The sequence below is a fragment of the Hemiscyllium ocellatum genome, chromosome 10, assembly GCF_020745735.1.
Source record: "Hemiscyllium ocellatum isolate sHemOce1 chromosome 10, sHemOce1.pat.X.cur, whole genome shotgun sequence".
Classification (NCBI taxonomy): domain Eukaryota; kingdom Metazoa; phylum Chordata; class Chondrichthyes; order Orectolobiformes; family Hemiscylliidae; genus Hemiscyllium; species Hemiscyllium ocellatum.
Window position 1 is genome coordinate 101971079 of NC_083410.1, and position 72089 is coordinate 102043167.

General features: G+C 43.1%; 1 protein-coding gene across 1 annotated transcript; it reads right to left on the reverse strand.

Moving 5' to 3' along the window:
- Positions 1–9821: 9821 nt before the first annotated feature.
- Positions 9822–54472, reverse strand: LOC132819517 (beta-soluble NSF attachment protein). Its single transcript, XM_060831070.1, has 11 exons — positions 54375–54472; positions 49392–49471; positions 35556–35672; positions 31145–31191; positions 30918–30995; positions 23628–23683; positions 23460–23544; positions 17591–17695; positions 16595–16663; positions 16054–16104; positions 9822–10085 (listed from the first exon to the last, which is right to left on the reverse strand). Exons 1-11 carry the CDS (start codon positions 54470–54472, stop codon positions 9987–9989), a joined length of 885 nt encoding a protein of 294 aa, XP_060687053.1. The 3' UTR covers positions 9822–9986.
- Positions 54473–72089: the final 17617 nt, after the last annotated feature.

Here is a 72089-nt window from a genome sequence, read left to right on the forward strand (position 1 = left end):
GTTATGAGTTGTGGTTCAGTGGTAGTGATTATTTTTAGCTCTACATAAATAAATTTTATCGTATTATTCAGACTTCACCCCACGCCATCCCCACCCAGGCCTGCCTGCCTTGGTAGATCAGTCATGTTCCCGGAATCGCAAGTAAGTCCCTCATTCTCAATTTTCTTATGTACAATCAAATGATGTTAAATCAGTAAAACCATAAACAACCTGTGATACTGTTGATCTCCAGCCTCTCCTGTAGGATGGCAGCTGGTGTTAACTTGAAAATAAAATGTAAAATATATATTGATTGCATGATCAACGTTGATTACAAAATCATGGGGTGATTATTTTTTTCACATTGCCCACTGGTCAGGCCTTAAGGTAGCATGGGTTTGTTTTAAAATATAAATTATTTTTTGATAATGCTTCTGTTAGTATGTGCAGTTTCCTAGGGTTCTTGTTGAGGTTACACTGTTTACATGTGGTAATTGGTGCAGAAGATGTCATAAAACTTTGTTCCAGATGTCATTTTAAACTTAAATTGCTGAAAAAACAAAATGTTTGTTTTTGTCTTGCACTAATCAGGATGCAAGAATGCCCATTTAAGGGAAACTCCATGTTTAAATAGGATGAGTGGAGAATGCTGATTGGTTGTAGCATTGCCATGGAGAAAGCGCCAGTAAATAATGATTGACAATTACCTGCCAAGTTTTATTTAAACTTTTAAATAAGGCATGTTGACTCTGGTCAGGGCATTGACCTGAGCAATGAACCAGCTGTTGTCTATCACCTATTGTTGAGTTGAAACAGGCACAATTTGTGTATGAATTTTTTTCCTGCAGTAAACAACAGGGCACTGTATTTTAATATATATACATAGCTTCCAATACATGCAAGTGTGCCACTGCAAGCCTAACTGGCAATCCTAAATGGTTGTCAGTCAAATTCTTTGCACACAGGATTATCCAGAAAATGCTGTATAATTGCAGAACCACAGCTAATGTTAGACACTGTTGCAAGTTTTTCGAGCAGTCTCAGTAGTCAGTACCTTGTTTGTTGGAAGCAGTAGCTAGGTATGCTGTACAAGTTGCTGGTGAAACCACATCTAGAGTACCATGACCAATTTTAATCCTCTTGTTTAAGAGTATATTACTTCATTGGAGGTAGTTTAGAGAACGTTCAGTAGGATGATCCCCATTATGGAGGGATAATCTTGTAAAGGTTAAATAGGTTGGGACTCACTTCATTGGAATTTAGAAAAACTAGAGGTGGTCTCATTGAAGCATACAGAATTCTTAAGAGAATTGACAGGGTAAATGCAGAAAGAATTCCAATGAAGGGGAAACAATCTAGGAACAGAGGGTTTTGTCTCAAAAATAAGGGGTGCCAATTTAAAACTGAGATGAGGTAGAATTTCTACTTAAGGTGAAAGTTTTTGGAACTTCTTGCCTTGAGAGCTGTGGGGGTAGAGTCTGTGTGTTTATTTAATGTTGAGATGAACTCTTGATTAATAGGGTATCAAAGGTTTGAGTGAAAGGGAGGAAATTTTCAATGTGAGAAGTGTTGAATCGGTTATGATCCAATTCAATGGCAGAGGGGCTGTTCCTGTTCCTGTTTCTTATGGTCTTATTTTGCTGTTGGATACAATCCAGCAGAGGCAAGCTTTGGAGTGTTGCAATAAAGCTTACTTGATCAGCTTCAAGTCCTTAATGAGTCCAAAGACATGCAGGTTAGGTGAATTGGCTATGCCAAATTGCCCATAGAGTTCAGGGATGTGCTGGTTTGCGAAGGTACATTAGTCAGGGATAAATGTAGGGGTGTGGGTCTGGATGGGTGACTTTGGAGGGTCAGTGTGGACTTGTTGAGAAATCTAGACAATTCTTCCAACATTCAGAACTTATTTAGCCTACCTACCTACCCAACCCCTTTTAAAGGTTTTCACTCCAAATTACTGCAAGTCCAGTTGTGGTTTCCAAATCAATCCTGCAGTCATAGTTCTTTTCAGGCAGTAATTGTGACTCTTCTATTCTAAGTTTATTATTCTTGAAATACTTGACCAATAAAAACCTGAAGAATACAAAGGTGTTCCCAGGAAACAAAGATTCCGTCTTCAACCCTAGCTTCAACAATTTTGAGTTTACTATAAACTGCAGCAGTATGCGGAGGCTAGTGCTGCTATTAAAATATTGTTAGCATACCAAACACACAACAGGATTTTTAAAACAATGTTGTATGTTTTTCTGTGCGTAGTCGTGCCTTCAACTAATGTTTGCTAAGGTTGTGCAGACGCATCTGGCCTGTAGTGCTGGTGCAATGTTCTGTTTACAGAATCACAGGACAACGCATTATGTTCTGTCTCTGTGATGGACAGCAATTTAGATAATGTTCCCAAAAAGGCTCATGCATGTCACAATCTGAGAGAAAGTTGTGCAGGAATGTTAAGGTGCAGGTTAGCCCAGGATCTTGGAATATTAGTTGTGTTGAAACTCAATCTTCAAGGATGTGATTCGAAAGTTTAAAACTATGTTGCTATTGCTAAGATAAATAGATGTTGATGATGCCCAAGTGACTTGCTTGTGGAAGGAGTTACTTCAAGTGTGTTACCAACAGAAAAAAATCCAAGTTAAAGGGCTAAATTCCTTTATACATTCATATTCTGCTAACTCCCATTCATCTGATTCCAGCAACCTGCTTGATTATCATCCAAGTCTGAGGGTTTACTTGCTGCCAGGAAGTGAATAGATGTGCAGACTTTAAAGTGATACCAATTTTTTAGTTTACCCACATATTTAGGACAATGCAGCAACAGACTGGGATCAGAAGGTGACTAAGGAAGTGGACGAGGGTAAAGCAGTAGATGTTGTGTATATGGATTTTAGTAAGGCGTTCGATAAGGTTCCCCATGGTAGGCTAATGCTAAAACTACGGAGGTATGGCATTGAGGATACATTAGAGATTTGGATTAGGAATTGGCTGGCTGGAAGGAGACAGAGGGTAGTAGTTGATGGACTATGTTCATCTTGGAGTGCAGTTACTAGCGGTGTACCACAAGGATCTGTTTTGGGACCATTGCTTTTTGTTATCTTTATAAATGATCTAGAGGAAGGGCTTGAAAGCTGGGTAAGCAAGTTTGCGGATGACACAAAAGTCGGTGGAGTTGTGGATAGTGAGGAAGGAAGTGGTAGGTTACAGCGGGATATAGATAAGTTGCAGAGCTGGGCTGAAATGTGGCAAATGGAATTCAATGTAGCTAAGTGTGAAGTCATTCACTTTGGTAGGAGTAACAAGAAGGTGGATTACTGGGCTAATGGTAGGCTACTTGGTAGTGTGGATGAGCAGAGGGACCTTGGTGTCCATGTACACAGATCTCTGAAAGTTGCCACCCAGGTAAATAGTGCTGTGAGGAAGGCATATGGTGTACTGGGCTTTATTGGTAGAGGAATTGAGTTCCGGAGTCCTGAGGTCATGTTGCAACTGTATAAGACTCTGGTGCGGCCTCATCTGGAGTATTGTGTGCAGTTTTGGTCGCCATACTATAGGAAGGATGTGGAGGCATTGGAACGAGTGCAGAGGAGGTTTACCAGGATGTTGCCTGGAATGGTAGGAAAATCTTATGAGGAAAGGCTGAGGCACTTGGGGCTGTTCTCATTGGAGAAGAGAAGGTTTAGGGGAGATTTGATAGAGGTGTATAAGATGATTAGGGGTTTAGATAGGGTCGACACTGAGAACCTTTTACCGCTAATGGAGACAGGTGTTACTAGGGGACACAGCTTTAAATTAAGGAGTGGTAGGTATAGGACAGATGTTAGGGGTAGATTCTTTACACAGCGGGTTGTGAGTTCATGGAATGCCCTGCCAGTAGCAGTGGTGAACTCTCCTTCTTTATGGTCATTTAAGCAGGCATTGGATAGGCATTTGGAAGTTATTGGGCTAGTGTAGGTTAGGTAGGATTCGGTCGGCGCAACATCGAGGGCCGAAGGGCCTGTACTGCGCTGTATCTTTCTATGTTCTATTAAAGAGGTAATATTTGGTGCTCTTCATGGTGCTAGGATAGGAAAGGATGAGTTGTCAAGAAGGGTGATAAGGAAGCAGTGAAGGGCAAGAAAAGGAGAGAGTCCAGGAAAGAAAGTTAATCATGTACAAGGTAGTTTTGATGGGCCAAGGAATGGTGGAGTTCAGATAAATGTGAGATGTTGCAGGACTTCTACAGTTAATGGTAGAGTCCTGCTGAGCAAAGGGACATAGGGGTGCAGGCGCACGGTTCCTAGAAAGTGGAGCTGCAGGTGAACAGGGTGGTGAAGGTATTTGGCATACTTGACTTCATTGGCCATGATATTGGGTATAGGAGTTGGGATGTCAAGCTGCTGCTGTACAAGACATTAGTGAGGCTACTATTAGAATACTCCATGCAATTATAGTCCATTTCCTATAGGAAGGATGTTGCTGAAAAGATTTACAAGGTGGTTGTTGGGATTGGAGAATTTGGTCATAGGGAGAGGCTGAATGGATTGGGTTTTTTTCTTGGAGTTTCCAAAGCTGAGGAGTGACCTGATAGAGGTTTATAAACTCATGAGGAGCATGGATACTGTGAATAACTCTGGTCCTTTTCCTTGGATGGGGGGGGGAATGTCCAAAACTAGAAGGCATAGGTTTAAGAGGAAGAAGGAAAGATTTAGAAAGGACCTAAGGGGTAACTGAGTTAGATACAATTACAACATTTAAAAGCATCTGGCTGGATAAGTGAATGGGATGGGGTGAGAGGGATATGGACCAACTGCTGGCAAATAGGATTAAGATTAGATTAGATTGCTTAGTGTGGAAACAGGCCCTTCGGCCGAACAAGTTCTCACTGACCCTCTGAAGAGCGACCTACTCAGACCCATTTCCCTACCTCTACCCCTTCACCTAACACTACAGGCAATTAAGCATGGCCAATTCACCTAACCTGCACATCTTTGGATTGTGGGAGGAAACCGGAGCACCCGGAGAAAATCCATGCGGACACGGGGAGAATGTGCAAACTCCACACAGACAATTGCCGGAGGCCGGAATTGAACCTGGGTCTCTGGTGCTTTGAGGCAGCAGTACTAACCACTGTGCTGGTTGGCCTAGAATTGAACTAAAGTGTCTGTTTCTGTGCCTAGGACTCTAATAAAACAGATTCACCCCAACACCAGTATTTCCTCCAAAGCTGTGAGCATCATGATGTTTGCGTGCATTGCAGGGAAGGCTTTGTGACAAATGATACACTATCATCTCCTGGATGATCCAGACTACCATGTGCCTGTTGCTGGCCATGGAGCTAGTCAAGCATTCTGTGTTGGAGGAGACAAAGGTGGTGACCAAGTACACTAGCTTCAAGTGAAACACTGTTGTACTGGGGGAAGAAAAAAACAACCTGGAACAATGTTGAATAATAGCATGTTCATAAGATTCAAAGTTTGTGAGAAGATTTGTAGCTCGGGTGCTCGTTGTTGTGGTTCCGTTCGCCGAGCTGGGAATCTGTGTTGCAGACGTTTCGGCCCCTGTCTAGATGACATCCTCAGTGCTTGGGAACCTCCTGTGAAGCGCTTCTGTGATCTTTCCTCCGGCATTTGTAGTGGTTTGAATCTGTCGCTTCCGGTTGTCAGTTCCAGCTGTCCGCTGCAGTGGCCGGTATATTGGGTCCAGGTTGATGTGCTTATTGATTGAATCTGTGGATGAGTGCCATGCCTCTAGGAATTCCCTGGCTGTTCTCAGCTAGCTGCAATTTTGATTCCCAATGCTGTCTACCCACAATTAATCCCTACCTTAAGAATCTATCTAGTGCTACTGTCAAAGAGTCAAGGGGTCTGTTTTCACATTAGAGAAAGAAAGTTTCAAAGACTCTTATTCCTCAGAGGGACAAAATATCTCCTTATGTGAATTAAATGAGTAACTCATTTTTAAAAGCGATCCCGAGTTGTAGATTCTACAGCGGAAATGTCCTTTCCACATCTCTTCTCTCAAGAACCCCTACTACCCCCACCCCAAGATCTTAATATTTCAATCATGTTGCCTTTTACTCCAAACTTCAATGCAGACAAGCCTATCATGTCCAACCTCTCCTCTGAGAGACTTGTGTAATCTAGAGTTCAAGAATGAAAACCTCTTGTACACATTACATGAGAGAAAAGAACAAGTAAAGAAAAACAAAGCTTTGATGATAGGATATTTTATTTTAAATGGAGGAATTTGTTCTGTGTTTCATGAACAGACCAACTTTCAGAAGCATGGCCTTCATAATTCTGCAAATCTGACAAAACACCACAAAGACTATATTGTCCTGATGCATTCAATATTAAACAGTTTCTAATGCATACAGAGTGTCACAGATTTATTAACAATGCCAGTGAAGACAAAAACATGCTAAATAATTACACTGGGACAATACTTCATGACATCTAACCGCAATACACAGAAACAAGCATACAGCCTGCACAATATAGTGGCTACAGCTCTGATTGGTAACAATAGGCTAGGTAAAATACTAAGGAAAGTCAGTGGAATTCCTGCCAAAATGCCAGCTGGTCATCTCACTTTAAAAAAAAGCATTGCAGATTCAATTAGGAATGAAATCTTTTTGTAAGTGGAGAGAGGGAAGGTGGTGGGAATACATTAATTGACTTCATATAGCTTCTTTTCACCAATATACCACAGTTAGCCTTAAAATGTAAAAGGGGTTCATTGAACATAATTCCAGTGAAAAAGTAATTAACAGAAGAAATTCCATCCTTATCATTCTAAAGTGTCTGGCTTTATGAGTTATAGATAAATTCATCATGCCCCACAGTTGTCAACATTTTTGAACTTATCACAGCAAGAGCTATGGAGTTAATAGCTTTCATTTTTAACTAGTATGAATACATTTACAGTTTCAGACATGAATAGAGAATATCAACATTACATACCTAAACTGATGAGTTCTATTTTAATGCTTTTTAACAATTACTGAGCTCACGTTTGGAAGAGGCATCAGGTATATACAAGTTGCTTGGCCTCTATTGAACTATCTTTTTTTGTATCATTCTATATCTACAATTTTTTAGGGATGGGGAAGGATTCTGAATTTCTGCTGTCAAGTGGAGAAAAAAGTACTCTTGACAACTGTGGGTCATTTTTATTTTTAGTTAACAAAAACACAGTCTGACAACCTTTAAATAACTACTTTTTTAAAAAAAATTGCTGGAGTTTTCATACTTTGCTAACAGCTCCAACAAAGCAATTCACAGCCATTTCTCAATAGTATTGAAATACATTCTCCAGGAATACAAAATTACTTAAAATTACTTCATTTCAATCACTATGTTTTTGTGACAATTCACTGGATTACACACTGATATCTGCAGCATTAAATAGGGTTTCTCCATAGATTTCCAAAGTATTTTTCTTAAACGTTTATGTATATAAATTTTAGCACAAATAATTGTGCATTGAAATTAACGTTGCAATAGAAGTTATTTTTAAAAAAACAAATCCATTACTAAGAGAATGTGAAATGCCTGCCATAAAAGGAATTTTTAATCTACATTTGTTCTAAATGAGGAATTGCTTTCAATGAAATTTATCACACTTGCTAAATTGAGTCTTTTCCACGAATTGAAGTGGTGATCCCAGAATTGTGTCTGATATAAATTATTTTTTCGCAGCATCATTTTAACTCCTGTTTTTGCTGTTGCACAATCCAAAATGACCTGCCCATACAAATTATATGAATCAAAGAAAGAGCTTTTAGTTTCTGTTCTTTTAGTCAAAAAATAAATAACTTTAATTCAATATACATTCTTTACGTTAAGTAGTTGAGGATTTAGTTAATTTTTTTTTTAAAAAATCAATTTACAAAATATAGAGACAAAATAACAACAATCACTAAACATGATAACTAAATAGATGTTGTTATGCACTAATGAACAAAGAGGACAAATAAGTCCTCATTGGCATTAGAAGCTCTTGCTGCTGGACTGACCTGCAATTTCCATTCTGCAGATACTGAATATACAGAAATTGTTATAGCTGAAAAACATACCAATATCTGGACTGAGTCTGTTTGTCAGTACACACTATTTGCATTTTACACAACCAAACATTTTGAAACACAAAACACCGATTCATGCAAGATGTATCATTGTGTTTTCACTGAAGAACCAAGTCTGAAGCCCTAAAACAGATGAATGGATTAAAGGTTTTTGTTCAAGGTCAAGTTTAATGACACTGTCACAATCATGGCAAACAAACACATTAAATGCAGTCACGTCTTTGAAGATGTGGATATCACAATCTTAGGATACAGCTCATTCACCAGCTTCTTCAGGATATTTTACAAAACATCCACATGCTCACATATAAAGTGCTCAGCTTTTGAAGATTGCATACAGGAACAGAATATTTATTTGTGAAATCTAGCTTAAGGAGTTAGACACTGAATGGATTTGTATGTATCGCCTTCTTCCTCCATGCCCTGAGGTCCTATCGTTGCCCTTCCATGAGATTATTATCGCTAGTTATCACTGGTAGACAGCCATTTACAGTCTTTAAAGCATTAAAGAATAATACTGCTCAATAAAATTCATATGTCAGTGATAATATTTGATCTGTGGAATCAACTTACGTGAATTTTTGCGGTGGAATAATAAGATCCTAGAATCATAATTAGTGTTTTTTTCCATAATATAGCTAGATGTTTCACACAAAGACCACATCAAGCCATTGTTCTAGGATGTTTTGCAAAGTTGCTGCCAACAAAAGAGTTCACAACTGAATATGTGCCCAGGCTAACACTGGCTCAATTGGACTTGCACTATGTACAACAAAAAGCAGCACACAATAAGACAAAGGTACACTTTAGGTTGTTACAAATACATGAACACACATGCACGTACACACTCAAACGTGGAAAAAAGTTGTGGAAACCTTTCACAAAATATTCAATTCTAGATTTACAAAACCAAGCTTTCTTTTATATAAAACATTATGTAGAATAATTTGTGTAGTTACAACCCATTTAGATATTTTGCGAATTGGAAAAAGGTTCCACATTTTCAGCTGCACATTGTAAACAGAAATAATTGGTGGCTGCCACCATATTATGTAACTAATGTGATGCAAGTCTTTTCCATTTTGTCCATGAACATTTTAAGATTAAAATAAAATACACAAGAGTAGAATAAATGGTTAAAAGAATGCCAGTTTTAAAAATCTACTTCAATCATAAGGTGAGTATTTACAATTTAGCATAACTGTTTTAATACGTTCCTAAACCATTCTAAAAGGCCACTAGTTTACAACCATTAAATTCATTACTCTAATTGGTGTGACTGATGAAAAGCATTTTCTAAAATACAAAATGAAAAGGATATATTGATCTTTTCTTTTGTATTGTTTTAATCATCTATCAATCCTGGTAATGTGTAAAATTAAAAATCAAAGCAACAAGTGACTTATCAGCTGCTAAATACAGAAGAACAAGTGCAGATTAAGTTCTCCAAATGGAACATTTTGTATCCTATGGAATCAACGCTTCTTTTAAAAAAAGATTAGGTATGTGCCATTTGGTGAAATAATGCCATGAACTTTAGGATTGTGCAGAGTATAAAAATATCAGAAATTGTACTCCAGCCTAAGTTTCTTCATAATCCTTTCCTACAACATTTAGTCACCACCCAATAGATTTTTCACAAGCACTAAAGAGGAAATTTTACTAGCACTTAGAGTGGTTCTCAAGCAAAAATGTTGATGTGTCTTAACCATGCCCTTTATAGTGCTGCAATGCTTTTAGCTGGGATCAGTTCCCAAATTGGGCATTAATCAGCAGAATGGAGAAAACAATATATTTAAAATGAAACATTAATCAGGTATATTAAAACAAAGGAAACAAAACTGAATTATTAACATTGAAACAGATATATCCATATTTGTCACAACCTAGCACACACACAATAGCATGTCACAATTGGCAAAATGCCTCAAGTGTATGCAAAGCTAATTCACTTGAGGTCCCCTTCTCCGTGAATGGACTTTTTGATGCGCAGTAACATTGTTGTCAACCACTGGTCCAGTCGTGATATAGAATCAAATTCCTTCACCTACAGACAGACAGACAAATAAAGCCAATTCAAATAGATAGGAATATTTAATACACACATTAAATAAAAACATCTGGAAGTGTTCTAGGTAACTACCAACTGAGCTATTAATGTCCTTTAGATCAGCATTTCTACCCAGCTAAGGGAAGGTAGTTGGTGGTCATCAGTTGTCCTGATGCAGTAAATGTTTTGCAGTCCAGAGCCAATATTAAGTGCTCCCAATATTTTTGTTTACTCATTCATGGGGTGTGGGGGTATTGCAGCATTTATTGCCCATTCCTAATTGCCCAGAGGGTAGTTAAGAGTCATTGCTGTGGGTCTAGAGTCACATATAGGCCAGACCAGGTAAGGATAGACAAGCAGGAAGCTGGAAGAAAACAGCAAGCCAGGCAGCATCAGGTAGTGGAGAAATCAACATTTTGGGTGTAACCCTTCTTTAGGGCCAGGTAAGGATGGCAATTTCCTCCCTTAAAAAAAGGACATTGGTGAACCAGTTGGGTTTTTCTGACAATCGACAACAGTTTCATGGTCATCATTAGATTCTTAACTGGAGATTTCCAAACTCAAATTCTACCATCTGTCATGGCATGATCTAAACCTGGGTTCCCATGGTGAATAGTCTAAGCACCAGGCTATCACACCTAGTGGCGATCACCATGCCTTCAAATCCACTGGGACAAGGCACACTGAAGGCTGGTGATGAAGGGATGGGGTATGGGCATGGCTGCACAACACGATTCATTGAGTGTGGATATACCTTGGTTGTCTCTTGACTGGTTTATGGGGTGGCTCTCCCAATTTTGGTACAAGGCCCAAGACAACTTTGCAGCATTAACTTGGTCAGGGTGTTTCTAATGCCCAGATCTGTATCGGCTGGGTACCATCAGATTTAACTCCTATATTTGACTTTTCTACAAAGACATGCTAGCAGAGGCTCTTGTGGCACAGTGGGTAACATCTTTACCTCTGATCAGAAGCTTCAGGTTCAAGTCTCATGTCAGGACTTGATGGCCATGGAAGTTATGTCATATAAGGCCAAACAGGTTTGTTCTCAATCTGTAAACCTTATGGCAAGCAGGGAGAACAGGCAGGTTTCCTGATCAGGCAGAACAATATGTACGAGTTAGGAGCAAGGGCAGATCATTCAGCCCAGTAAGTCTACTCCACCATTCAAGGTGATAAAGACTGATCTGTGTTTTGAATTCCACATTCCCATCTACTCTTGGTAACCGATGACATGGCCGAACAAAATCCAATAAAAACCCAAAGAACTGTGGATGCTGTAAATCAGAAACAAAACATAAGTTGCTGGAAAAGCTCATCAGGTCTGGCGTCTATGATGAGAAATCAAAGTCAACATTTTAGGTCCGGTGACCTTTCCTCAGAATCGAATGTCTGCTGTAAAATATTCAACCACACCTCCACTGCCCTTTCAAGCAGGGATTTCCAAAGTTTCACAACTTTCCGAGGGAAAAAAAATTCTGCTCGTCTCTGTTCTAAAAGCGTGATCCCTAATCTTTAAACAGTGCCTCCTAGTCCTGGATACATGCACATGAGGAAACATCCAATCCTCATCCACCTTTTTCAGGATCTTACATACTTCAATTAAGTCACTCTCATTCTTTTATACTGGGATGGAAATGACCCAGTCTGTCCTACATATCCTCATAAGATGATAGGTATCAATCTGGTAAACCTCCTCAGAACTGTCATCAATACATTGACTTCTTCCTTAAACAAAGGAGACCAAAACTACACATACTACTCGAGATGTGATCTCAAAGCTTGAACTGAAATCGGACATTCTAAAACTTTTTTGTTAAATTCCTCATAAAATAAAAAGGACAGCATCCCATTAGCCTTTTCTATTACTTGCTGTACTGCATTCTAACCTTTAGAGATTAATACACTTGAATACCTAGAGCACTCTACACCTCACTACTCTACAAGCTGCAATGATTAAAATAATTCCCTTAAATGATACTGCTTTTTTATTCTTCCTGTCAAAGTAAACAATTACAAATCTTCCCACATTATAGTCCATCTGTCAGATTTTTGTTCACAAGCTCAAACTATCTAGATCTGTCAGAATCATCCTCATGTTCTCTTCACAACACTTTTGTATCTATCTTTGTCATTAGCAAATTACGCTGCCATGCTGTCACTCTCCTCATCTAGATATTTTCTAATCAACCTGCTCAGACGTGTTATGATGCACCTCTAGAACAAGTGGACTTGAACCTGGGCCTCCTGCCCCAGAGGTACACTACCACAGTGCTATAAGACCCCTCGTTTCCTTCATCTAGAAGTGCTATCACACACAATTGAATGGATATTCCATCAGCAAATCACTGACTTTTTAAAAAATAACTATTAACTATCGAAAGTGATCACATGAAAAGCCCATTATTAGATTAGATTAGATTAGATTTACAGTGTGGAAACAGGCCCTTCGGCCCAACAAGTCCACACCGACCCGCCGAAGCGCAACCCACCCATACCCCTACATTTACCCCTTACCTAACACTACGGGCAATTTAGCATGGCCAATTCACCTGACCCGCACATCTTTGGACTGTGGGAGGAAACCGGAGCACCCGGAGGAAACCCACGCAGACACGGGGAGAACGTGCAAACTCCACACAGTCTGTTGCCTGAGTCGGGAATTGAACCCGGGTCTCAGGCGCTGTGAAGCAGCAGTGCTAACCACTGTGCCACCATGCCGCCCATTATGGACAATGCAAACCATCAAAAGTGAGGGGGATAGAGAAAGCAAGATGGGGTAAATCAAAATGAAGTTGGAGGGGGAAGTAAAGCACTGGATCCCCCACAGTGTCACTGATCTCTAAAGGCATCAAGAGCCTTGATGGACATCACACGTTCCCTTTCCAATGACACCCAGGCAAGAAACATGCTCCTCTTAGGACATTGATATGATTTGTAACAAGCTGAGAACCCAGTACAGACCCTTAAGGGACTCTACCCATTGCCTCCTGACAAACAGAAAAAGACCCAATTATTTACAAATGCTGTTTTCTGACAGCTAGCCAATCTTCTATCTACGTTAATATACTACCTCCCTCCAACCCCTCTCCCTCAAACCCCAGAGGCTGCTGCTTTGTATAATAACTTTGCGTGTGGTGCCCTGTCAAATGCCTTCTAGAAATCCCAACACTGCAAATCTACAGGTTCCCCTTTATCCAGTGTACAGTCTGGCTTCAAACAACTCCAACAAATTGGTTAAATAGGATTTCTCCTTCACAAAAACATGTTGACTCTTCTCAATTAACTGAAGTTTTTCTAAGTATCTCCTTAATGATCAATTCTGTCCCACAGACATCAAACTAACTGGCCTATAGTTCTGTTGAAAATCTCCCTTCTTTCATGCGACTCGAAAACCTGATTAAACCTTTACAGATTTTGGAAAATACCAATGCATCTCCTTCTCCAAGGTGAAGATCATCCGGACCCACTTATCAGCTTCCATCAGTTTGCTGAGTATCACTTGCCTAGACAAATGTAATTTCACCACGTTCCTGTCCTCCCAATCCACTTCATGATTTACTGCTTATACCAGAATGGTTATTGTAATATCTATAGTAAAGACAGAAGCAAAACATTGGTTTATTCCATCTGCCATTTCCTCATTATTTACAATTAACTCCCTATTCTCACTCTTGAGAGGATCAACACTCACTTTACCTTCTCTTTCTTTTTTAAATTCCCATAGAAACATTTCCTGTTTGTTTTTACATTTCTGATTACTTCCTCTCATACTCAACTTTTAGTCAGTCTCAGATATGTTCTTTAAAGTCTGTCCAATTCTCTGCCCTACTACTCTGCTTTTTGCAATTAAATGCTTTTTTCCTCAAGTTTGATGCTTTCCTTAACTTGCTTTGTTAGCCACAGACAGTGAGTGCTCCCCTTAGACCTTTCTCTTTAACAGTGGAAATATACATAATCCTAAGTATTCTGAAATATCCCCATAAATAATTTGCCAATGCTTCTCCATTGATCCATCCCCAGCCTGGTTCAGAGTTCATTTTAGCCAGCTCAGCTTCAACCTCATGTAATTGCTCTTATTTAAAGGTGAATATCCTAATCTCGGACAAACTGTCCCTTTCAAACTGGATGTAAAACTCAATTATATTATGGTCACTGCTACCTAGAGCTGCCTTTACTCTGAGAACACTAATTAATCTGTCACATTGCCCACAGGAAGCTGTTGGATCCAGTTCATGATATATTCAAGAGGAAGCTGAACGTGGCCCATGCAGCTAAAGGGATCAAGGAATGCAGAGAGAAAGCGGGAATGGGATGCTGTATAATCAATCAGTCATGAACATATTGAAAGGAGGTGTGGGCTGAATGGCCTATTCATGCACTCTATATTCTATGTTTCTATTACACAGTATAAGTCAATTATAACCTGCTCTGTGCTTGGTTCAAAAATGTGCTGCTGAAGAAACTCTCAAAAGCATTCGACGAACTCATTCAGGCTCCCATTGCCAACCTGATTTTTCCAGTTTATTTATAGATTAAAATCACCCACTCTTATTGCCTTCTCTTTATCATAAGCATACAATATCTCCTCCTTTTGTCCCACACTGTGGCTATTGGTAAGTGGCCTCTATCCCATCCCTACTAGTGACTTTGCTCCCCTACTATTCCTGATCTCCACCGATCTCATGAACCAAGGTCATCGCTAACTCATTGACTCAGGCATTACAGTACAAAGGGAGGCCATTCGATCCATCATGTCCATGCTGGTCAACTGAGGTCTGCCTACACTCATCCCATTTTCCAGCTAATGGCCCATTGTCCTTGAGGCCTCCATCAACTCCTACATCAACCTTCACTGCTCCAAGTAAAACAACCTGAGCCTATCCAAACTTTTCAGATAGCTCAACACTTCCAGCCCTGGCAGCAACCTGGTAAATCTCCTCTCTAAAGTAAATCACACCCTTCCTATAAAAGGTGGTGACCAAAATTTCATGCAATACTCCATATGTGGCCAAATCATCATTTTATACTGTTCCTTGCTCTTGTATTCTATGCCTCAGCTAATAATGGCAAATATCCCGTATGCCTTCTTACCAACCTTATCTATCTGCCCTGCTACCTTCAGGGATAGTTACTGCAACAGTGATGTCCTTTATTAACAGTGCAACCTCTCCACCTTTACCTAACTTGTTATTTTTGCTTGAATGTTATATATCCCTCAAGATTCAGAAACCCAATTCTAATGATTATGCGGTCACATGGCTATCAGATCATGTGCTACCAATTTGTTTACTTTGCTACAAATGCTGTGTGCATTCAGATACAGTACCTACAGTGTGGTAGCTGCAGAGTCTTGCTGCAGCTGAGCAACATTGAGGGACTTCCAAGCATACACGAAGGCTTAATGCAACTGATTAGTTTGCAGGGCTATTTCAGAGGGCAGTTGAGACTCAACGTATTGTGGGCTTGAAGTCAAATGCAGGCCAGACCAGGCAGGGATACCTAAAGATCATAACAATTCAAATGTTTTTACGACAATCTGGTGGGTTCCATTATGATAGGAAATGCTAGCCTCTGTTGATAAAGTAACTGAATTTAAATTCCCCCAGTTGGCATGGTGGGTTTAGCATTAGTCCAGGCTTCTGGATTACTAGTCCAGTAACAGTGCCACAAGGATGGTATCATCAACCATGTCCTGTTAAGAGGAGTCCATGTTTCTCAATGGAAAAGTTGAACCAATATAGCAGCCAAATGGTATCTCAACGGAAATAAATTATAGGCACCATTGTATATTTTGCATTAGACCAGCAATTCCAAAGCTCTTTCAACAAGTGAAACAACGAATAAATCTGAACTCCCACCACCATGGATTGACACCTATGTATGGAACTAATATTATTTTTCTATTAAGAATCTCAAATAGGTGAATTGATGTGTGTACTTTTCACAACGTATCAGTACTTACTGCTTCAGTGTAAGCTTCACCATTTTGTTCCTCATGAGCTTCAAGCAATTTCTACTCACAAAGAAAAAGAACAGTCAATATTATTGTAAATGTAGGTCCAGAGTCCGCCTGGTATCCACATGCTGTCACACCAGCCCTGATGAATGAAATGACAATGAAGAGTTGGAGAGAAAGTTACGTCAAAGGATTAGGGGGGATATCTGGGGCAGTTCTGGTATCTAAGGGGCTTGAAAGATCAGCTGTTAAGAAGTGGTTAAGTTAGTTGAGCTTTCATCATTTAGTCAGCATGTGTGGATCACAGATATGCAGAGAATGTAATGATAAACAAGACTTTCAGACTGCCAAAGCTAGTAGTTCACACGGGCTTTGGGTAAAGATCAGGTGATGCGTATGAAAGGTTGTGCACAGAGGTAATGTGAGATGTATGGAGATTGAAGTATGGGAATGGTAAGATGCATGCTGTAATGTGTATAAAGATTGAAGGTTATTCTGCAAACTCTTTCTTTGACAAACCATCAGTGCAATTATTCTCAAGCAATACCTTTAAAAGTTTGCATTCTCGTGAATCGGAAAATGCTGGAAACATTTCTTCATACTTCTCCAGAGCAAGCTGTGATGAAACAAACATTTAATTTCATTACATACTTGCTAAGATAAAATGTAGGCATAAAGATTCACTTATTTCTACACAAGTTTGTTTGTTGTGATGATACTTATAATTGCTTGGTTGATGATTTTTTTTTAAATGACACAATGTTGAAGCTTTCCATCTTGCACGTGTCAGGACTGGGAAGCAAGAAATCAGATCTAGAAAAGGAACAACTTATACAGCACAAGAAGATGGTGCTGATTGGTTGGATTATGGAAGGTGGGTCAACTAACTAAGATTGGCAGTGTCTTGAATAATTCGCACACTCTAAAAAGCACTTGAAATATAAGATATCTCCATCTCCATCAGCCTCCAACATGATTACATTTCTATAAATTACGTGCCCTTACAAAGACATAGGAACAAATGCTATACTGGCTCAAATTCTGGAATAAGCGTAGAGGGAATGGGCTTTTCCATTCACTTCCCTTGCAGTTGCTGGGACAGACTCATCAGTGGAAACTTCCACATGTCCAGCATCTGAAGTCAGTGCCCTCTACAGGGAATCTGTGGAGTTGGTGAGAAGGGGAAGAAACAGGGTGGATCGTCAACAAATCAGATTGAAGAGACACCTCGGAGAGAGAGAGACACACACAGAGAGAAAAGCAGCAAGCTAAAACAAAAAAAAAGGACACAAAAATACTTTTAATTTCAGAATTACACAATTTCTTACACTAGGGAGACACCGCCATAAAGCCCAACAAGCCATTTTGTTGCTGTTCAGGCAGATTGCATTCTATGGCCCCAGAGAAATTGGGTTTGTGCTGTTCAAACTATTTTCACTTACAAGCTGCAGAAATAAGTTTTGAATACACCAGCACCAGTTTATTTCTAAGCCATTTCCCACTGTGCCCAAGTAACAATGACTAAGAAGAAAGTCGCACCCACCTTAGCATTGAGCTCGTCAACAATAAAATGACACAACGCTGCTTTGAAGAAATATTCCTTTGCACTATATTTCAGGAGTGGATTATCCATGGTGTTGGTCCCAACCTGAAGGATAAAAAGCACTCTAATACACTTTACTAGGCATAACATTTAACAGATTCTTGCTGAGAAAAGAGAGAGAGATATGCTCTTGACGTTCTTGTCCTGGGCCCATCAGGACACGTGCAAGAATAACATATCTCAAAAGGGGACAACAATGTACACTACATGAAAAACACTGCTCAGCTAGTCAACTCTGATTGCTTCAAGCATTGCCAGGGAGTTGCATGTGAAAACTATTGTTCCCGTGCTACGGTCAGTAAATTAAAAAGTGTTCTGCACTGTTGTACAATATTAAAGCACTTGAAGCATAGAGTCACAAGAACAGACCCTTCAGTCCAACCCGTCCATGCTGACCAGATATCCCAACCCAATCTAGTCCCACCTGCCAGCACCTGACCCATATCCCTCCAAACCCTTCCTATTCATATACCCATCCAAATGCCTTTTAAATGTTGCAATTGTAGTAGTCTCCACCACTTCCTCTGGCAGCTCATTCCATACAAATACTACCCTCTGCGTGCAAGCGTTGCCCCTTAGGTCTCTTTTATATCTTTCCCTTCTCACCCTAAACATGTGCCCTCTACTTCTAGACTCCCCGACCCCAGGAAAAAGACTTTGTCTATTTATCCTGTCCATGCCCCTCATGACTTTATAAACCTCTATAAGGTTACCCCTCAGCCTCCGACACTCCAGGGAAAATAGCCCCTTCCTATTCAATCTCTCCCAATAGCTCAAATCCTCCAACCTTGGCATCATCCTTGTCAGTCTTTTCTGAACCCTTTCAAGTTTCACAATATCCTACAAGGAGACCAGAATTGCATGCAATATTCCAAAAGTGGCCTAACCAATATCCTGTACAGCCACAACATGACCTCCCAACACCTGTACTCAATACTCTGACCAATAAAGGAAAGCATACCAAACGCCTCCCTCACTATCCTATCTACCTGCGACTCCACTTTCAAGGAGCTATGAACCTGCACTCCAGGGTCTCTTCGTTCAGCAACACTCCCTAAGACCTTACCATTAAGTGTATAAGTCCTGCCAAGATTTGCTTTCCCAAATTTTAGCACTTGGCATTTATCTAAATTAAACTCCATCTACCACTCCTCAGCCCATATTGGCCCATCTGATCAAGATCCCGTTGCAATCTGAGGTAACCTTCTTCGCTTCCCACCATACCTACAAATTTGGTGTCGTCTGCAAACTTACTAACTATACCTCTTATGCTCACATCCAAATCATTTATATAAAATGATGAAAAGTAGAGCACTGATCCTTGTGGCACTCCACTGGTCACAGTCCTCCAGCCTGAAAACAACCCTCCACCACCACCCTCTGTCTTCTACCTTCAAGCCAGTTCTGTATGCAAATTGCAAGTTCTCCCTGTATTCCATGAGATCTAACCTTGCTCACCAGTCTCCCACAGGGAACGCCTTACTAAAGTCCATATAGGTTGCTCTGCCCTCATCAATCGCCTTTGTTACTTCTTCAAAAAACTCGATCAAGTTTGTGAGACATGATTTCCCATGCACAAAGCCAAGTTGACTCTCTCTAATCAGTCCTTGTCTTTCCAAATACATGTACATCCTATCCCTCAGTATTCCCTCCAACAACTTGCCAACCAACGATATCAGACTAACCGATCTACAGTTCCCTGGCTTGTCCTTACCACCCTTCTTAAACAGTGGCACCACGTTTGCCAACCTCCAGTCTTCCAGCACCTCACTGTGACTATCGATGACACAACTATCTCAGCAAGAGGCCCAGCAATCACTTCTCTAGCTTCCCACAGAATTCTACGGCACTCCTGATCAGGTCCTGGGGATTTATCCACTTTTATGCGTTTCAAGACATCCAGTGCTTCCTCCTCTGTAATATGAGCATTTTTCAAGATGTCACCATCTATCTCCCTAAATTCTACATCTTCCATGTCCTTTACCACAATAAACACTGATGCAAAATACTTGTTTAGTATCTCCCCCATCTTCTGCAGCTCCACACAAAGGCCGCCTTGCTGATCTTTGAGGGGCCCAATCTCTCCCTATTTACCCTTTTGTCCTTAATGTATTTGTAAAAACCCGTTGGATTCTTCTTAACTTTATTTCCCAAAGCTATCTCATTTTTGCCCTCCTGATTTCCCTTTTAAAGTATACTCCTCCTGCTGTTATACTCTAAGGATTCACTCGATCTATCCTGTCTATACCTGACATATGCTTCCTTCTTTTCCTTAACTGAACCCTCAATTTCTCCAGTCATCCAGCATTCCATAACACCTACCACACTTTCCTTTCATCCTAACAGGAATATACTTTCTCTGGACTCTCGTTATCTCATTTCTGAAGGCTTCCCATTTTCCAGCTGTCCCTTTACCTGCAAACATCTGCCCCCAAATCAGCTTTTGATAGTTCTTGCCTAACATCGTCAAAATTAGCCTTCCTCCAATTTAGAACTTAATCTTTTAGATTTGGTCTATCTTTTTCTATCACTATTTGAAAACAAATAGAATTATGGTCGCTGGCCCCAAAGTCCCCAACAGACACCTCAGTCACCTGCCCTGCCTTATTTCCCAAGAGCAGGTCAAGTTTTGCAACTTCTCTACTAGGTACATCCACATACTGAATCAGAAAATTTTCTTGTACACATTTAACTTCCTTTCTATCTAAACCCTTAACACTATAGCAGTCCCAGTCCATGTTTGGAAAGTTAAAATCTCATACCATAACCACCCTATTATTCTGACAGATAACGGAGATCTCCTTACAAATTTGTTCTTCAAATTTAGCCGCTGACTATTAGAAGGTCTGTAAAAAACCTCAATAAGACAATCATCCCTTTCTTGTTTCTCAGTTCCACCCAAATAACTTCCCTAGATGTATTTCCAGGAATATCCTCCCTCAGCACAGCTGTAATGCTATCCCTTATCAAAAACGCCACTCCCCCTCCTCTCTTGCCTCCCTTTGTCCTTCCTGCATCATTTGTACCCTGGAACATTAAGCTGCTAGTCCTGTCCAGCCTTGAGCTGTAATTGCTATGATATCCCAGTTTCTGTAATTGCTATGATATACCAGTTTCTGTAATTGCTATGATATACCAGTCCCATGTTCCGAACCATGCCCTGAGTTTATCTTCCTTCCCTGTTAGGCCTCTTGCAGTGAAATAAATGCAGTTTAATTTAATCAGTCTTCCTTGTTCTCTACTTTGTCCCTGCTGCCCTGACTGTTTGACTCATTTGTTTTCTCAACTGTACCAGTCTCAGATTGATCTCATTTCTCACTATCTCCCTGGGCCCCACCCTCTACTCCTCCCAAGCAGCTCTAGCAAATCTTCCTGCTCGTATATTAGTCCCCTTCCAATTTAGGTGCAATCCGTCCTTCTTGTGCACATAACTTCTATCCCAGAAGAGATTCCAATGATCCAAAAATGTGAATCCTACTCCCATACACCAGCTCCTCAGCCATGCATTCATCTGCTCTATCGCCCTATTCCTAGCCTCAATAGCTCTTAGCACTGGGAGTAATCCAAATATTCGAGGACCTCTTTTTTAGATTCCTGCCTAACTCTATTCTCACTTCAGAATCTCATCCTTTTCCCTTCCGATGTCGTTGGTTCCAATGTATGCATTGGCTCCTCTCCCCCTGGAGAACATTCTGCATCCTCTCTGAAACATCCTTGATCCTGGCACCAGGGGAGCAACACCCTATTCTGATTTTTCGCTACTGGCCACAGAAACGTATGTCTGTGCCTCAGACTAGAGAGTCCCCGAACACAAAATCAATCTCTTTGAACCTGACAGACCCTTCATTGCATTAGAGCCAGTATCGATACCAGAAATCTGGCTGTTCGTATTACATTCCTCTGAGAATCCATCATCCTTACATTTTTGAAAACAGCATACTTGTTTGAAATGGGGATAGCCACAAAAGATTCCTGCACTACCTAGATACCTCTCTTACTTTTCCTGGAGTTAATCCATCTATGCGACTGTATCTGTGACTTTTCCCCCTTCCTATAATTGCCATCCATCACATCCCCCTTGCTCTTGTAAATTTTTAATGCCTCTAACTGTCTTTCCAACCAATCCATTCAAACTGATAGGATTTGCAACCAACGGCATTTATTGCAGATATAATCCTCAGTAACATGTAAACTCTCCCTAAACTCCTACATCCAGCAAGAGCATATCACTCTACTAAGGGCCATTTTTGTTTCTTCCAAAATGCAGACCCAGAAAATGGCACTGTCTTATTCCTCTACAAAACACTGCTCCAGGCTAACCTAATTATTATGGCTTCTACTTTTACGTTTGATCAAGAGACATATCTCAATAAAACATATCATCAAGAAAGAACCCACTCTACTCACTATTGCAGACTTACAGCAAGGCCACACTCAGTACTATTCAGTTATCTGTTTCTGTGCTGTGACCTCTCCCTAACAGGTTCCTCCAAGATCAGTTGTGAATTTCACTGTTTGGAGTTCATCTGAGATAATTAACAATGTCCAGCGATACATTAATTCAAACAGCAAAGGCAACAACTGCGCAGGTTCACTGCTGCGTCAGTTAGCAGTGTGGGTTTCTTTCTCTCTCTCTCCTACACTGACCTAACCACGTACTGCCCTTGTCTGTTTCTCTCCCTTTAAAAAGTGCTGTTGTTTTGACTTTTTTCCCCTCCAAAGTTCTGAAACAATGCAACAGCTTATAAAACAGTAATTGCTTGCTCCTGGAATTTGAGGAAATCACCTCCAACACCTAAAATACCTCAAAATAAATAAGGAGCAGCTGTTACGGCCAGACATTTTCCCCAATCTCTATCTTGGATTGTGATGAGGAAATTTTTCCGTATGACTTATCTTTTATTGTTGTCTCCTTCAATCAAATAACTCTTATCAGTATAAAACTATATCAGGTTAAATGCAAGAATTGCTTGTTTAAGTAATTTGCTTGATATTTTTAAACTTGAGGACCAGGCCAGATGATTTTGACCCTGGAATTAAAGTTGTTGGGAGATAGCCCAGCAACTGGAAGTGATTTTGCCAATTGCTTTGCTGAACAAAACAAAACCCCAAGACTAAGATGAGACTCTGAAAATGTTCAAAGAGGTAGAGCTGACCCACCCCCTGTAAAAGCACTTTGATTTAACAGAACAGAAATGATTCAGGGTTGTGAAAGGTTTGAAAGGTCAAAGGCGGCTACCTTCCACCTTTCAAACAACGTGGAGGGATGTGTTACGGAATATATTGGGATCAGGGATGGGCCCCAGAGCCACAACCACAGTGGCCCCACTTATTCGGCCCCAGTGCTAACCCTTGTTCTGATTAGCATTAGATAAATGAAGCAAGAGGTGTGGCAAATGTAGAATAAAACAAGTCCCTTTATGTTAGAGTCCGGGTGTCTCTAGAGAAGGAGCACGCGGTGTCCACCAACACCCTTGAGCCGTTCAAGAGAGGTGGGCGCCACTGGATATGGAGTGCATTATTCCTCCATCCACTTCTCTTTAGATTTAATTCCTGCCCTCCCCTTCACTGTTTGATCGCACAGCATTGGCCTTTGATGCGAAGCTTGTCACTGGACACTTGGATGTTCCTTTTCCTTCGAGTGGTGAAAATTGAATAAAGATTTGTGCACCTTGTGTCTTTCACTGTGTCTCACACATGCACACACAACATGGGGAAAAAAGAAACAAAAAGAAAACAAAAGAAAAAAGATATAAGAAAGAAAGAAAAAAAGAAAAATAAATAAAACAATTCGCATTTTGTAACTGACCTGCTCGTAGATTTCGATTGCCTTCTGATACTGTTCCAGCTGGGCTGCATAGGCTGCTACTTTCAGCAGACACTTATTAGCAGAACTGAAACGAGAATAACCAAATTAGTAGTGCCAGTAACGTTAATAGAAATACGATGTATGTGTTCATTAAACACTGATAAATACCTGTTCGACTCTTCTCCTTTATAGTAATCCGCAGCTTGTTCATAGTGAGCAATCGCCTGAGAAATTAAAACAAATACATGACAGTGTTTAAAAGTCACAATTCTTTGCAATCCTTACCATGTTCTCCCCGTCTTCCCAATGAATAGGTTCTTCCTCCAACCCCCAGTACACAGGTAGGACGGTGCACTGTATTGGAGGAGGTATTTATAGAGTCACAGAGTTACACAGTGTGGAAACATACCCTTCGGTCCAACTCGGCAAGCCGGCCAGATGTCATAAATCAATCTAATCCCATTTGCCAGCATATGGCCCATTTCCCTCTAAACCCTTCCTGTTCATATATCCAGTCAGGTGCTTTTTAAATGTTGCAATTGTATTAGCCTTCGCACTTTCTCTGGTAGCTCATTCCACATGAAGTCTCACGGCTTCTGGTTAAACATGGGCAAGGAAACCTCTAACTGGTTAGCACATCCTCCTTCGGCTGATGAATCAGTTATCCATATTGAGGAAGCACTTGGAGGAAGCACTGAGGGCAGCAACAGCACAAAATGTACACTGGGTGGGGGATTTCAATGTCTACCGCTAAGGGCGGCTCGCCAGCAGCATTACTGATCAAGCTGGTCGGGTCCTAAAGGATATAACAGCTAGACTGGGTCTGCGGAAGGTGGTGAAGGAACCAAGAAGAGGAAAAAACATACTTGACCTCATCCTTACTCTTCTCCCAGCTGCAGAAGGATCTGTCCAAGACAATAATCGGTAAATGACCATCGCACTGTCCTTGTGGAGACAAAGTCCTGCCTTCACATTGAGAATAACCTCCATCATGTTGTATGGCACTATCACCGTGCTAAATGGGACAGACTTCGAACCAATTCAGCAGCTCAAGACTGGGCATCCATGAGGCGCTGTGGGCCATCAACAGAAGCAGCTGTTATCCAGCACAATCTGTAACCCTATGGCCTGGCATCTCCCCCATCAACCATTACCACAAAGCCAGGGGATCAACCTGGGTTCAATGGAGAGTGCAGGAGGGCATGCCAGCAGCAGCATCAGGCATACCTGAAAATGAGGTGTCAACCTGGTGAAGCTACCAAACAGGACTATTCACCTGCCAAACAGCATAAACAGCAAGTGATAGACAGAGCCAAACGATCCCACAACCAATGGATAAGATCTAACTCTGCAATCCTTCCACAGCCAGTCATGAATGATGGTGGACAATTAACAACTCATTGAAGGAGGAGTCTATACAAATATCCACCATCCTCAATGTTGCAGGAGCCCAGCACATCAATGCAAAAGATCAGGCTGATGGATTCGCAACAATCTTAGGTCAGACGTTCCGAGTACGTGATCCATCTCAGGCTCCTTGTGGTCCCCAGTATTACAGATACCAGTCTCCACCCAATCGATTCACTCCACGTGATATCAAGAAATGCCTTGGAGGCACTGGATACTGCAAAGGCAATGGGCCCTGATAAGATTCCGGCAATATTACTGAAGATGTGTCCTCCCAACTTGCTGCTCCCCTTGCCAAGCTCTTCCAGTACAGTTACAACACCGGCATCCACCCCGACAATGCGGAAAATTGCCCAGGTATGTCCTGTACACAAGAAGCAGGACAAATCCTACCCGGCCAATTACTGCACAGTCTACACTCGATCATCAGTAAAGTGATGGAAGGTATCATCAACAGTGCTACCAAGCAGCACCTGCTCAGCAACAACCTGCTCAGTGATGCCCAGTTTGGGTTTCGCCAGGGTCACCCGACTCCTGATCTCATTACAGTCTTAGTGCAAAACATGGACAGAAGAGCTGAATTCCAGAGGGGAGGGGAGAGTGACAGCCCTTGACACGAAGGCCGCATTTGACGGAGTATGGCATCAAGGAGCCCTGACAAAGTTGGAATCAATGGGTATCAGGGGACAAACACTCTGCTGGTTAGAGTCATACCTGGCACAAAGGAAGATGGTTGCGAGTGTAGAGGGTCAGTCTACTCAGCTCCAGGACATCCCTGCAGGAGTCCCTCAGGCTAGTGTCTTAGGCCCAACAATCTTCAGCTACTTCATCAACAACCTTCCCTCTGTCAAAGTCAGGAGTGCGGATATTTGCAGATGATTGCACACAGCATTCATCATCATTCACAACTCCTCAGATACTGAAGCAGTCTGTGTGCAAATGCAACAAAATCTGAACAATATCCAGGCTTGGGCTGACAAGTGGCAAGTAAGATTCACACACACAAATGCCAGACAATAACCATCACCAATAAGAGGCACTAACTACTGCCCCTTGGCATTCAACAGTATTACCATCAATGAATCCCCCACTGTCAACATCCTTGAGTTTATCATTGACCAGTATCATTGACGCAGATGGACGATCCGGGGGTGGGGAGGGGAGGGGATAGTAAACTGGACGCCATGTCCAGAGTCCTGATGGAAATGGTCAAAGATGCCAAGCAGTACAATGTCTTCAGCACCCTTGCAGATGGAGCGCAGTGTAGATACACCTGGTCACGGGCAGACGGGTCTATCCGCTCAAGGATCGATTACCTGTTTGTGTCCCGAACGCTCTCGGTCAGATCCACTGACTTCTCTGACCACTGCCTCCTGCTGGCCGACTGTCACCTACAGGATGAGCAGCGGGCTGGTAAAGGAACATGGAAGCTGAACACCAAGCTGTTCACCCCAGGAAACATTGAGGAGCTCAAGAGGGACTACACAGGTTGGAGAACCGTGAAGCCCCTCTAAGTCTCCAGCATTCTGGCGGGAAACAGTAAAAGGAAAAATCAAGAGGTTCTTCATCCTTAAAAGGTGAGAGAGGCAGGGAAAATTGTCCCAACTCCAGGAAAGTATGCAAAACCTCCTCCTGCTGCAGAAAATGGGGGTCGATGTCACAGAGGATTCACCCTGACCAAACCTGTGCTGTACCAGGCAGGAGGATTTCTGAGAGTCTCGCAGTCCTCAGGGATATGATTGCCTACGTGCAGGACAGGGGGTTGGTACCTGCCTCATCAGCCTGGACCAGGAGAAAGCCTTTGACAGGATATCGCATGCGTATATGAGAGATGTTGTCTCCAAAATGGGCCTTGGGAGCGAATCTTGCAATTGGATCAGACTGCTCTACACCAACATTGTCAGTGCAGTCTCAATCAATGGGTGGGAATCAGACAGCTTCCCAGTCAGATCTGGAGTCAGGCAGGGCTGCCCTCTCTCTCCTGCCTTGTTTGTGTGCTGCATAGAGCCATTTGCCGAGTCCGTTAGGAAGGATGTGAGCCTGAGAGGGGTGACTATTCCTAGCATCTGGGGCCTACAGGTTAAGGCCTCCCTGTACGTGGATGACGTTGCCGTTTTCTGCTCGGATCTGCTGTCCGTGTACGGACTCATGTGCATATATGACCAGTTCGAACGGGCCTCGGGGGCCAAGCTAAACCGAGGCAAGAGCGAGGCCATGCTTTTCGGGAACTGGACCGACCAACCCTCCATCCCCTTCACCGTCAAGACTGACCACCTGAAGGTGCTGGGTATTTGGTTCAGAGGGGCTGGTGTGTGTGCGCCAAGTCTTGGGAGGAGCATATCAGGAAAGTGAGGTAGAAACTGGGCAGATGGAAGCAACAGTTGCTCTCCATCATGGTTAAAAATCTGGTCATCAGGTGTGAGGCACTGTCATTGCGGTTATATGTGGCACAGGTCTGGCCTATTCCCACAACCTGTGCCGCCGCAGTCACCCAGGCCATCTTCCACTTCATGTGGAGATCAAAGATGGACCGAGTCCGAAGGGACTCGATGTATAAAGATCTGGGCAATGGGGGAGAAAAGAACACACCCAATGCCACCCTCACCCTGATGGCCACCTTTGTGTGTGGCTGCATCAAGCTGTGCGTGGATCCCCGGTATGCAAGCACCAAATGTCACTACGTACTCAGGTTTTACCTGTCCCCGGTGTTGCGAAGGATGGGCCTGGCCTCGCTGCTGCAGAACGCACCGAGTAGTTGGACCACTCCGTATCACCTGTCCTTCGTGGAGAAATTTATGAAGAAAAACACCTTTGGCCATAAGTCCATCAGGAAGTGGTCAGCACGTAGTGTCCTTGAGACCCTTCGGGAAAAGGAGAGGGCAGATCCTATCGAGCGTTTCCCTGAGCAGACTGTCAAAGTCATTTGGCAGAATGCCTCATCGCCAAAACTTTCCAACAAGCACCAAGACATGGCTTGGCTGGTGGTGAGAAGGGCTCTGCCTGTGAGATCTTTTATGCACGCCCAGACTCTCAGCCGCACCGCACGCTGCCCTCGAAGCGGCTGTCGGGGGGGAAGAGACTGTCACACACCTCCTCTGGAATGTGCCTATGCAGAGGAAGTCTGGAGAGGAATGCAGTGGTGTTTGTCGAGGGTTGTCCCAAGTAGCACTGTGACGTGGGACTCTGTGCTCTACGGCCTGTTCCCTGGGACTCACACCGAGACGAACATCAACTGTGCCTGGAGGATCATCAGCTCGGTCAAAGACGCTCTATGGGCAGTCAGAAACCTGTTGATCTTCCAGCTGAAGGAGTTGACCCTGACTGAGTGTTGCAGACTGGCACATTCCAAGATCCAGGACTATGTGTTGAGGGACGCGCTGAAGCTTGGGGCAGCTGCCACCAAGGCGCAGTGGGGAAAGACCACTGTGTAAGGTCTGCCTGCCTAAGCACAGGGGGCCCACTCAGAAGTTGGGCCCCGCTGACGCCTCAGCTAAATATCTGGATGGTCAATGTCCAGACTTGTATATACAAATGATTAATTCCGATCTCTGTATGTAAAGGAATGCAATGTGCGCATAAGAATGGCATGACCAATTGTATAGATATCAAAATAATTTTACGAATAAAGTATATTTTTGAAATTTAAAAAAAATTGACCAGAAGCTCAACTAGACTCACTGCATAAACACAGTGGCTCCAAGAGCAGGTCAGAGACTAAGGATACTGTGGCAAGTAACTCACCTCCTGACTCCCCAAAGCCTGTCCACCATCTACAAGGCACAAATCAGGAGTGTGATGGAATACTCCCCACTTGCCTGGATGGGTGTAGCTCCAACACTCAAGAAGCTTCACAGCATCCAGGACAAAGCAACCCACTTGATTGGCGCCACATCTACAAACATTCAATCCCTCCACCACCGGTTCTCAGTGGTAGCAGTGTGTACCAATCTACAAAGGTGCACTGCAGAAATTCACCGAAATTCATCCATAAGCCTCTTCCATCTAGAAGGTCAAGTGCAGCAGGTACTTGGGAACACCACCTCCCGCAAGTTTCCCTCCAAGCTGCTCACCACCCTGACTTGGAAATATACCATCATTCCTTCACAGTTGTTGGGTCAAAATCCTGGAATTCCCTCCCTACTGGCATTGTGGGTCAGCCCGCAGTAAGTGGACTGCAGCGATTCAGGAAGGCAGCTCACCAACACCTTCTCAAGAGCAAACAGGAATGGGCTATCAATACTGGCCAGCTAGCAACGCCCAAGTCCCACAAATGAATTTTTAAAAAAAAACACACGGACCCACCCTCTGTTAGTTAGGTCCCTTTTAAAATCTTTCCCCTCACCTTAAACCTATGCCCTCTAGTTCTGGACTCCTGACCTCAGGGAAAATATCTTGACTATTTACCCTGATGATTTTATAATCCTCTAAAAGGTCACCTCAGCTTCCAACGCTCCAGAGAAAACAGCCCGAGCCTATTCAGCTTCTCTCTATAGATCAAACCCTCCAATCCTGGCAACATCCTTGTAAATCTTTTCTGAATCTTTTCAAGTTTTACAACATTTTTTGTATAGCAGAAAGACCAGAATTGAACACAGTATTCCTTCATTTTGAAGGAACTATGAACCTGCACTCAAAAGGTCTCTTTGTTCAGCAACACTACCAGGACCTTACCATTAAAAGGTGTATAAGTCCTGTCGTAATTTGCCTTTCCAAAAAAATGCAGCACCTCACCATTATTTGTTTATTTTGTCAAACTTTTCATAAAACACAACAATGCAATTAGTCATCCAAATGAATAGATCAATTGTTTCATGTTTTCAAATTCTGAATTATTGCAACAATTAGCAATATGCAACTGTTATAACAAAGATAGTTTTGAAGCCTATATTAGAAAATTATCAAGGCCACTTTATTAGATCAACATCCAAAAATATTAATAACTTAGTAATTGAAATTGTGTGAGAGCTTTGAAAACTTTTACTGGGCAGAGAGTGGTAAGAGTACTTTGACAAATAATGTTCAAAGGAAACTACTAAGGATTTATAAAGGATCAGTTACGAACGTGTATTTTTTGAACCCAGGTGGTATTAAAAAAGAAAGGAATCCCCACGACATCAACTGAAGTAAAATATTTCACTTTGTAAAGCTTTTACTGCAACAAACCAATCAAAATCAACATAATTCAAACAGTATTTAACAAGAGAAGGATATTTCAAATTGAAAAGTAAGTTTCACTTCAAATAGTCAAAGATATACCTTATGTAGTTACAAGCCTTCACATTACTTCCCACATAAATGTGAACCGTATCCAAACTGTCTCCAAATCTTTCCTACTGAAGTCAGTTCGGCCCTTGAATAAATTTCATCAGCATCCCATCCAAACTCCCTGGATGTTGTTCACACCAACAATTATCACTCTCATATAAGTCATATCAGTGCTGATGCTACAGAATCCCTAGAAATTCCTTTGTCAATCCCTTAAAATGTTCTGGTTTGCTCTGGTAAACTGGAACAGGAGCAGTCGGTCTTTTCCAATCCATCATTTCCTGTTCTTCCCGTCTCCAGTTCACTGGAAGTTACAACTGCATACAGTCTCTGTCGTAGTCACACAGAATTGCTTCCACATTAAGATGTTAAATAGAAAACAGATCCATTTACATACTGTCTCTTCTGCTTTCAGACTCACCAATTCTGCATGTTCTGAACAAACAGAAACGCTTGTGCCCACCTCATCATTCCATTAACTTTCTATTAACCTTTTTGCTACATAGCTTTTTTTTATTAATCCCCAGGCAACCTCAGGTGACACTGACATTTATTGGACTCTGGACATCATAACCAGTTAAAAGAAAAGTATTTCAGAATACTCCCAAGTTCACCTTAGTCTTGACATGTTAAAGGGGACATCACACAACAAATGTTTTTCCCCCCAGAGTGTATAGTCGCCATTAACAGTGACTGTAATCTGATTTTACAATGAATGACAAAGAGCTGAAAACAATTAGGGTGAAGAGCATGGAGAGTGTGGAAAAAAAGATTCTAACACAATACCTTTTCAATATCTACCAGCTCAGATTCATAAATCTCTGCGATGGTGATATGGTGTTTTGCTGCAATTGTAAACCTCCCCTGTAAAATAAAAACAAAATCAAAGAATGCAGTGAGTTGTTTCTGGAGACGTCAAATGGAATTTATTATGCAAACATCATCAGTTACTCTGCAGAGTCGAGTTACATTGATCTCCTTCTGAACACAGCAATGTTAATGAAGCTTCTTACCATATCTGTGTATATGTCAATAGCAGCATTTAAGCAGTTGATGGCCTCTGTGGGGAAAACAACAAAAGCTAATTCAGAAAACCAGTGTTTCAGTGTTCAATTTATAAAATGTAGCTCAGTCATTTCACTTTACATTTTAAAATAAAAAATAAGAAGTGAGCTTGGGAGTCCCACAGACATAAATTAAAAAGAGGAGCCAGCTATTCAGCCTACAGAGCCTGTCCTGCTATTCAACAAGATCACAGCCCATTTGATTTACTGCACCTTGTGCCTACTTTCATAATCTTTCGCCCTTTATGAATCTAATCTCTGCTGTAAAAATATCCAAAGAAAGGAAGTAAGTTCCTAAGACTGTGTGAGGGGAAAAAACTTCATCCTCATCTCCATCTTACATTGGCCACTCCTTATTTTTAAAAAGTGACCCCCTTAAATCTAGATACTTCTAGAAGAAAAACATCTTTCGCACGCACACTTTCTCAAGAGCCAAGATCCTACATGAGCGGTTAGCACTGCTGTAGGGTAAAAACAATGATTGCAGATGCTGGAAATCAGATTCTGGATCAGTGGTGCTGGAAGAGCACAGCAGTTCAGGCAGCATCCAAAGTGCAGCGAAATCGACGTTTCAGGCAAAAGCCCCTTTTATTCCTGATGAAGGGCTTTTGCCCGAAATGTCGGTTAGCACTGCTGCCTTACAGTGCCAGGGACCCAGGTTCAATTCCCAGTGTTAGGGGCAGCTGTCCGTGTGGAGTTTACACGTTCTCCCAGTGTCTGCATGGGTTTGCTCTGGTTTCCTCCCAAAGATTTGCAGGTTAGGGGGATTGGCCATGCTAAATTGCCCATGGGTGTCCAGAGATGTGCAAGCTGTGGATTGGGAAACACAGGGTTACAGGGATAGGGTAGGCGGTTGGGTCTGGGTGAGATGCTCTTCGGGCATCAGTGTGGACTCAATGGGCTGAGTGCTGAAAATGTGTTGCTGGTCAAAGCACAGCAGGCCAGGCAGCATCTCAGGAATAGGGAATTCAACGTTTCGAGCATAAGCCCTTCATCAGGAATGTTACTCAATGGGCTGAGTGACCTGCAACCACATTGTAGGGAATTCTATGATTTTAAGAATTCAGTGCCTCTTCTACACTCTAGCAGATACAGGCCTAGCCTGTCCAACTTTTCTCCACACGACAATCTGTCTATTCCAGGTGTTAGTGATCTTCCTCTGTCCTGCTTCCAACGCTTTTCCATCCTTAAATAAGCAGACCAATACAGTACACAGTAATCCAATTAGTCTCACCCATGCCCTGTGTAACTGAAGCGTAACAATGATATCAATTTGTTTCTTTGGTGTCCAGGAGTTAATTAGGATGCAGGTAAATAAGTTGCCAGCAGGTTCAGCTACAAATGAGCCACGTTAAAGGTTTGGCTGAACATCGTAAATTGGTTATCGGGCACATTCCAGATTGTTCAATCAACGCTGCCCCAATACAAAATCACTTCTAAGTAGAGACATTTTGTTTTGGGTGTGCAAGTGTTGTCCATACACAGGGAGAGGTTGAACAGGCTGGGGCTGTTTTCCCTGGAGTGTTGGAGGCTGAGGGGTGACCTTACAGAGGTTTACAAAATTGAGGGGCATGGATAGGATAAATAGGCAAAGTCTTTTCCCTGGTGTTGGGGAGTTCAGGGCATAGGTTTAGGGTGAGAGGGGAAAGATATAAAAGAGACCTCAGGGGCAACTTTTTCACACAGAGGGTGGTACGTGTATGGAATGAGCTGCCAGAGGATGTGGTGGAGGCTGGTACAACTACAACATTTAAGAGGCATTTGGATGGGTATATGAATAGGAAGGGTTTGGAGGGATATGGGCCGGGTGCTGGCAGGTGGGATTAGTTTGGGTTGGGATATCTGGTCGGCATGGACAGGTTGAACCGAAGGGTCTGTTTCCATGCTGTACATCTCGATGACTCTATGACCACCTATTACGAAGAAAGCATGCAGTTTAAACAGAAAGCAGGATCACGGTGTGAGTTTTTTCCATCACTAACTGAGCTTCCTTAAAAAAAAAGTAAGAACTCATGTTTTGTACAGACCTCTTAACTCTAGGCCTGACCAATCTCTCTGGGCCTCCCATGCACTGCAAACTTGTCTTTATTGAACTTCATTAGATTAGATTAGATTCCCTCCGATATGGAAATAGGTCCCTCGGCCCAACAAGTCCACAACGACCCTCTGAAGAGTAACCCACCCGGACCCATTCCCCTACCCTACGTTTAACGCCAACTAACGCAGCTAACACTGTGGGCAATTTAGCATGGCCAATTCATGGCATATCTTTGGAGTGTGGGTGGAAACCAGAGCACCCGAGGAAACCCACGCAGACACGGGAAGAATGTGCAAACTCCACAACAGACAGTCACCCGAGGCAGGAATCGAATCTGGGTCCCTGGCGCTGTGAGGCAACAGTGCTAACCACTGAGCCACCGTGCCGTTACTGTTACCTGTGGCCAGACTCCCCTCCCGTTCTCTTCAAACTTATTCTGCTGGATAAAACCAAGAAGTGAAAACAAAATGAGGACTTTAGATTTTCCTTTCTCCTGGTACCAGTCCATTTCTTTCTCATTTTGTAACTGGTTATGAGGACATTGGGTGACTGCAGCAGTTCCTGTACACCAGTGGCACTGGGTGGCTTTCAGCTTGAAACTGGAGCATTCTCCTTCCCTGCATCGCCCACAGCACAATTGACAACACTTACACCACACAGGAAACCCACATCCATCAGAAACATCAATGGAGCAACAATGCAGAGACCCAGGCTGATGTTGTGAGGACACCGGTTCAAATCCCACCACAGCAGCTGACAGAAGTTTTCAATTCAATTAATTAAAATTCGGAATTAAAACCTTTTCTGAACAAAGGCGACCGTGACAACCAATATTGATTGTTTCATTTGGTTCACTACTGCCCTTTAGTGGCTAAGAGAGGCTGCATAGACTCTGGCTGTTTTCTTTGGAACACAGAAGGCTGGGGGAGGAACGTGATAGAGGTGTACACAGGGGGGTGGGGGGGGGGGGGGGGCATGAACAGGGTGGATAGGAAACAGCTGTCCCCTTTACTTGAAGGATTGATAACAAGACAGGGCATTATTTTAACGTGAAGGGCAGGATGTTCACAGGGGATTTCAGGAAAACAATTTGCACCCAGATGGTGCCAGGAATCTGGGATGCACTGCCTGGGAGGGTAAGAGAGACTGGACATCTCACAACATTTAAAATGCATGCGGAGGGGTGAGCTCATTGTCATAACATTCAAGGCTGGATAGTGGAATTAGCGGAGATAGGTCAGGCAGACAGGATAGGCTGATAACCCTCTTCTGTGCTGTATGATTCTGTGAGGGAAATCTTATTTGGTCCGAACGAGACATACAGAAATGCAGTGGACTCTTGTATGTTACTCAATTCAGGGGCAATTAGGGATAGGCAGGAAATACTGGCCTTACCAGAGACAAACAAATGCCGTAAAGGAATAAAGATGTGGGATGGAATGCAGGGTGGGATGGAATGCAGGGTAGGATGGGATGTGGGATGGAATGCAGGGTGGAATGGGATGTGGGATGGAATGGGATGTGAGATGGAAGGCAGAAAAGCTCGAAGTGTTGACTCTCCTGCTCCTCAGATGCTGCTTGATCAGCTGTGCTTGTCCAGCACCACACTCTTTGACTTGAGAATGTAGGAAAGAATAGAATATTGTTCATTGTCACGGGTACTCAAGTACAGAAGTACAGTGAAAAGTGGACGTCACCACTTATAATGCCATGTTGTTAGGTACAAATCTTAGATACAAAAAGAGGACTAAAAATGAATAGTAGTTGCATTACTTTGCAGTGATCTATTGTATAAGTTAGAAATATGACAGCTATAGATATCTCTCTAAAACTGCTACTTTGCTGAATTTAATAGTCCCCCCAGACCAAATTCCAAGTCTGCAAGGCAAAGCTTTCACATGCCAGAAGCTAATAAATTTAGAAAGAGAGGAGCCTCCATTAAAACTCAGCACAGCATGCCCTCTGAATGTCTGCTGCAGTTGAGTCTATCACAGCTGGTTCTCCCCTCCCTTACAAAGCCGGTGGTCTGGTTCAAACCTGGTTTGGAGAGCCGTGTAAATGCTTGGTGCATGATGCTTGTTGCTGTGATCGAGTCAGCCACAGAACAGCCAATATCTTTCATTCGCAGCTCAGAGCAGGGACATGCTGCCGCAAAGCCACTTGTTTCTGAGCAGTAAAAGCAAGAGCTGGAGAATAATTAGAGATAGAGGGACCAAAGTGCTTAAGGGAGAGTTAATATGCTTCGATTTCTCCCCCTCACTTGAACAAAATGTCTGAATAAGTAAACCAGGCAGGAGCTCTGCAATATAAAAGGTCACCTACCTTGTGGGTCTGCCTTCTTGTACGCATTCCCAGCATCCACAAAACTGGTGGCAGCATCGTGTTTGCTTTGTAACTGTAGGTGCAGTTTGGCGGCTTGGCAAAACGCATTCCCTGCAGCTGGTCAATGCAAAGAAAACAGTAACATCTACTGCACGTCAGCACATGGTGAAATAGTAACATTACCTATGGAATCTAAGGAGAGTCAGAACATCTAAACACGTTATAAGTTATGACTTTGGCAATGATTAAATGCTAGAAGAAAGTGAGGACTGCAGATGCTGGAGATGGGCAGCACGCTGGCACAGTGGTTAGCACTGCTGCCTCACAGCGCCTGAGACCCGGGTTCAATTCCCGACTCAGGCGACTGACTGTGTGGAGTTTGCACGTTCTCCCCGTGTCTGTGTGGGTTTCCTCCGGGTGCTCCGGTTTCCTCCCACAGTCCAAAAGATTGCAGGTCAGGTGAATTGGCCATGCTAAATTGCCCGTAGTGTTAGGTAGGGGTAAAGTGTAGGGGTATGGGTGGATTGCGCTTCGGCGGGTTGGTGTGGACTTGTTGGGCCGAAGGGCCTGTTTCCACACTGTAAGTCTAATCTAATCTAATCATCCAAGGAGCATGAGCCCTTCTTCAGGATGCTCTCTTCCTCCCTCTACAAGGATTAACCTTGGATGCTGCCTGACCTGCTGTGCTTTTCCAGCAACACATTTTCAGCTCTGATCTCCAGCATCTGCAGTCCTCACTTTCTCCTCGAAGATTTTAACCTACTGCGAATCCTCTTGTAAGGATGCCTTCCTTGAAGAAGCTCTCTTCCTCCCTCTGCAATGATTAAATGCTCTCAGGCTGATCGACGGTTCTAAATGTAGGAGTAAATTACTGCAGATGCTGGAATCTGCACTGAAAGCAACAAATGTTGCAGATCACAGCAGGTCAGACAGCATCGTTGAATAGAGAGCAGAGCTGAAAATGTGTTGCTGGAAAAGCGCAGCAGGTCAGGCAGCATCCAAGGAACAGGAAATTCGACGTTTTGGGCATAAGCCCTTCATCAGGAAGGGCTTATGCCCGAAATGTCGAATTTCCTGTTCCTCGGATGCTGCCTGACCTGCTGCGCTTTTCCAGCAACACATTTTCAGCTCTGATCTCCAGCATCTGCAGACCTCACTTTGTCCTTGAATAGAGAGCAATCTAACATTTTTTTAGTCTAGATGACCCTATCGTAGCTGACTCTGAAGAAGAGTCAACTAGACTCAAAATGTTAGCATACTCCCTCTCCATGGATGCTGTCTGACCCACTGGGATCTCCAGCATTTGTTGTTAGCTGTCAACAGTTCCACTCTACAGTAACACACAGTATCAGGACACATGGACATGTTTTGATGTGTATTTTAATTTGTCAACACAACAGCATTACTTCATATCAACGATATTATAATATCTGCTCTTCATAGTTCCTCTGTGCTGCAGTGTATGGTGGCTCATCTAAATAATGAGTTCATGCAGCTTCGTTTGTGGGTGTTGGGATGGTTGCTTCTGTAGTTCAGTATTTGGTCCATATGTTTTTTTCCTGTAGACATTGGTTTTGTCTACACACTGCAATGTAGAAGAAAATCATCTATATTGTGTATTCAAAAAGAACGGGTCAATGACCACGGTCCACCAATTTCTCAACAAGCCCAAACGAGCAGACAAAACACATCCAGAAACCCTAGCCACTCACCCCTACATCAAAGACATATCAGACACGACTGCCAGACTACTCAGACCTCTTGGCATCATGGTAGCCCACAAACTCACCAACGCACTAAAAACAGCAGTTAACGAACTTAATAGACCCTATACAGACAACAAGCAAACCAAACATCATTTACAAAATACCATGCAAGAACTGTAGCAAACACTACATTGGACAAACAGGCAGAAAACTAGCCACCAGGATACATGAACATCAACTAGCCAGAAAAAGACATGATCCACTCTCACTAGCATCCTTTGACTGGGACGACACATCCGTCCTAGGACAAGCCAAACAGAGACACACGAGAATTCCTAGTAACATGGAATTCCAAATGGAATTCGATCGCAAAACATGTTGATTTGGACCCCATCTACCACCCTCTGAGAAAAAGAACAGGAAATGACATCACCAACCCAAGGAAAGTGAAACAGCTAAACAGAAAGCGGGACATAGCACAAGTGTTTCACTGGAGGCTCACTGAAGATGTTACTTAGTAAGGTGACGAAATGTTTGAAAATGAACCTTCCAACTCAGCGAGCAAACTTACATTCAGGACCTCAACCGGAGCTAAAAATCTTCTCAAAACTCGCAAACTTGGATTGTGTTTGCTAAAGCATTGGAGGTGGGGAGGGCTACCTGGTAGAAGTATATAAAGTTATGAGAGGGTAGATAATTGGATCTCTTCTCCCCCAGAGTGGAAATTTCAAATAACTTGGGGGCATAGGTTTAGAGGAGATGTGCAAGGCGAGTCTTTATGTTAAAAACACAGAGGTGGTAAGTGCCATTTACACACTGCTAGGGGAAATGTTGGAAACAGTTATGAAGGCAACATTTAGACAGACACATGAGCAGGCAGGGGATAGTGGGATATAAACCACGTGCAGATAGATGGGGTTAATTTAGAGTGCACCACAGTCAATACATATACAGTAGGCTAAAGGCCTAATCCTGTCCTACATAATATCTTTAAGAGATATCCTCTGTCCAGAATGAATGTCTAGTTGAAACAGCTTAAAGAAAAATATCATTTGAAAATTTTAAGCATTCAACTACGTGTGGTGATTTTTAGTCTACAATGTTTATAAATGCCCATAGAAATATCTTGGAAAGTCCAGAGTGCCTAATTCCATCATTTACCCCTTCAATCAATATAATTTACCCACAGCAACAAACTGGTATTAAACACACAATTATCTCATTTATTCACCAGTCTGAACAAGATTTCTACCAAAAATGTTCACAGCATTGTCATTCATTTGTATTTTGAAAGTTTAAAAATCCTGAATCACAACCAAAGGATATGGGGGTTGCTAATTTTTATGACCCATTACTATCTGATCAGAATATGCAGCGATTTTGTGATATCTTCACATGTTCTATTGCAAGCATTTCCTGTACTGAAAATGTTTATTTTTAACCCTTTTGTCACTTTGTTTTCCTGTTTCAATCACTAAGTGACTGCTTAAACCAACTTAGAAGATGAACTATGCTGGAGATCAGTTTGTTCACTGAGCTGCAAGGGTCATTTTCGTGAAAGTGAACCTTCCTGCTCAGCAAGCAAATTTACACCCAGAACCTCAACCTGAGCTACAAATCTTTTCAAAACTCACTAATGAACTATGCTTTCCTAATAGCTCTGCTTATTAAGGTTAGGATGTTTCACTGTGTTACGCAGAGACGTCCTTGTTAGAAAGATGAAAGGCCTCAAAAATTCCCTGGATAATAGGTAAATAAAGTTGTAGGGCTTTTGAGGCATATTGGAAGTGTCCCTATCTTTGGGTCAGATGGTCTAGGTTTAAATCCTACCTATTTCAAGCATGTGACATAACATTTCTGAACAGGTTGATTAAAAATAGCTGAAGCAAAATAGTTAATCAGCCCAGGGTTCCTGCTGCTGATGATATGCAATAATACTGCTCGGGATTTGCGTTTGTGAAAGCAGGTGAAGATTTTGATTAACAGATTTCTCCAGTTTCCTCATTTCCCCTCCCCCCACCTTGTCTCAGTCGGTTCCCTCAACTCAGCACCGCCCTCCTAACCTGCAATTTTCTTCCTAACCTCTCCGCCCCCATCCCACTCCGGCCTATCACCCTCACCTTGACCTCCTTCCACCTATCACATCTCCATCGCCCCTCCCCCAAGTCCCTCCTCCCTACCTTTTATCTTAGCCTGCTTGGCACGCTCTCCTCATTCCTGATGAAGGGCTTATGCCCGAAATGTCGAATTTCCTATTCCTTGGATGCTGCCTAACCTGCTGTGCTTTAACCAGCAACACATTTTCAACGAAGATTTGGATTACCTTCCCACACACATTCAAACTGTGAGCACACATTGACTATCCAAACTCACAAGGGAGTGGCTAAAAAAGCATCAACTCTGAAGAGTCATACCAGACTCAATACCTTAGACTTGTTTCGCATTCCACAGAGGCTGCCAGACCTGCTGAGTTTTTCCCAGCATTCTCTGTGTTGGTTACGGAATGGTTATATTTGGGTGATCTTCTTCGAGAAGGATTGGTGCCCTGCTATAAAACCCTAGAAACCAAGGCAAGACCTTTAGGTGAAAAGGGGGAGAAAACAATGAAATATTCGCAGTAAATGCAGATGGGGAAGAAAGCAAATGTGACAAATGGTGTTTGTAACTGGAGATTACATACTGTCCTCATAGGAATGGTCAACTATAGAAAGCATACATATTTATTAACCAAGAAGGGCTTATGCCCGAAACGTCGATTCTCCTGTTCCTTTGATGCTGCCTGACCTGCTGTGCTTTTCCAGCAACACACTTTTAAGCTATATTTATTAACCAACCCAATATCACTCTCAATTTCTCCCTAGAATTTAGAAGAATGAAAAGGGATCTGATAGAAACCCATAAAATTCTAACAGGACCAGATGAAAGATGGTGGAAAAGTCCAGAACCAGGATTTATAGTTTAAGAATAAGGGGTAAACCTTTTAGGACTGAGGTGAGGAGAGATATCTTCACCCAGAGAGTGACAAGCCTGTGGAATTCACTACCACAAAAAGTGGTTGAGGACAAAACACTTTTCGAGAAGGAGGTAGATATAGCACTTGTGGCTAAGAGGATCAAGGGATATGGGGAAGAGCGAGAGAGAGCGAGAGAGAGGGAGGGAAAGAGAGGGAGAGAGACCGCGAGGGAGAGGGAGAGAGAGAGAGCGTGAGGGAGAGGGAGAGAGAAGGAGAGAGGGAGAGCGAGGGAGAGCGAGGGCGAGGGAGAGCGAGGGAGAGCGAGGGAGAGCGAGGGAGAGCGAGGGAGAGCGAGGGAGAGCGAGGGAGAGCGAGGGAGAGCGAGGGAGAGCGCACGCGCAAGGGTGACACCAGTTTCAAAGACCCTTTCACTACACTTTAAACTATCCCCAACCCCACCAGCATGTCCCAGACCATTTTCAAGAAGATAGATCTAAACAAAAATTTTACACAAAGGTACACACTATGATAAAGACTGGAGAGAAAGAGATTAAATCTCAATCATTCCTTGCTTTAGTTGTTCTTTAAGAGACAACCCAGGCTGAAAACAATGACTGATTGGCTCAAATTACAGCTAGGTGGTGTATAAATATAAGCCCCATATTTGCAGATAATATTACTCATCTATAATGCTCTAACCATTGTGCTTGTGATGGCATGATCAAGTGAGCAGGAGTCCCCCAAGAGGGAAGTGATGGTACTGCATTAGTATTGAAGTCTGGCTGAAGTTTGTTGGAAGCCAAAAGGAGATATAGTCACTAAATAAATAAATGCATAAAATGGTTTCTAATCCAGAGAAGGTCAAGGAGAGACCCCATTAGCAGCATTCTAAATCAGGAGAAGTCTTCTTGAGCAAGAAAATGTTTCCTCTGCTAATTTGGTAACCAAAAGTTGTAGATCTAAAGCTCAATGGAACTCAATTATATTGTAGATGGTGAAGGTCCAAAGTTTGAGATTATGTTTTAACTAGACTGTTCTAACTTTTTTTTAAAAAAATGCATATATTCTCAAATTCTGACAAGCAAAATTAAGATTAAAATGAAGGTTTACTTCTTGTTGGGACTTACCGGACATAAGGGAATTTAGTTCAGAGGAATGTTACCTGATTTCTCTCCACAGATGCTGCCAGACGTGCTGAGTTTTCTAGCAATTTCTGTTTTTGTTTGTGAAGGGAATTTAATGGTTAACTGAAGCACATTGTAATGGATTTAGATTATAATTGACAAGAAAAAGCTACAGAATAATTAAACAGTCCCCCTCACTCACACAGAATCATTACCTTAAAGGCATTTCAAGAATGGACAGCGAGATCAGATTCTACTCCGAGTGACTAAAAGGCAATTGGACACTGCAAGAGGGTTCAATTCCAGCCTCGGGCGACTGTCTCTGTGGAGTTTGCACATTCTCCCCGTGTCTGCATGGGTTTCCTCCAGGTGCTCCGTTTCCTCCCACACAGTGCACAGACATGCAGGTTAGGTGAATCGGCCATGCGAAATTGCCCAAAGTGTTAGGCGTATTAGTCAGGGGTAAATACAGGGTAGGGGAATGGGTCTGGGTGCGATACTCTTCAGAAGGTCGATGTGGACTTGTTGGGCTGAAGGACCTATTTCCCATACTATAGGGAATCAAATCTAACCTAATCTAATCCAATCCAAAAAAAAGGAATTATTTGCAGGGTGATTGAGAAGAAAGGTTAGGATGTGGGATGGAACTGGGCAGCTCCTTCAACAAGCTGACACTGCTCCTGTACAAGGAGCCCAAGGGGCATCATTCTACGCTGCCAGTCTTCATCTGTCACCAAAACTCCATATCAGCGCTAAGAACAATAAAGCAGACTGGTAGGAAAACAACTGATTATGCAACCAATTTCAACAATACACACTACCCTCATGATCTTACAATGACAGAACACGATGGTGATCACACTCTAATCCACTGCAATCCTAGATTTTGTACAAAACTTGATTTCAGACTTAAAGCAACCGAATCAGAAAATACTCAGAGGAAATGGGGATATTAATTTCAGGAAAACAGCAGAGATAAGAGAACACAATGAAAAGATTTGCAAAATAAACTTATTTTGAAATTGCATCTGGAATGACAAACGATGGATGAAATGGAGCATTGTGAAACATAACAGTAAACACAGAACAAAAAAAAAACTGCAATCACAAGTGTACACATTTTAGCACGGGAGGGCAAAATATGTCAATGCCTGCTTGGAGGGCCAAAGGGAATGTTCCTGTGTTGTATTGAATGGAACAGATTCAGCCCGGGAAAAATTAAGGGAAAGCTGGTAGCAATGGTTGGCATGTCACTCTGAATGTGCAGATCACATACTAAAATTAATCAATGCTACGGTTAATGGCATGTTAAGTTTACCATTAAGTTTAAGAATATATAACTGAAAGGCACTGATGGTGTAGATACTTGGTCCACGTGGCATAGGTACACCCACAGTGATGTTAGGAAGAGAATAAAAGCTTGTGAGCCATTGACAATGGAATGGCGATGGAATTAGTTCCACATCTTGGTAATGTGGATTGAAGGGGAGCCTGCTGGATAACAGCCTACACATTAACAGCACAGAGGTGGAACGAGTGGAGAATGTCAAGCTCCTGGGAGTGGCCATCCACAACAAGCTTTCTTGGACTCTTCATGTGGACGCACTTTTTACAAAGGCCCAACAACGTCTCTTCTTCCTCAGGCAACTGAGGAAATTTGGCATGACGGTGAATACCCTTACCAATTTTAATAGGTGAGCCATCAAGAGCATTCTGTCTGGATGTATCACTACCTGGTATGGCAACTGTACCTTTCAAGATCGGAGACGGTTACAGAGAGTGGTGAACGCGGCCTGGACAATCACAAAGGCCAACCTCCCATTTATAGAATCCATCTACCAGGCCCAATGTCAAGGAAAGGCCACCAGCATTCTCAAAGATCCATTCCACCCTAGCAATGTTTTTCTACAACCTCTACCAGTAGGGAGAAGGTACAGAAGCCTGAACACTCACACCAGCCGGTTTTGTAACAGTTTCTACCCTGCTTTTGTTAGAATACTGAATGGACTCAAACTCTTAGCATTCGCCTGTATCTGTGTTTTTGTTTTTGCCACTGTTTATCTATTATTTACTATCTATGCAGCTTAACTCTGATCTGCCTGTGTTGCTCACAAGACGAAGCCTCGGTACATGTGACAATAAATTCAATTCAGGTGATGGGGTTTCTATGTGCCACTACCCTTTGTGCAGAGTGCTACATGCATTCAGTGGCAGGATTTTCCCTCTGATCCCCATCAACTTCTGTTTTGCCAGAGCTCACTGATGTCCCCCTCTGTCAAATAGTGCTTTAATGACAAGAGCAACCATTCTAACCACATCTGCTTTACATACATTGGAAAGGTTTTTTTTAAAAAAAAATTAAAATAGTGAAACTAGGAATGAAGAGGAAAGGATATCTCCTGTGAGCAAAGAATAGATAATCCTTAAGACTTGCAGTCCAGAAGGAAAGTAACTTAGAAAGGGGATTTTGTGGGGGTGGGAAGGGGTCATGAAAAAATATTAAACATATTAACATGGTGAATCCAAATTACTACTATAAAGCTAGCTTTGTAAGTAGAACAAAATGGCACAAATGGGAATTGGTAAGAATCCAAACGAAATTATGAAAAATCTCTATCTCAATGATTTAGGACTCTATATCTTGATGATTAAGCAATCAGTTAGTAACGTTAGCAGATGCTCAAAAATCAAATACTTAGGATATTGAAATGAATGTTGATAGTCCAAATTATTTTCTCTCATTTCCTTGCCCTTGTCGCAGTTCTGAAGAAGCACATCAGACTCAAAATGTGACTGCTGCTTCTCTCCCGACAGACGTGCTGAGTTTCTCTAGAGCTTTCTGTCTGTATTCTTGTCCCTGACTTCCCTGTAAAGGGGCAGGGTTCCATGTAACAATGTTCAAAACATACCGTGCTGTAACCAAATAAAATCAATCAATCTCCTGTACAAAGATTATGTATAATCTAGTTTATTAGAACACCGGGTATTTCAACATTGACCAGTAAAGCTGTTGCAGTGACAGGTCCAGCACGCCACCTCACTGTGGTTCGGATTCATTCTGGCAAATAACAAGAACAGAATGGGACTGTACAGGACATCGGGTGGGCCACGTTTAGAATACAGCATTCAGATCCAGTCTCCCTGCTACAGGAAAGATGTCGTGAAACTTGAAAAGGTTCTGAAAAGATTTACAGTTTGAGCTGCAGAGAGAGGCTGAATAGGCTGGGACTAATTCACCTGAAGCATCGGAGGCCGAGGGGTGGCTTTATAGCAGTTTATAAAATAATGAGGGGTACAAGTAAGGTGCATGGCAGAGGTCTTTTACCTATGGTGAGGGATTTCAAGTCTAGGGGACTATTTTTAAAGGTGAGGGGAGAAAGATTTAAAAAAAGACATAGGGGCAATTTTTCTTTTCTTACACACTGCATGGTTCATGTATGGAATGAACTTCCAGAGGAAGTGGTGGATGCAGGTACAGTTACAACATTTAAAAGATGTTTAGAGAAGTTCATGAATAAGAAATATACAGAGTGATATGGGCCAAGCACAGGCAGGTGGGACTAATTTAGTTTGGGATTAGGGTCAGCATGCACTAGTGGAACTGAAGGGTCTGTTTCCATGCTGTTTGACTCTATGGCTTTAGTAGTTATTACAGATGAATAGATTGACTGTAGGTAAACAACTATGAACTGTCAATGTGTAATACTACTAATTCAAGACTTTCCATTCCCTCCACACAGACAGACAGAGACACACAAAGAAAAATTGGTGTTATGGATGGAGGTGAAAAAAAAGGATGGGGGAGCATTCCAATGGACCCAGTACACAGGGTTTGCTCAGACGATCATTTTGTTTTCCAGGATTTTCTGCTTTTCATGCTCTTCTCCAGGTACTTTTTACTTCTCCGCAGGAGTCTCAGGCAATTGGTCCATTAACTACAAAGTCTCTTTGTTACTTCCTAACAGCCATAGCTTACAATAACTGGTGAGGAGAAATAAATTGTCTTTCTTCAGGCTTTAAATATTTTACTGGAGAAAAAAGATGCACCTCCTCTCTCTTCAGCTGTGCAAAGTCTTTTGCCAGCATCATTCACACCCACAAGTTGGTCATCTCTACAAGAATCAGATTGTTCTCACCATGCCTATGGCATTCACAATTGGTCACAACTCCACAAACCAATCAGCAACCTGTTGCTGGCCGAATCTTACTTGATACCCATCCCCTTGCTTCTGGTCCATCAACAAACAGCCTTGAACACTGAAGCAATGTGAACATGAATTAGAATAATTTAGTTTCAGCAGCACTTTTATCCCCAAAATGTCAGCAATTCCTCCCTCAGTTCCTTGCTCTAGAACAGTCCTTATTCCATTTCAGTAAACAATTAAACATATAAGAAAAATAAAGCATTGTGCTTACATTAAATAAAGAATGTCTATTTACTTGACAGCTGGACTAGTCTAGTTGACCTCTCTCAATTCATGCTCCTATTCAATAGATGAATTATTGTGGGGCTTTGCAGAGAGATCAGAATGAAGTAATATCTCCAGAATAAAAAAAAGAAACAAAAAATCTACAAAAAGTAGGAACAACATTTGGAACGAATATTCCAGGTCAATGACTTTTGTCAGCAGTTCTGGCAAATGGTCAACAATATTACATGTTAACTCCATTTCTCTCTTTCCTGAAACCTGCTGAATACTCCCATGAGTTTCTTTTTATAATTTCAAATTTTGAAGTATCCCCAATATTTAGATCTGGGCCTCTCTGTGGGACAGCACAGTGGTTAGCACTGCTTCCTCACAGCACCAGAGACGCTGGTTTAATTCCAGCCTTTGGCGACTGTGTGCGTGGAGTTTGCACATTCTCCCCATATCTGCATGAGTTTCCTCTGGGTATTCTGGTTTCCTCCCACAGTTCAAAGGTGTGCAGATTAGGTGGATTCGCCATGTTAAATTGCACATAGCCTGCGCATCCCTGGAGACTACGTGCATTAGTCACAGTCAGAGATGTACAGCATGGAAACAGACCCTTCGGTCCAACCGCCCATGCCAACGAGATATCCCAACCCAATCTAGTGTCACCAGCCAGCATCCAGCCCACACCCCTCCAAACCCTTCCTATTCATATACCATCCAAATGCCTCTTAAATGTTGCAATTGTATCAGTCTCCACCACTTCCTCTGGCAGCTCATTCCATACATGTACCACCCTCTGTGAAAAAGTTGCCCCATAAATCTCTTTTATACCTTTCCCCTCACACCCTAAACCTATGCCCTCTAGTTCTGGACTCCCTGACCCCAGGGAAAAGACTTTGCCTATTTGCCCTATCCATGCCCCTCATAATTTTGGTAAACCTCTATAAGGTCACCCTTCAGCATCCAACTCTCCAGGGAAAACAGCCTCTCCCTATAGCTCAAATCCTCCAACCCTGGCAACATCCTTGTAAATCTTTTCTGAACCCTTTCAAGTTTCACAACATCTTTCCGAAAATATAGGGGGATGCTCTTTGGAGGATCAGTATGGACTCAATGGGCTGAATAGCCTGCTTCAAACTGTCGGGATTCTGTGATTTCATGAATTTATTTGTGTGGAGGAAGGAAGCAAAATTCCCATATGAAAGGACAGTGAAGAAAATTAAATGCTGAAGCTAAATTGGTAAACCTAAGTTTGTTTTTGACATAGTACACTGCCGTGTTGTATGATAATCCATCTGAATGGCAAACTGTGTTTCAAGCTATAAGTTGAGTTGTCAGCTTGAATGCATGTAGCTACACACACAATGCCTGTCAATTCACAAGCAGAAAGATACAAGTATAAAAAATAATCAAGATTGAGTTGAAGTTATTTTCAATAAGATCAAGCTTAACAATAGATTGTGCAAATTGGTGTCAAAACCCAAGAGATAATTTTGTGCTTCAAGTCGAATTTCATTTCACATCTGCTGGCATGTGGTGGATGATGTTATTTTGAAATCCTGTTTTTACAGAAGATCTCAATCATAGCCCATTGTTGTAGCTTGATTTATACAGTGTGACATTATACACACTAAGGCTACTTTAACGTTAATGCCCAAGAATGCAAATTCTTGGTTGGTTTGGAAAATGATGAACTGGGTTTACATGTCTTCATGTCTGGTCTAAACACCTCTAAGCACAACACGCTGATACTTAAAAGGCAAGACGCATTTGAATAAATAACACTGATCAAAACCCGAATTGCCTTCCAAACTCTCAGAACGCTTCACCGATTCATTGGTGTATGATTACTGCCAAACATCACAGTTAATCCCCTAATCTCCTTTCATCCATTTTGTGGTTTCTTAACATCCTCCAACTGCAGATTTATTTTTATGTTTAACTCCTAAAGTAGATCTATCTTTTTTAAAAAATAATCTGTTCTTCCATCAACCCACAAGATCCTAAATACTGCGCATGCTTGTTGGATGTTAAATTTAGCTTGCAAATGGATGATGATTGCAAGAATATTTTTTACAGATACTTCATTTTAAAAATATTTAAAGTCCCTTCCTTCATGCTTTGAAATCAATTACTTCCAGAAATAAGCAATTAACAAACAGAAACAAAATCAACTGTGAGGTGCATTCTAATTGGTGAAATTGGCGAGCAATACCAGGAATATCATTCTGTGGTGTTCCCTTATTAGGGCAGCACAGTGACTCAGTGGTTCCATTCTACCCTCAGGCAACTGTCTGTGTGGAATTTCTACATTCTCCCAGTGTCTGTGTGGGTTTCTTCCCACAGTCCAATGATGTGCAGATTAGGTGGATTCCACCATGGTGTCCAGGAACTTTCAGGCTAGGTGGATTAACCATGGTAAATGCAGAATTATGGGCATAGTGTAATGGGTCATGTTTGGATGAGATGCTCTTTTGAGGGTCCGGTGGGCTGAATGGCCTCTTTCCACACTGTAAGGGTTCTATGGGTCAGTAGTCAAAAAGGGTGGTGCTGGAAAAGCACCAGCAGGTCAGACTGCATCGAAGGAGCAGAAGAGTTGACGTATCAAGCATAAGCAAGTCATGAGGAGTGTGGAGGGGGAAGATATGGATGAGAGATAAATAGGGGATGGGGGAGGGAGCATGTGTGAAGGCGATACATGAATGCAGGTGCGAGGCAACTGTGATAGATTGGTAGGGAGGGTGGAGCAGATAGGTGGGAAGGAAGATGGACAGGTGGGATAGGTCAAGAGGGCAAGGCCAGGTTGGATCTAAGATGAATTGGGGGGGTGCAGAGATTTGGAAACTAGTGAAGTTGACGTTGATGCCGTGTGGCTGAAGGGTTGAGGATCAGTAGTCACACATACAAAACACAGTCTCTAGACCGGAAACATTAACCCTGATTTCTCTCCACATACCCTGCCAGACCTGCTGAGTTTTCCCAGCAATTTCTGTTTTTGTTTCTGATTTCCATAGTTGTTTATTTTTTTTCCCCCAGTAGCCACACACATGCTTGGCTGCACAGTGACTTACTTTTGACAGAAAACCAGTGGTACAGTGACATAAACCAGAGGCAGTCTGTGCATCTGTCACTCCAGCAGATGTGGAAGAAGGCAGCAAGCTCCACATCTGCAAATCAACTACATAATCACTTCCTCTGAAATGCACAAACTTCGCAGAATTTTAATTCCACACAATCAAATCTCGACCCTGTCTTGCACCAGATCTATCGATTATAGCTGCACTACAAATGCTAAGGGTTTATGTTACTGGAGGCAAACTGCATATCATAAAAGGTCTCTTCAGTGATCACTTGACGGGCCTATAGAAATATGGGGAATCCTCCGAACCAGTATACAGGTACCCATGGACTATTTCAACTACTGTAATATCACCAATGATAATTTCAACTATAAATTATGAGGCCCATGCAGCTTAACCCTACTTAAGGGACAGAAATCTTATTCTCTTAGAACATCAAATGCTGGGCCTGATTGTTTAAGTGTAATGATCACTTTTGCTTTGAAACTTTTAATAGCAGCAACATTGAGATAGCAAGCACCCTGTAAATTGTAATCCAGGTTGAAATAAGCAACTCACCACTCCAGTTTTTAGCCATCTTGAACATGTTTGCAGCTCTGGCGAACATTTCACATGCCTCTTCCACTCTTGTGTTGCCTCTGTGAAGTAATACAACATTAAAAGATTTAACATACCACGAAATTTTGTGCCATTTAAATGCCTGAAGAGTTCTGTCTTGCCCCTCGACTTTCCAAACATTGTCACAATCAAGATTGGAGATGTGTTTGTACAACATACAAAACACAAACAGGCGTAGACCATTCTGCCCCTCTGCTGTTGCTTGACTCAGTAAAGGTCGCAGCTGGATCAGTGGTGCTGGAAGAGCACAGCAGTTCAGGCAGCATCCAACGAGCAGCGAAATCGATGTTTCGGGCAAAAGCCCTTCATCAGGAATATTCCTGATGAAGGGCTTTTGCCCGAAACATCGATTTCGCTGCTCGTTGGATCCTGCCTGAACTGCTGTGCTCTTCCAGCACCACTGATCCAGAATCTGGTTTCCAGCATCTGCAGTCATTGTTTTTACCTCAAAAGGTCACATCTGATATATTTGGGTTTCAAATTCCACACTCCCATCTGCTCCTAATAACCTTTGATCCTAACAAGAATTTAAGAAACTCGGATCAAATATATTCAGTGACCCTCCACTTTGAGGCAGAGAGTTCCAAAGTTCCACAACCCTCAGAAAAATAATTCTCCTTATCTCTGTTCTAAAAAAAAGTGACCTAAAACCCTGTACTGTGTCCAGTTCTGGTCACCCTGTTATAGGAAGGATATTATTAAGCTGGAGAGGGTTCAGAAGAGATGTACCAGGATGTTGCCAGGAATGGAGGGCTTGAGGGTTGAGGGGTGATCTTATAAGGTCATGAGGGGTATAGATAGGGTTAATGGTAGATATCTTTGCTCTAGGATGGGGGATTTCAAGGCTAGGGGTGATATTTTTAAGGTGAGAGGAGAAAGATTTAAAAAGGATGTGAGGGGCAATTTTTAAGACAGTGTGGTTCTTATGTGTAATGAACTTTCAGAGGAAGTGATGGATGCAGGTACAGTTACAATGTTTAATAGACATTCAGATAAGTACATGAATAAGTATTGTTTGGAGGGATGTGGGTCAAGCACAGGAACTAGTTTAGTTTGGGATTATGGTCAGCAAGGACTGGTTGGATCGAAGGGTCTGTTTCTGTGCTACATCACTCCACAGTTCAGAATTCATCTGCAAGAGATAACATCCTTACACATCCATCTTGTCGAGAAAATTTGGATCTTATACACTTCAATCATCAAGTCACCCCTCTCTCGAGTGAAAAACTAACCCAGTCTGTTCATCCTCCCGTCGAAAATAAAACCCAGGCATCAATCTCCTCTCAACTGCCTCTAAAAGTAATTACATCCTTTCTTAAATGAAGCAACCAAAACTGCACACAGTGATGTGGTCTCACCAATTCTGTTCCTCTCATAATAATGAATAGCATGCCAGCAACCATTTTAATCACTTGCTGTAGCTGCATACGAACTTAAATTGAGACAAGCAACATTAAGTGTGTTTCCCAGTGTTGCTGCACCTTAGTACACTCCTACCAATCCCATGTGATCCTTGATGGAAATGTATGTATTTGATCCAACTGCAATACAATTATGTTGATGAGTTCCCAGACACACCTCAACACTCAACAGTGTGTGTTTCCCAACAGGTGATCAGCAGGCTGATCTTTGCTTTCTTCATCCATTTCTACATTGACGCCTATTCAGTAGCAATCTTTGCTGACATTGTGCCCAAAATATTAAAGCCCATGCAAAGTCAGGGATGAAATATAATACATTAATAAAGTAAGTCTAAAGTGCAAGAGGCATTAGTGGTCCCAGTCTATGATAGCTGTATTATTGGTACCTCAAGGCTGTGGAGGTACAGTGCAGATTAGAGACACGGGCTGTCCAAAATACAGCTCACAAAATTCAGGAAGTTCAATAGTGGGCGGCACGGTGGCACAGTGGTTAGCACTGCTGCCTCACAGCACCTCAGACCCGGGTTCAATTCCCGACTCAGGTGACTGACTGTGTGGAGTTTGCACATTCTCCCCGTGTCTGCGTGGGTTTCCTCCGGGTGCTCCGGTTTCCTCCCACAGTCCAAAGATGTGCAGGTCAGGTGAATTGGCCATGCTAAATTGCCCGTAGTGTTAGGTAAGGGGTAAATGTAGGGGTATGGGTGGGTTTCGCTTCGGCGGGTCGGTGTGGACTTGTTGGGCCGAAGGGCCTGTTTCCACACTGTAAGTCTAATCTAATCTAATCTACTGTCTATACTTACATATCTTTATCATTAGTTTGCCCTGTTTGAATTTTAGGAGATTAGAGATTTAGTTTTCACATAGATGCAATTAGAAGACTTTTTAAAAAAATGTTAAGAGTTTAAAGTAGATGCAAATGAATGGAAACATGGACTTGAACTTGCTGTGTGACAATAAAGCTTCTCAATATTAAGTGGTCTATGAAAACAATAAACTTGAGCACTCAGGATCAAACCAGGTTCTGCTAGCTCAGAAAAGATATGGTTCCCTCAGAGAGTGAACACAACAAAGGTTCACTGGATTGATTCCTAGGCTGAGAGGATTGTTCTGTGAGAAGAGTTTGAATAGAACTCAAGAGGATGCTGAGACCCCATTTCCTACTCTGGAGAGTTCAGGAGTAAGGGGCACAGTCTCAGTTGTAAACGGATAGAGGTGGCTCAAATGTATAAAATAGCATCTTAGCAGAATAATATTTTTGAAAATGTGGTTATATCTTGGAATAGTGGTTTATGACAAGAGTTTAGCCAGACCTGCCAATGTCTCAGAACACTTTATATAATAGTGTTTTGCTATTATATAATCAACATTTTAGTTTCAATATTAATTTAAACATTGAAAATAATGTACTTGCAAGAAAGTGCTTAGTTGCTCTTAAGTCTTAATAAGAACAATGTGGTGTAATATCTCTCATTAATCACCTCAAGGAATTTCCCATTGCCTGAGCAAGAAAATCCAACAAATAGCTGGAACTTATGAAAGTCCAAAGTTCAAGGACTCGGTCTTTGTTTGAGTTTATGATATCTGCTGAGGCAAATGCAGCAGCACTAAAGTTAGGTTAGAGAGGGAATGGCTTAACAGTTCCTGCTGCTAATTATTATGTCTCCAACAAAAATAGAAATTGTTGGAAAAGCTCAGCAGGTCTGACAGCATCTGTGGAGAGAAATCAGAGTTAATGTTTCAGGTTGAGTGACCCTTATTATCCAGTGTAACCACAAGTGTGTGTGTGTTTTTAGATTAGATTAGATTACTTACAGTGTGGAAACAGGCCCTTCAGCCCAACAAGTTCACACCGACCCGCCAAAGCGCAACCCACCCATACCCCTACATTTACTCCTTACCTAACACTATGGGCAATTTAGCATGGCCAATTCACCTGACCCACTGTGGGCTGTGGGAGGAAACTGGAGCACCCGGAGGAAACCCACGCAGACATGGGGAGAACGTGCAAACTCCACACAGTCAGTCGCCTGAGTTGGGAATTGAACCCGGGTCTCAGGCGCTGTGAGGCAGCAGTGCTAACCACTGTGCCACCGTGCCCCGTGTGAGAGAGAGAGAGACAGACAGACAGAGTGGGGGGAGGGATGTATGTGTGTGGGATGTGGGGTGGTGCGTGTATGTCAGGGTGCATGTGTGTATGTGGGGGGGGGGGGGCGAGGAGGGGTGGTGTCTCTATTTGGTGAATACATTATTGGAATAGGTTATGATGGCCACTCAGGCCAAATACCAGAATGGTGCACACACCTACATCACTCACATAAACAATTACCACTTTGCTGATTCAGTGGGTATATTGCTAGAAGGAAGCAGGAAGACAGAAAAGGGTTCTGAGCAAGGGTCACTCAACCTGAAACATTAACTCTGATTTCTCTCCACAGACGCTGTCAGACCTGCTGAGCTTTTCCATCAATTTCTATTTCTGCTGGAGAGAAAATGGGCACTTTTAGCCATTTCTTTCTTTAATGGGCAAATAAGGTTTAAGTTTTTTACTACACACTTGGAGACACTAATAGGAGCATTGTGAATAAACAACACAGCACTTTAGTAGCACCATTTACTTTATCCTAACTTCCAAATAATATTATTGTATTAAAAATGCTGATATAACCGGTTTACATTTCAATTATCTGCCTTCAGTTCAAATACACTAAAGTCTTTGTAGCAGCAAATTCGTTTCCTTAAAACCATAAGCGCTTGCGAGTTTTTCAGGGATTTATTAATTTACATGCGACTACTCCTGGTCAGCAGCCGTACAACTCGCGAACTGAATCCCAAATCAGGAGTGTATCGAGAGGCGAAGGTGCAATGTTATGCAATGGAACCTCACACATCCAGTAACAGTGCCAGAACAGCCTCCAACAGCCAGCACCAGTGACTGGACAGCTACCGTAACCTTGAACTGCCACACTTGACGCATAGATCCTCTGCAACTGGCCTTTGTTGCAATCTTGCTGGACAGAATTAAAATATTATCCCCACCCACACCACACCCCCAAACAAGAAAAAAAAATGTCTAATTCCCAATGAGTGATGATTATATAATTTACCCGTACGGTCCTGACACTGCAGATTGTCGGAAAGGAGAAATATTACCAATCCTCTCAGATCCCTTCATATCCTAGTAAAACAAAACATAAATCCGAAATTATCCCATTACCCTCCTCTGGGAGGTTAGAAAAAATGGCAGCTAGCGAGCACTGCAGTATTTTCAGTGGAGGCTTCGTCTGCGGAATGCTTCAGAATAACTCCCCCACAGATGCAATATTTAAAAACAAAACCCAGGAATATTTTGTATATCTTTTGTTGAAAAATGCATGACCAATAGACTTTAACAATGCAAAGAGTCAGTGTGTATTAACCCCAAGACTGTTGTTGCTAGAAGGGCTGTCCTCCCCCCTCAAAATAAAACACAAGGTACACAAAACTAAACTGATGCTGCTCTTACCCAAATAAACCTCCAAGAAAGGAATGCGATGATTTCACCTTTTTCTCTGCATCAGCCATCAGTTGCATGGCTTCTTTCTCTTTTCCAGAATTATCCATTTTTTAAAAAATGTTGCGTCTCTTCTTTTTCAATGCAACATATAATTTATTGCCAATGCAGACTCAATCCTTCGCCTAGCTTTGCAGATACTACAAGCTATTTTCTCTCTCTCTCTATCCCTCTACCCTTTGCCCAGTTAAGAGCTGAGCCTCTTTAATCCGCCCACAGGACAAGACGGCGCAGCGCCTGAGCCCCTGACTCCGCCAGCTGATCGGAGGCCACGCCCCCTCCCCGTGGACCAGCCGCCGCGCGAAGCATGCCGGCTATTGTAGTCCTATCTCTCCCAGCGCTTCCAGTACTTCCGGCGCCCGACCGGCAGCTGCAGGACTACAAGTCCCAGAGGGCCAATCGTGCCCTGCCAGCCCAGACGCCAAAGGGCAAGAGATTGTATTGAGTTTGGACAGCACACATACAGATTGGTGTTCAGATGACTGATCATGTCAGGTAGCAACGTTTTTTTTAAAATGCAGATTACAGAATAAAGCTTGCATCGGATAAAATGCAAGTTTTGATTTTACTTCTGGTCAATAATAACCTGAGGGTTACCATTGACTAGAAATCAAGTTGGACTAGCCAATACTATAAGACCATTTCAGAGACTATGAATCCTCTGGTGAGAATTCCACCTCTTCCCAAAGCCCTGTCCATCAAAACACAAGTTAGGCGTGTGGCAGAATATTCCCTACTTGCCTAGATGAATGCAGTGTCAATAAAGTGCAGAGCTGGAAAAACCATAACAGGTCAAGCAGCATCAGAGGAGCAGGAAGAGCCGATGTTTCAGGTCAGGATCAACAATACGATGCCAACCATCTCAAAGCAGCCCACTTGACAGGCACCACATCCACAAACATTCACCACCTCCATTAATGCTCAGTAATAGTGGTATTACCATCTAAATGATGCATAGGTGAAATTCATCAAGACTCCACCGACAGCACCTTCCCAAGAAACTGCCATCTAGAACAATAAGGGCAACAGAAACATGGGAGCATCACCACTGCAAGTTCCCCTCCAAGCCATCACCGTACCACCTTGGAAATATATTATCATTCCTTTAGCGTTCCTAAGTCAAAATCCTGGAACTCCCTCCTGTACAGCTTTGTAAGTCTACCTACAGCAAATTGACTGCAGCCATTTCAAGGCAAATTACCAGCACTCATTTCAAAGGCATTTATTGTTGGGCAATAAATGCTGGCCCATACAATGATTCCTACATCCCATGAAGGAATAAAAAAAATCGTTGAATCTCAAATATTCCAATGCCCTCTACATTCTACACTTTATAAACTAGGTACCATCCAAAACATCCAGTTCTCTTATCACCTCTGTGTTCACTGACCTATTTGGATTAACCCATTCAATTCTCATCTTCATTTTCAGCTCTTTCCAAGTTCTGTCTGCAGACCTGACCCCAAGCTTCCAGAGTCCTACCACTTCATCAGAATATTTCTAATTTCTCCCAGCTCCAATAAAACATCATCGATCAGAAATGTCAGCTTAGTTTCTCTCTCTCCACAGATTACACCTGACCTGTGATCACTTGCAGCATTTTCTATTTTTAATACCATACTGAGAAAAAAACAGATCAAGTCTCACAACAGTGTGTAGCAGCGACAGCCAGGCTCCATGAAGACACGTACTAATGCAGCACACATATTTGTAGGCATCTGATCCCTTATTATATACTGCTTACACTTGACATGAGGCTACATTATTCCTTTGCAAACCCCAGGAGCCTGTTTGGGAGGTGCAAGGAGTCAGATTATTGGCACTATAATTAAATTGGAAAGTGTGGTCCTGGAAAAGCACAGCAGGTCAGGCAGCATCCGAGGAGTAGGAGAATCGACGTTCCAAGTGTAAGCCTTTCATCAGGCTTCTGCTCGAAACATTGATTCTCCTGCTCCTCGGATGCTGCCTGACCTGCTGTGCTTTTCCAGCACCACACTTTCCAATTTAATTATAGTGCCAATAATCTGACTCCTTGCACCTCCCAAACAGGCTCCTGGAGTTTGCAAAGGAATAATGTAGCCTCATGTCAAGTGTAAGCAGTATATAATAAGGGATCGGATGCCTACAACCCCGATCTCCAGCATCTGCAGTCCTCACTTTCTCCTACTATAAGTAAATTATTTTAGTTACTCGCACTGGTCCACTTACAACATTGTTTCCTGCCCTCCAGTATATACAACATGAATTATTCTCTACTGAGATTTCATTGAATTCCTTAGTTCTATTTTGTTCGGAAGGATAAAAGATGAGATTTCCTCTGTTCTCTATTTGTATAATTCCATTTGAGTTTGAGGGAAGGCATGTGGTGCAGTGACCTTTTGTTTATTCACATGTGGGACGTGGGCATCACTGGGTGGCCAGCATTTGTCATGGCTCTCTATTGCCCTTGAGAAGGTCCCTAATTCTAATCCAGAGGCTCCAGCTTCTAGCCCCACTCTGGGAATTTGATAGTTAAGGAAGTTGTGTTCACAATGTGATTATACCGGTTGACCATCAACTTGTAAATCCTTCCAATATCTCCATGACAGGGGATAAGAGCAGGGGAATCTCCTATTCAAACAAAATGCTACATGTAGTAACTGCAGCACCACAGCTTCCACATGTTTAAAGACCCCTTGTGCAGTTTCTTGCCACAGAGAGTATTCCATGACAAAGTCCTCCTTGCTTTGAAGGGCTACGAGATCAAAGCAATTGAGCTTTTATTGAAACATAATTTTGATTCTGTGCATCAAAGAAGTGAGACAAGAGAGCAGAGCATTGGACAGTAAGAAAACATTAGATTATCAAAATAAAAGAGCCAAGGAAATTGGGAAAGGCAGGAAAATAAATCTGAGACAGATACAGGAACAAAACAAATGTGGCAAGTATGGGAGACAGAGATCTATCTGTCAAGAGTAGATTGTAATTCCCATGTCACTGTCAAATTTATGCTACTCCCTGAATAACATTGGGTGTTAGCCAACACACACCAGGAAGTTTCTCTTAATTCCAGGTGCGCTACAACCCAGCCTTTACAAACCATATTGAGACCACACATCACAAACTATCAATCAGTTCAATTTGTGCTAGATATGCCTTGTAGTGTCCTACATTTTGCAATGAGAACTAAGCTGTAGTCTTGGCCTGGAAGGCTGAGATGTATTGAAACATATGAACTGAGCTGTGGTTTTTGGCAACATGAAAGCAATTTCCGCTCATCAGACTGAGTCAAATGAGTCTCACTGTGCCAATGGACTGAACCAAGAGACTGAAACGAGATGGGGTGATGGATAATGGGGCTGAATTCCATTTCATCTGACCCCAGATTGCTGTAGATGCTAGAAACATACAAATTAGATGCATATGTTGGCCCCTCATCCATTCATTGAGCTCATGGCTGATGAGATTACTCTCAGTTCCTGCCTGTCTCCAATTGCCTTTCACCTTCGCCCCCTCCTGTTTATCAAGAATCTATCCACCTTGGCCATAAAAATATTCAGATTCAGTTTCCACCTCCTTTTGAGGAAGAGAGTTCCAAAGACTCTGAACCCTCTTACTTTAAAAAGTAACCTCTAGTTCTAGACATAATGCTTCATACTTGATGGTTCTTCATTTAAAGACAGAACTGTGTGCTCTGCTAAACTGTGTGACTTGCGCACAGGACCAATGCTGGATAGATAAAAGTTAACATGCCTGTCCTTGCTTAAAGGCTGTTAAATCCAAAATATCTTTCTCTTCTGGACGAAACTTCACAGACGTGAAACTTTAAGTGGAATCTTAAGCCGACCAGAACAATTTGGGCTCCGGTGAGATTTGTGTCAGAATTGCACAGGCCTATCACAGTATTAGGAACAACACTCTGCATCTTTTAACTAAGTTCTAAGCATCGAGCTGAGATTCTCACCAGTTGCTTATTAAAGGGGATTATTGCTTCTTAACAGCACATTTCGCTATATTAACATGCAGCTTTCTATTGTGCCAACCACGGTGAACAAAGCTAGACATTAAGAATTCTCAACATGGAAGTTAGAGTGGAAATCTGCTCTGAATGATCTCCTTGTTGGTCACAACACAACAGCACATCAGGGTACAATCAATGGGCATCAGCTACATGCACCTCACATCCACAGATATTGGCAACTGATATGTGCCAGCCTCCAAAGACCATCATGGCACAATCCCATCTACTTACAGGACACTTCTGCACTCTAGTGCTGGACCACAGAGTACAATGACACCTATTATTATAATACAGCAGCAATGACACTGCGCACTCAGGTGCACGCACACACACGGTTCCTGGTCTGGACCAGGAAGTACCTCTGAGCTGTTCACTTACTCTCATAGTGTCCAGTCATTTTGAGACTACCTGAAATATCCCTACCTTGCCTTGCTTTGTCTTAGGATTGAGGAGTCCATGAGTTGTCGGATATCTAAGAGTAATGGCCAATTCCTTAGATATCCCGTTCACACTTCCAAAATTTGGCCTCAATGGTCACATATAATCAGAATTTGATGAAGTGGAAGCCTTTTCCATTGATGAACCCTGTAGGTTGGTGATGGGATACTCTCACAGCAATAGGGGTGCAGTCAACAGAGTCCTACACCATGGGATACTCATGATGATTGGCAGTCTCAGGTTGTTTAACTCCCTTCATCACATTTGAAGGACTATGCTCTGGACAAAGTGGCATCAAAAACATCCTGGATGTATTTAAGGGTCGAGTGTTGGCAGACACCTCTTAAGTCCTGAGTTTACTCATGAACCAAGCTACTGGTTAAAATGCAGGACAGCTGTGACCTTGAGGACTGCTGGGATGCAGATTGTCACCAGGTCCTTCTAAGCACAGGTCCTGCTGCAGCAGATCATGCAATTTGGTGCAAATGGCCTGGGACAACCTTAAACAGAGCCTGTCCTGTCTTACAGAGAGCTGTAAAAAAGTGACAACGAGATCCGTAGATCATCATACTCCACTGTCCTTTTTGGTGGATTGTCACTTGCTGCTTCTCCCCCTGCAGGTTGTGCAGCAGCCACTAGAGGGGGCTGCTCTCACTGATGAAGTAGAAAAGGCCGACATTTCCGCCTAAACCAAATCATCCGCCAACATTTCTGCTACCTCGAAACGGACCCCACCACCAGGGATATATTTCCCTCCCCACCCCTTTCCACAGAGACCGTTCCCTCCGTGACTACCTGGTCAGGTCTATGTCCCCCTACAACCAACCCTTCCATCCTGGCACCTTCCTCTGTCACCGCAGGAATTGCAAAACCTGTGCCCACACCTCCTTCCTCACCTCCATCCAAGGCCCTAAAGGAGCCTTCCACATCCATAAAAGTTTTACCTGCACATCCACCAATAATATTTATTGTATCCGTTGCTCCCGAAGCGGTCTCCTCTACATTGGCGAGAATGGACGCCTCCAAGCAGAACACTTTAGGGAACATCTCTGGGACACCCGCACCAATCAACCACACTGCCCCGTGGCCCAACATTTCAACTCCCCCTTCCACTCTGCCGAGGACATGGAGGTCCTGGGCCTCCTTCACTGCCGCTCCCTCACCACCCAACGCCTGGAGGAAGAACGGCTCATCTTCTGCTTCGGAACACTTCAACCCCAGGTGTCAATGTGGACTTCAACAGTTTCTTCATTTCCCCTTCCCCCACCTCACCCTAGTTCCAAACTTCCAGCTCAGCACTGTCCCCATGACTTGTCCTACCTGCCTATCTTCTCTTCCACCTATCCACTCCACCCTCCCCCCGACCTATCACCTTCATCCCCTCCCCCACTCACCTAATGTAGTCTATGCTACTTTCTCCCCACCCCCACCCTCCTCTCATTTATCTCTCCACCCTTCAGGCTCTCTGCCTGTATTCCTGATGAAGGGCTTTTGCCCGAAACGTCGATTTTACTGCTCCTCGGATGCTGCCTGAACTGCTGTGCCTTTCCAGCACCACTAATCCAGAATCTGGTTTCCAGCATCTGCAGTCATTGTTTTTACCTAGTAGGAAAGGCCACTATGGCTCCATGCATAGTGACTAAAATGTAAGATGTGTGAGCAGATAATTTATGGGATACGTCAGTAAATTTACGCAATGAAGGAAATTCTGAGTGTTGTGTTAGATCTCGCAGTCAATCTATGAGTGTACCTGTAAGAGTCATGGTGGTGATATCATTACTCTATCATGGCATTTGACCTTTAGTATTAAGACCTCATACTCCACATTACCTTAGATATCGTGAAGCATACCACTCCACTGGAAGCATAAAACTCTGTAATAAGCTACTACAATGGGAAGACAATGGCCTAGCGGTTTTATCGCCAGAGAGTTAATCCAGAGACAAAAAGTGTGGCACTGGAAAAGCAAAGCAGGTCAGGCAGCATCCAAGGAGCAGGAGAATCAATGTTTCAGGCATAAGCCCTTCATCAGAAATGTGGGGGTAAGCGGGCTGAGAGACAAATGGGGTTGGGGGGGGGGGGAGTTTAGGGGAGGTGGGGCTGGAGGGAAGGTGTCTGGGAAGACAACAGGTGGATCCAGGTGAGGGGTGGTGCTGATAGGTCAGAAGCAGAGGGTGGAGCAGATAGGTGGGAAGGAAGATGGTCGGTTAATCCAGAGACCCTCCCGGTAACATTCTGAGGACCTGGGTTCAAATCCAGATGGTGGAATTTGAATTCAATACAAATCTGGAGCTAAACGATGACTATGAATTCATTGTCGAAAACCATTCTGGATCACTGATGTATCTTCGGGAAGGAAGCTGCCATCCTTACCTGATCTGGCCTACAACAGACCCACAGCAATGTGGTTGACCCTTAATTGTCCTTTGGGCAATTAGGGATGGGCAATAAATACTGGCCTAGCCAGTGGTACCCAGTCCCATAAATGAATAAGAAAAAAAAAACACTTGCCAAGTATTAGCCCAAATACTAATGTATGTAAGGAGTGTAATGCTTGTCCATAATATTTATTATACAAATGAATGTTGGATTTTTCAATCCCACAATATCAACACCAGGTTTCTCACATAACAGGAAGTAAAATAAACTTTGCAGCATCTAGTGAAACACCTTGTTGAGGCAAAATCAAGCCACTGAGCCTTCACATCCATCACAATGAAGTTGCAGCTGATGCCTTCAAGGAAGTCAATGTCATGCCTCCAAAAGGAACCCTGATAAGGTATGTCACCTTATCCAAAGGTATGCCCTACAAGTAACGTTCTCACATCAAACCGGGGATACAGAATTCTGCCACCATGATAGCTGCCCAACCCCACACAAAGTGGGGGGGGGCTAACACTTAGCATGCCCTTGTCTCTCTACAGCCTGGTGTGTGAAGGTGGCGGAACAGGGCTTCTGGTGGAATGTGGTTGTGAAGTGGAAACATGCTTTGAGGTGCCTAGCTCTGATTACGTTTCCTGAGCCAACATGACAAGGAGGCAATTAGTGCTTACAATGTTGGCTTGAGACCATAATTCATAATTAGGTAGACCATAGATTAGATTCCCTACAGTGTGGAAACAGACCCTTAGGCCCAACAAGCCCACACCCACCCTCCGAAGAGTAACCCACCCAGACCCATTTCCTTCACTATGGGCAATTTAGCATGGCCAATTCACCTAACTTGCACATCTTTGGACTGTGGGAGGAAACCGGAGCACCTGGAGGAAACCCACGCAAACACGGGGAGAATGTGCAAACTCCACACAGACAGTCGCACAAGGTTGGAATCAAACCCGGGACCCTGGTGCTGCGAGGCAGCAGTGCTAACCACTCTGCTGATGAAGTGCACATTGAAGCCAGATGGATGGCAATACTGAATCAGTAGAGGTATGATGACTGCAACAGCTCCTAACTGAAACCTGACTGTATCGGCGCTGCCTCGTGCTCCCACGAGGAGGTTGAACAGTTCATCAACTTTACTAACACCTTCCATCCCGACCTTAAATTCACCTGGACTGTCTCAAACTCCTCCCTCCCCTTCCTAGACCTTTCCATCTCTATCTCGGGCGACCGACTCAACACAGACATCTACTATAAACCGACTGACTCCCACAGCTACCTGGACTACACCTCCTCCCACCCTGCCCCCTGCAAAAACTCCATCCCATATTCCCAATTCCTTCGTCTCCGCCGCATCTGCTCCCAGGAGGACCAGTTCCAACACCGCACAGCCCAGATGGCCTCCTTCTTCAAGGACCGCAGATTCCCCCCAGACGTGATCGACGATGCCCTCCACCGCATCTCCTCCACTTCCCGCTCCTCCGCCCTTGACCCCCGCTCCTCCAACCGCCACCTAGACAGAACCCCACTGGTTCTCACCTACCACCCCACCAACCTCCGCATACAACGTATCATCCGCCGTCATTTCCGCCACCTCCAAACGGACCCCACCACCAAGGATATAATTCCCTCCCCTCCCCTATCAGCGTTCCGCAAGGACCACTCCCTTCGTGACTCCCTCGTCAGATCCACACCCCCCACCAACCCAACCTCCACCCCCGGCACCTTCCCCTGCAACCGCAGGAAATGTAAAACTTGCGCCCACACCTCCACACTCACTTCCCTCCAAGGCCCCAAGGGATCCTTCCATATCCGCCACAAGTTCACCTGTACCTCCACACACATCATCTATTGCATCCGTTGCACCCGATGTGGCCTCCTCTATATTGGGGAGACAGACCGCTTACTTGCGGAACGCTTCAGAGAACACCTCTGGGCTGCCCGGACCAACCAACCCAACCACCCCATGGCTCAACACTTTAACTCTCCCTCCCACTCCACCGAGGACATGCAGGTCCTTGGACTCCTCCACCGGCAGAACATAACAACACGACGGCTGGAGGAGGAGCGCCTCATCTTCCGCCTGGGAACCCTCCAACCACAAGGTATGAATTCAGATTTCTCCAGTTTCCTCATTTCCCCTCCCCCCACCTTGTCTCAGTCGGTTCCCTCAACTCAGCACCGCCCTCCTAACCTGCAATCCTCTTCCTGACCTCTCCGCCCCCACCCCACTCCGGCCTATCACCCTCACCTTGACCTCCTTCCACCTATCCCACCTCCATCGCCCCTCCCCCTAGTCCCTCCTCCCTACCTTTTATCTTAGCCTGCTTGGCTACTCTCTCTCATTCCTGATGAAGGGCTTATGCTCGAAACGTCGAATTCCCTATTCCTGAGATGCTGCCTGGCCTGCTGTGCTTTAACCAGCAACACATTTTCAGCTGTGATCTCCAGCATCTGCAGACCTCATTTTTTACTGCAACAGCTCCTAGCAAAGCCTCAGATTTCAGGAACAATACTCCATCTCTGCAGAAAAAGAACAGCAACTACCGCCACACGATACGCTGCATTCCCAGCTCACTTTTCCTTTGTAAGTTTTCATGCCCCTGCAGCCAGTTGCATGAATGAACATGAAGAATTTCTAGGCTCTCATACAGAAGTAGAAGATTATCCTCCCGCTTCAGTATTGTCCCTTGCACTGTTGGCTGATCACCTAAGCTGCACGCTGTATGCAAGACCTTGGTGATCGCATGTGGAGGTATAGTTTTCGGAAACTCCAGCACATCGTCAGTGGACAACGGTGGGGTTTCTTTATGAAAAGAGTTAGTCACAAAAACTGGCATCAGCATAGGAGGTGAAGAAATTTACTCTCTCTGGTCTGGAAGAGCATTACACAGATTGTGGTGTACTGCACCTGGAACTGAAGAATCTGATACCTCAGGATGATGAAACTGAGTCTGATCATAGCATGTTATTAAATTCGCCCTCTGGATAAACCCTGGGCAGAAATCTCTGAAGGAAGAGGTTTGACCTCTTCTGACACAACTGGGAAAGGATCAGAAAGCTGATCAAACTCTTTGAAAAGCTGAGAGATTTCTCCACATTCAGTTTTCCTCCCCATGAAAGTTCAATAAGCAGAGAAAGCCAAGGGAAATTGTCATAAATCATCCTCTGTGAATAAAAACTGATGTTAATGAAGAGTCTGGGGCAATACCTCAAGCCCCACAATGTAGTCATCATCCTGTGTCTTTTACCTGGTTTGGAACATCTGGTAACTGCTGTGGAAGGGCAAATTTGACACATTACTTGTCAGCTCTACAAGGATTTGATCTGATTTGATGAGGTACAAAGGGGTTACTTAAGAGATTTACCATTTTTGCCAAGCATTGCTTCAAAATGATCTTTAATGGAAGGATATAACCACCCAGACTCTAGATCTCTGATTCTTGATGGTCAAATGTGTACAACTCTAAGCCATTTTAAACTATTTGTCAGCACATTAATGGTTATTCCTAAATAAAACAAAAAGGTGGCATTGAAATTCTTCACTTCCAAGATTATTGACCCTGGTCCAGATCATTATCTTCTGCTGTAGCGCCAATGACATCCACGTGACTGAGAAAATCTATAATTTCCACACCTTTTCTGCTCAGTATGCTTGGATGCCTTTTCATTCCAGAGGTAAGCTGTTTGACTTACTTTTAATAACTGATCTCATGTTGTAGAACTGGGCTGAATATGCCCAAGTTACAGTCACTCCCCCAGTGGACAATCCTGTCACTTGGAATGCTTCCTTGCGCCACAACATTAACACTTCAAAATGGTGCTTCCTGCCTTTTCCTCATTTTTGACAGGTTTCCTGTTGCAGAGACAAATGCCTTTTGGGCCTAACTTTGGGTCAAGTTGCATCCAGGCTTTGAAGTTTGCACCAACATTTGCTTTATCCAATAGCACGTTTGCTCTACCATTAATAGCACAGAGGCCGTTATCCTGTCACCAGGTCACTCTTTATTTACTTGGTGCACAGTACACTGGCTGTGGCCAGCCAGCTCAGAGTCAGTCTCCTGAACTGAGGAGATTCTAAACCCCTTGTTTATATTTTGTACTTTTTTCCTAAATCTCACTATTAAATCTTTTATTTTAAGTCTCCTGGCTATAAATATGTATTTTTTTTCAATTCCCCACATTATTGCCTAACTGCGGTAGTGCTTACATTTTCCCCAACACACGTGTTGTGTGTGTGCACGTGTGAGACACAGTGAAAGACAACAGGTGATTAGATTACTTACAGTGTGGAAACAGGCCCTTCGGCCCAACAAGTCCACACCGACCCGCCGAAGCGCAACCCACCCATACCCCTACATTTACCCCTTACCTAACACTACGGACAATTTAGCATGGCCAATGCACCTGACCTGCACATCTTTGGACTGTGGGGGGAAACCGGAGCACCCGGAGGAAACCCACACAGACACGGGGAGAACGTGCAAACTCTACACAGTCAGTCGCCTGAGTCGGGAATTGAACCCGGGTCTGAGGTGCTGTGAGGCAGCAGTGCTAACCACTGTGCCACCGTGCCGCCCACATAATGAATCTTTATTCAATTTCCACCATCAGGAAGAAAGGAAACACCAGAGTATCCTTTGTTTATTTTTTTTAGCTGCTTGTGCACTCAGTACAGCCCAGTAAAAGAAAAAGAGAAACCCAAAAACCAAACAAAGACAAAAACATGAAAACCAAAAGTCAAAATGTCTCTTCACTCAAAGACCTCTCCTCCTCTTCTTCTCCCTCCTCACAGTACACTGGCTGTGACCAGCCAGCCAGGTCAGAGTCAGTCCCCTCCCTGACACAAGATGGAGAGTCCTTGATTCCTGAAGAAAGGCTCATGCTCGAAACGTCGATTCTCCTGCTCTTTGGATGCTGCCTGACCTGCTGCGCTTTTCCAGTAACACATTTTCAGGCCTTGATACTAATCCAGTTCCCTTAGAGCCAGCTCTGAGTGAACAGAACTTCTGGCGCACCTGTTTTTTTTGTCTGACATTCCTGTTTTTTTTTCTTTTTTCTATTACAGAACCCCTGACTTTCCTTTTTTTATGCTTATCCCCACACTACCGCCTAACTGCGGTAGTGCTTATTTATTCCCAAGCATCCATGTTGTGTGTGTGCAGGTGTGAGACACAGTGAAAGACACAAGGTTTACAAATCTCTATTCAACTTCCACCACCAGGAAGAAAAGAAACACCAAAGTATCTCTTGTTTATTTTTTTCTTTGTTTTTTACCACAGAAATCTAAGATGAAATAACTCTGCTGATCCAGCTCCCTCAGAGCCAGATCTCAGAGTGAATAGAACCTCAGACATTTCTTTCCAGTCTCAGTGTGACAAGAGTTCTTATCCCTTGTTTTTTTTATCCCTTGTTTATTTTTTTTATTTATTTTTTCTTTTTTTCTTTTTTTTCTTTTTTTTTCACCCAGGTGGCCAGTGACAAGCAGCGCCCTTCACATCAAAGGACAAATGCTGTGTGATCAAATCCCCTGTTTGTTTGTTTTTTTTTCTCAAAAAGGCTATGCTGACATGCCACTTTTTTTTTATTTCCCCCACACTACCGCCTAACTGTGGTAGTGCTTATTTTTTTCCCTAGCACCCATAGTGTGTGTGTGTGTGCAGGTGTGAGACACAGTGAGAGACACAAAGTGCACAAATCTTTATTTAATTTCCACCACCAGGAAGATAGGAAACACCACAGTATCTCTTGTTTATTTTTTTCTTTGTTTTTTACCACAGAAATCTAAGATGAAATAACTCCTCTGATCCAGTTCCCTCAGAGCCAGATCTCAGAGTGAACAGAACCTCAGACATTTCTTTCCCGTCTCAGTGTGACAGGAGTTCTTACCCCTTGTTTTTTTTATCCCTTGTTTATATTGATCAGCAATTGCCTCCTTATTGGCCCAGGTTAACAGCCCCAATCAAGGATCTCATAATCAATGAGATCCATTTGGTCCCAATCACTCCAATCGTCAAGTTGTATTTAGGCTGCAGTAAAACAGAGAGCATGCCCTCACAAATGCGTATAAGCTCACCCCTCAATATTTCATCTTCACACGATAGAGCTGCCTTTTATAAATTTTCAACGGTCTATATCAAGGCCTTTGGCTGCTCTGTATCAGGTTCTAGGTGCATTCGTGAATGAAGCCCTTGAGACTAAGGTAAGCATCAAAGGCTTCTAGGACCGACTGAAAATCCACCCAGCACTCATCAGCACCTCGCCTGTTCATGGTCTCTTCAGCAATAAGGCCCAATGTGTCCAAGAAAATACTGATCTGGGACCTGGAGCTGATTCAGCTGCAGACCCGAGGCCATTCTGCACCTGTGGAACTGCACTTTCCCACCTAAGTGCATGTATCACATCATCGGCAGAACCAAAGGGCTTTGGAAATGGCCAGGCTTGGTGATCTGACGCAGACACTATCACTGCAGAATGCACTTCCCTTCAGGTCAGTGTTTAACCATTGGAGTCAATATACTCCGAAAATCCTCTAAGGATTTTTGACTTGTGATCCACCCTTGCCATGTGGTTGTTCAATGTTGTCTTGTGGCTCTTCAGATTCCTCTAAAGAAAACAACTTAGTCAACTCTGTTGCTGCTATTACTTTACAGTACGAGTTCTTTAGAGTCAGCTCAGAGCTGACTTCTAGTTTCCTTTTAAATGAGGTTTATTAACCTTCCAGGTATTCCAGATTGTACCATTCCAGGTGCAATGTCCCTTTGCAATACAGAGATAAGAATGTTCTTAGCTGTTGGGATTCCCACCTTCTAGCAGGGTATTAGGACACGTCTTGATCAATTGGGTCAATGGGTTGATGAGTTGTTTATAAAACAATGAGGGGTGTAGATAAGGTGAAAGGTGGGTGTCTTTTTCCCTCAGATTTCAAGACTCAAGGGTATATTTTTAAAGTGAAAAGGCGTGAGGGGCAGTTTTTTTGCAGAGAGTGGTTTGTGTGTGGACTGAACTTCCAGAGAAAGTGATGCAGGTACAGTTACAACACTTAAAAGACATTTAGATAATTACATGAATAAGAAATATTTGGAGTGATATGGGCCAAGCACAGGCAGATGGAACTAGTTTAGTTTGGGATTATGTTCAGCATGGCTGGACCGAAGAGTCTGTTTCAATGATCTATGACTACCGAGGGTATAGTTAACATCACAACTTAGCACAGAGACTTAAACATACTCACTAAACCTTCTCTGTGTGGTCTTTGCCTGAAAGTTTTCAAATCACCATCAGATTCTGTAGCAGGCACCATCACAGGAGTGTCACAGAAGGGTCAGAATCCTGGAATTCCCTCCCTCATGGTATTGTGTATCAACCCACTGCAAGTGGAATGCAGCTCACCATCACCTTCTCAAGGGTAATTAGGGAGGCCCACATCCCACAAAATCAATAAATTAAAAACAATATGATGTTAGACATCTCCCTTGTACTGTATCTGGGATCTGAGTGCCATCCTGCAGATCCACCTGACACTCTAGGCTGGACCCAGATGCTGAGGCTCTTGGATACTATCTACCAAAGTTTCCTTCAAACAGTCCCCAAAACACTGGGCGCCACCTAGCAGAGCGCTTTAGGGAACATCTCCGAGACACCCGCACCAATCAACCACACCGTCCCGTGGCCCAACATTTCAACTCCCCCTCCCACTCTGCCAAGGACATGGAGGTCCTGGGCCTCCTTCACCGCTGCTCCCTCACCACCAGACGCCTGGAGGAAGAACGCCTCATCTTCCGCCTCGGAACACTTCAACCCCAGTGCATCAATGTGGACTTCAACAGCTTCCTCATTTCCCCTTCCCCCACCTCACCCTAGTTTCAAACTTCCAGCTCAGCACTGTCCCCATGACTTGTCCGGACTTGTCCGACCTGCCTAGCTCCTTTTCCACCTATCCACTCCACCCTCTCCTCCTTGACCTATCACCTTCATCCCCTCCCCCACTCACCCATTGTACTCTATGCTACTCTCTCTCTCTCCACTACCACCTTCCTCTAGCTTATCTCTCCATGCTTCCAGCTCACTGCCTTTATTCCTGATGAAGGGCTTTTGCCCGAAACGTCGATTTCGCTGGTCGTTGGATGCTGCCTGAACTGCTGTGCTCTTCCAGCACCACTAATCCAGAATCCAGTCCCCAAAATGCTGAAGGTGAAGTCTCAAAACATCCACAAGGGGGCTCACTGCCTGTTTCAGGGAGTCTCCCTGTCAGCAGGCAAGCAGTGTAGCTGATCTTGGTTCTGCCATCTGCTCAGTTAATGGTGAAATGTGTCAAATCCTTCCATGCATGTTGCTCCAGAGAATAATATTGAACTTCACCATGACCCTTCCATCTGTTTTAATTACTCTAAGGCACATTTCAAAACTGCCATGTGACGGCAATGCAGATCTCGCCTCTGAGATTTGCCGTATTTTCTCTCTTTGCTCATTCATTCAGGGAATGTGGCTGTCGCCAGCAAGACTGGCATTTATTATCACATTCCTAATCAGCTTTCAGAGGTTGACATTGAGCTGCCAAGTTTCACTGTGTGGGTACAACCCCAGGCATTCCAGGTGCAATGCCTCTTTGCAATTCAGGAGAAATGTCTGTAAACTGTTTGGGAACTTTCAGGTCACTACCAACATCCCAAGAAGGAGATGACTGAAAATAAACTGTTTTTCGCTGAAATATATTTGTGGTATTTTGATGGATGTAATTCAAAATTCTGGCTTTGGCTTCTATTCACAAACAGGAAGTTCTTGAATCATTTCTTACCGGCCTGGTTAGTTAAATGGCAATTCTTCTCTTTGAGAATTAGTGCAAAACAAAGGATAATGAGACTTCTGGAATAACTCCACAGAGGCAGTATCCCATTACCAAGTCACCCTTTATTTACACATGAACAGGCCTTGGCGATTGTACTGCCTCATTCAGAGTCAGCTACTGCGTTAACAGCCCCACTCAGGGGACTCATATTCTATGAGGTACACCTGGCTGACCCCATTGCACTCACTACATCCCTCCCACTCTGGGCGTCTGAGGAGATAGGCCCGTCCTTTTTCTTGGAGAGCCTGCTGGGGTGTTTTAGCACTAGTTCAGGTTCCTCTGTCTCTGTGTTGCATACCGACAGCATGTAACGCATGGGAATTCGCCTCTTCCACCTAGAGGGCCTCTGGAGAATTTCATTCTCTGCTTTCGGTAGCAAAGACATCAAGGTGGCTATACATCCATCATGTCCACCTCTGATTCCCGAGCACTCGACAACATTTGACGTAGAGGGTGAAGCCACAGGTTCCTGTAGCCTTTTCAAATGTTCCGAGCATCAGGACACATTTTGCGCCAACACTGTTGGCAAATTCATAGCTTTCATACAGTCCACATCCTTGTTCAGCACCACCATACCTTCCTGAACTTTAAACATCACTGACCATGACCTTGCATCAACCATGCCTCTTACCATCGCTGGGCCATTTCCATGATTCACACCACAAACTTCAGCCCCTGATATCAAACTCTCTCTCTCGCACTTGGCAGAGTCCTGTTTCTGGTATTACCATTCCTGATGCCGTAATACCCTCACCCCCAGGTCCGGGAATATCAGACTTAACCTGATGGCAATTCATCTACCCATTAGCAACTCTGTCAGTGCTATCCTTGTAGTTACATTTGGAATGGCCCTATAATCAAAAAGGAACCAGGACAGTTTAGTATCTAGGGACAGTTTGGTATCTCTGGTCAGTTTGGTACCTGGGGACAATTTGGTATCTCAGGTCATTTTGGTATCCAGGGAGAGTTTGATACCTAGGGACATTTTGGTATGTAGGGAAAGTTTAGTACCAGGGATCAGTTTGGTACCTGAGTCAGTTTGGTACCGAGGGACAGTTTGATATGTCAGGGCAGTTTGGTATCTCAGGACAGTTTGGTATCTCGGGACAGTTTGGTATCTCGGGATAGTTTGGTACCGAGTGACAATTTGGTATCTAGGGAGGCTGTAAGTTGTTTCTTCACTCCAGCCTTCAAAGTTTGGACTGCTCTTTCTGCCAAGCCATTGGATGATGGGAGGTATGGAGTTGTCCTTATATGTCGAATCCCATTCAACTTCAAGACATAATCAAACTCCCTGCTGGTAGACAACGGCCTGTTATCTGTGACCAACACTTTCAGGTCTCCATGAGTTGAAAAAGATGTTTCTGCTATCATCATCCCAGTGTTTGACAAATGGACCTTACCTACGTCCAACCACTTTAAGTGGGCACCTACAATGACTAAAAGCATTGAACCCACAAAAGAACCTGCATAGTTGCTGTATAACTGAGTCCAGTATTTACCCAGCCATTCCCATAGATGTGGGGCAGCTCCTGACTGTAAATTTTGTCTTTGTTGGCACTCAGGACACTGCCCCACCAAAGCAGCCTAGTCTGCATCCAAGCCTGGCCATCAGACATCACTCCTCGCCATTTTGGAGATCTCTAGATGCCCCTCGTGGAGTTCAGCCAGTTTTTGACCCAGACGTCCCAGCTCAGAGGCAGGGTCACTACCACTGTGCCACAAGAGGCCACAAAAGTGTTAGAAAACAACAACATAGAGCCACAGGTCAGCCAGAATCACAATAAATGGACTGCATGACTAACTTTGTCATCCTCTCTAGTATAATGCCATTGGGAATACTTAAGTGTTGTAAAGCTTTCAGTTGTATGCGGTAGTTGAAATATGTGCCCCAAAAATGTCCATGATGCAAAAGAGGGCTGGAGTGTTTCTTAACTTCAATATCAGATGGAGGAGAAGTGAAGATGGAACAGGCTTTAACAAACAGTGCATTAAGTAA

Excerpts from the sequence above, each read along its gene's own strand:
- LOC132819517 (XM_060831070.1), bottom strand. The coding sequence starts at position 54,472 with ATGGATAATTCTGGAAAAGAGAAAGAAGCCATGCAACTGATGGCTGAT. Across the intron at positions 16,664-17,590 it reads TTGACGAGCTCAATGCTAAG|CTTGCTCTGGAGAAGTATGA; the intron begins GTGGGTGCGACT and ends GTTTCATCACAG. Across the intron at positions 10,086-16,053 it reads GTGAAGCTTACACTGAAGCA|GTGAAGGAATTTGATTCTAT; the intron begins GTAAGTACTGAT and ends GTCTGTCTGTAG.